The sequence below is a fragment of the Echiichthys vipera genome (assembly GCF_963691815.1).
Source record: "Echiichthys vipera genome assembly, chromosome: 1".
NCBI classification, from domain to species: Eukaryota; Metazoa; Chordata; class Actinopteri; order Perciformes; family Trachinidae; genus Echiichthys; species Echiichthys vipera.
In genome coordinates this window covers 19,016,308-19,073,193 of record NC_139826.1, presented here as the reverse complement: position 1 = coordinate 19,073,193, position 56,886 = coordinate 19,016,308, and the positions used below count along the sequence as shown (strand labels likewise).

At 40.9% G+C, this 56,886-nt stretch overlaps 4 protein-coding genes across 8 annotated transcripts in view; 3 read left to right on the top strand and 1 right to left on the bottom strand.

Moving 5' to 3' along the window:
- The window catches only part of kif26ba (kinesin family member 26Ba), a gene marked incomplete at both ends in the record, with an annotated part of 82,421 nt that extends 80,477 nt beyond the window's left edge, over positions 1-1,944 (bottom strand). The window contains 2 exons of the mRNA XM_083918830.1: positions 1-351; positions 1,885-1,944. The exon at positions 1-351 is cut by the window's left edge and continues 42 nt beyond it. Coding sequence (XP_083774956.1) covers positions 1-351; positions 1,885-1,944 — 411 coding nt within the window. The remainder of the gene's footprint in view (positions 352-1,884) is intronic.
- Positions 1,945-6,912: 4,968 nt separating this feature from the next.
- LOC310949749 (PWWP domain-containing DNA repair factor 3A-like) lies at positions 6,913-16,942 on the top strand. 3 transcript variants are annotated; one of them, XM_083917290.1, is made up of 14 exons: positions 6,913-7,134; positions 9,865-10,010; positions 10,102-10,424; positions 10,888-11,152; positions 11,449-11,607; positions 12,223-12,293; positions 12,703-12,779; positions 13,135-13,195; positions 13,303-13,378; positions 14,452-14,502; positions 14,634-14,872; positions 15,360-15,581; positions 15,713-15,801; positions 15,900-16,942. In XM_083917290.1, the coding sequence occupies exons 2-14, from the start codon at positions 10,004-10,006 to the stop codon at positions 15,985-15,987; spliced, it is 1,728 nt and encodes a 575-aa protein (XP_083773416.1). In that variant the 5' UTR covers positions 6,913-7,134; positions 9,865-10,003; the 3' UTR covers positions 15,988-16,942. The 3 variants fall into 3 exon arrangements, with proteins under 3 accessions (XP_083773416.1, XP_083773414.1, XP_083773415.1); XM_083917288.1 differs by having other exon boundaries at positions 11,446-11,607; XM_083917289.1 differs by having other exon boundaries at positions 6,925-7,002; positions 11,446-11,607.
- Positions 16,943-18,416: 1,474 nt separating this feature from the next.
- Positions 18,417-41,845, top strand: ahctf1 (AT hook containing transcription factor 1). 3 transcript variants are annotated; one of them, XM_083914265.1, is made up of 40 exons: positions 18,417-18,594; positions 20,515-20,641; positions 22,497-22,647; positions 22,827-22,929; positions 23,176-23,356; positions 23,646-23,853; positions 24,255-24,371; positions 25,082-25,166; positions 25,505-25,655; positions 25,895-26,027; positions 26,646-26,827; positions 27,085-27,146; positions 27,517-27,645; positions 27,797-27,887; positions 28,072-28,161; positions 28,695-28,835; positions 29,037-29,141; positions 29,443-29,539; positions 29,683-29,806; positions 29,887-29,943; positions 30,265-30,411; positions 30,631-30,821; positions 31,032-31,176; positions 31,314-31,445; positions 31,707-31,854; positions 32,036-32,186; positions 32,289-32,387; positions 33,003-33,147; positions 33,500-33,715; positions 33,911-34,604; positions 34,812-35,093; positions 35,320-35,425; positions 35,690-35,811; positions 35,921-36,222; positions 36,330-38,726; positions 39,609-39,852; positions 39,970-40,158; positions 40,243-40,340; positions 40,767-40,849; positions 41,002-41,845. In XM_083914265.1, the coding sequence occupies exons 2-40, from the start codon at positions 20,521-20,523 to the stop codon at positions 41,198-41,200; spliced, it is 8,418 nt and encodes a 2,805-aa protein (XP_083770391.1). In that variant the 5' UTR covers positions 18,417-18,594; positions 20,515-20,520; the 3' UTR covers positions 41,201-41,845. The 3 variants fall into 3 exon arrangements, with proteins under 3 accessions (XP_083770391.1, XP_083770390.1, XP_083770389.1); XM_083914264.1 differs by having other exon boundaries at positions 39,579-39,852; XM_083914263.1 differs by having other exon boundaries at positions 39,552-39,852.
- A 1,002-nt stretch (positions 41,846-42,847) lies between these two features.
- Positions 42,848-53,829, top strand: kif28 (kinesin family member 28; the record flags this gene model as incomplete). The annotated part of the gene is given in 28 exon segments (XM_083916586.1): positions 42,848-42,873; positions 42,875-43,019; positions 44,701-44,892; positions 45,800-45,850; positions 45,988-46,140; positions 46,243-46,278; positions 46,441-46,560; positions 47,128-47,235; positions 47,439-47,593; positions 47,674-47,785; positions 47,872-47,939; positions 48,165-48,307; positions 48,421-48,542; positions 48,779-48,869; positions 49,088-49,148; positions 49,430-49,553; positions 50,023-50,158; positions 50,246-50,364; positions 50,571-50,678; positions 50,785-50,877; positions 51,040-51,180; positions 51,298-51,368; positions 51,515-51,649; positions 51,892-52,058; positions 52,455-52,549; positions 52,859-52,991; positions 53,182-53,315; positions 53,671-53,829. Coding segments are annotated over 28 exon segments (3,198 nt in total).
- Between the last annotated feature and the right edge of the window lie 3,057 nt (positions 53,830-56,886).

Here is a 56,886-nt window from a genome sequence, read left to right as displayed (position 1 = left end):
TCTTTTCAGCTCTGTCAGCCTTGCGTTGCAGTTCTCACACCATATCCCTCTCTCACTACCAGGGGAACTTCCACTGCCAGAGGCCGGTGATCCTGTCCCAAATCCCGGGGAGCCACCTAGCGAACCGGGCGATTCTGTCCCAATCCCCGGAGAGATGGTCCCTGGTGATCCAGAGAAAGACCCTGGGGAGGAGATTCCTGAGCCTGGGGATGGTGTGCCAGTGGAGCTTGGCATGGAGCCGGCACCCTCTGGGGCAGGACGTGTGCCGGAGCGGGTATTTTCCTCGTAGGCCTTTCGGTACCATGTGTCCGGGAAAAAGGAGGCAGATTTGGTCGGGGAAGTGTCAGGCATCTGCATAAAAATTAATAGATAAAAAATTGTAATAAGGAAAACTTAACCAGGCATTTTTTCACTCAACAGGTTGCACAACAATGAGACTAAAAATAATGAGAGCCAGAGGAGAGAGTGAGGGCATGCATCTTGTATCATGCAAATTAAAAGTCAAACTATTTGCATTTTGCCTGTAAAGCGAAATGAGTCTTTACTTTATCCACCCAGCTATATTCAGTAGTCTACCTATTTTACCATTACCCATTGTTTGTGGGTCTGCTCACAAGCCAACACATAAGCCTACCTGAAATTCATGAGAGGGGGAAAAGAAGGAAATGATTCTGGTTAAACTCCCATCTTAATTGTCAATGCTTAGCCAAAATGCCATCAACTGAGAAATGGTGAACATTGTGTTTTGGAGTTAAAAAATACAGTAGAGTGAAGTGAGCTTCTGGTTCTGTTTTCAAATGAATTCATTTAAATGATTATGATCAAGATTTGTATTTCTTTTTGATCTAAGAAATCCACAGCTCTCTGCAAGTATGTTTCATACATGTCTAATGTCTCTCTAATATATTTATTTGGTATAAAAATACAGGCTAGTCAAATAATTCCAAGGGACCTCCATGAGGGGGTTACTGGTATTCTTGTAAGGAGTCCTTGGCTGAAAAAAGATTGAGAACCTCTGCAGTAGTAGACAGTTACAGTATCTCGTGCCAATAACACAAGCCCAGGCAATGGGAAGTCAACAGTATTGGGGGATCAGATCAAATGGTCAGACAATTAAAAACACGAACTGCAAACAATGTTAAACATTTACTGTGATGGTACTACAAGTTAAGGTAGCCAGCATATTGGATGCTTCTATTACCATCTAAATAGGATTAAGTCAGATTCCGTGTGGAGACCTGTGTTCTTTTTTTTCTATTCAGACAGGCACATGGGAACATCAAATGAGCCGCAAGGAGTTGAAAATTAGATCTTTTGCGGCTGGGTAAATCCAGTCAGAGAGAGCAGACCTATTGATGTGGTGGTGGCTGGAGATGTTGGGTACTATAGCTACTTTAATCCCTCACAAGGGCTATAATAAGGAAGCAATGAGTAGGCTGATAGGTAGGAATGCTCAATCATCTCCAAGTGAAGGGGTGGGTATAATGTGAGCCAACCCTATGTTGTAAATTAACATTAATTAGGGTGTAGGAGGTAAGCAGTGACACAGGTGTGATACTGGATAGAGCTGCTTGCTCCTCAGTTAGTGATAATTAAGAGGTGTGGGAGATCTATCAGTGAAAACGCATGTCACTGTTGTGACACCATAAACTGTGATGTGTGAAATGTGTTCTTCTCAAAATGACTCAATTCACAGCTTGAGCACAAATCTAATGAGCTTTCATTAGTTTCTTATTTAAGTCAGCTTGAAAAAGGAGGAGGAAACTATTGTTTTCTGTTCAAACGTGTGGGTAGTATGAGGTGAAGCACATGCATGAGAAGTTTTTAGATTAACCAGGTTTAACAGAGGTGTGTCCCTTTCGGCTACTGGAATGAATAACCTACCCCATATTTTCTGCTCCGGCTGCTCACAGACCTCTCCTTGGTCCCCGACAGTGAAGTCATGTTGTAGGTGAGAGGAGGGGGAGAGGAGAGGAGAGGAGATGGAGAGGAGAGGAGAAAGAACCTCTTCTGCTGCTTCACATTCAAAAAGAGACCAGAGGATCGATTTCAATTAACCACACGCCCCTGCAGTTTGCTCTTTTCAATCCTCATGCCACTTCCAAATGCATGTTGAACCCGGTTACATCCCCCATTCCGTCGCAAAGAAACAAAAACAAAATCCTGGATGTTTTTCTTTTTCCACGGGGGTTTTTTTTTTGCCTCTGCCCTCGAATCACTTCTGGTGGGAAAAAAACAAACAAATGGATATATTAAAAATATTCACACAGGTCGTGCCGGAGAGCAGACCGCTCCCTGTCAGCAGAGTCTGCTCTGCGCTGAATGAGGCTGTGCTCAACAGCGCTCCGGACTGGCGTCGCACTCAGCCCTGCCTCCCTCCATCAGCTCTGCGTCTCAGGCTGGCCAGGTAAAATCAAATCCACCCCCCTGGAACAAACTCCGTCTCACGGGCTACCAATAAAGTCAAGACTCACGGATAGAGAGAGTCAGTTCCTTGTTGTTTGTACTTGTTACTATCCGTACCCTCTTGTTGACTCCCCGCACTCCGCTTTGCCGAAGCCAGCAGCGGACTGTGGAGACTTGCAGGACAGACGCGCACATCTGGATGAGGGCGGGGCCACCCTGCCCCTCATCATCCACAGGCCAATACAAATCCAGCGTTTCCAGGTGAGTGGCAGGTAGATTGCTGCCTATTTGAAGTGACAAAACTGGGCTTTTTAGATGGAGGTTGATAGTGGATGTAACTAGTGGCGTAGTGGAGGGCATATGCAGGTATACAGGAAATGACCACCGCTTTTTCTGGTAGTTTAGTACCCACCTATAGATCAGCCAAAAAGCTATTGGAATATTGGAGTATACCCACTTCCTCCTCTGTAACCTACCCACCTAACTAGTGGTACGTCCACATCATCAACTGCCACTACACCCCTGGATGTAACATTAGTTGGGGATGTTTTTGAGGTGATGGCATTGTGCATTTACCTCAGCAATATAATAGAGACATTTAGGGTTCTACCACTGCGGTCACTGGAGTCTTGGTATATTCTTCGGGGGAATTAGTGGTCAGAGGTTTAAGTTACTTGGGGAGACTGGAAAATCAAAATAAACTGAAATGTGGGGATGATTTTAGACCCATTGCAGTATTTCTAGAATGTATATAGCCACATTTAGTAGCAGCCTACTGGTTGACAAAAAAAGCATTCATTATTTCTGCATATACATGTATAAGAACAAAAAAACAACAACAAAGAACTAAAACATTGATTGCATTTTTGGTATCTGGTCAGAGTTTCTAGCAGTGTGTGCTTATACGCCAAAAGCCTTTTGGGGGTGGAGGAGATGGAGAAGAAGAAAAGCAACAAGTTACAGCTTCGGTGTGACTAATGGATGTAGATAAACCGACAATTTATCAGTGTCAAGATGTCTTTTTTTAACATTTAATATGTGCACTGAATATCAAGACAATAGCTGGGCCCCTCCATCTTCTTTCATCTCTGTCAGTCAGCTGGTACTTCCATTGAATTGAGTGTATGCCAAGTCAAGGAAAAGTTATACAGGAACATGTAAAATATATGATTAAGATCCAAGCCTTTAGAAGAGTGTAAAACCAATATCAGAGCAGTAATATTTCCATATTAATTTCTGATGTCTTCTTATAATGGAGGAGATACAGTCACATAAAGGCACATTATTGGCAAATTATTGTAAAAGAGAGTGGGCCTGTTAATGAGTGGTTACACAGTGCCCTCTACTGTTGTCATAAGGTTAGTACTGGAGACATACAGGCACACAGCAGCCAGCAGCTGAGTGACTAAAGCTGGACTGCTTTGAACATGTTAGGGTTAACAGTGGTTTCACCTTCTCATCTTTATAGAAATGTGTACTGTTGCATTTTGCACCACTAATAAATATATTTTCTGAAAAAAGGAAAGATTAAAAAAAGAGGTACCATTGAGGATGGCTTTTTATTTACTCACAGCCCTTTTTACACCTACAAAATACATTTTGACATGTCACAGTGGGCAAACAGGAGTAAATAATAATTATATATGTAGCTGCTTTGTTTCAGGGTTCTGGTATCACGTGTGCTAGTTGAATGCCACAGTCACGACTTAACACTTAAATAGAACAATGTTATTAGTAACACGTGCACTTTTCCTGATGTGATAAGTCAAAATGTCTGCTGGGAAAAAGCAGTTGCATACATGGAAAAATGTTGTGTTTTATTTTGATATATGAATGATCATTATAAATAGGTCATTACACCCTAAATTGTGTGACTTGAGTACAGAGAACAAAAGTCCATCGGCATACAGATGGTTTACTCAGATATGAGGATATTGGTGTATTTATACATAGATTTGTAAAATCAATATAATGTATTACACATGTGAAACAAAATATCCATATTTTCTACAATAATAGGCTAATTGCAAAAAACAATGTTATGCTCAGATTAAGCTGCAGAAGCCAATATGGGGTTTATCAACTATCCAAACAGTTATACTTAATTTAATAGAACAGAGATCTTTATAAATGTGTCAGTTCAATGTTGTGTACTGTAGTCTATCACATAAAACATGCATTGTGTTGTATACATCTATAGGAGATAATAAAAAAATGTTATATGGAGCATTACTAAAAGCAGAGATAAAACGAAACAGCTACGTTGGCATTTCCTTTAGAGAGAATACAATTTTTATTTCGTATTTTTTTTAAACGGTAAGGGGCTAAATGAAAGTTGTATCCATCATGATCTGATCCAGTGTACTTGGGGTTGTGACCCTTGGAGAACAGCTATAGCCCTAAGCTTTTAGCAGTTCGATCTGACAGTGATCTTTCCATAGATATTCACAGGTGTGTTTTAGCAGGCTAAAAAGGAAAAACTAGCCCCCAGGGAAGTGAACAAGAGGAAATTATCAGTGAAAGAATTAATAATAAAATTGAAAATGAAAAATAGTTTATGTATGGATCTGTGTTCATGATCTTTTCTTTGGGCTGGAAACCAATACCCTAAACATGTCTTTATAACCCATCATATGTACTCTGTATATCATTTTTGTGAGCTGATGTATTTCTGTCAGTGTTTTGATCCTCTGGAACATGTATGTTATGTTTACCATGTTGTTTGCAGTTGTGGAAGAAGTCTTCAGAGCTTTTACTTCAGTAAAAGTAGTAATACCACACTGTTAAAATACTTTGTTACAAGTAAAAGTCCTTCGTTCAAAATGTCACTTAAGTCAAAGTATAAAAGTATCAGCAGCAAAATGTATTTAAAGTACCAAAAGTAAAATCAGGCTACTCATTATGCAGAAAAGACAATTTCAGATGATTCAATTATAGATTATAATTATATAGGCCTAGATTAATGTAAATATCACTTTAATGTTGCAGCTGGTTAAGGTGGGAATAATGTTCATCTGCTTTATAGACTGCTGTGTAGCTTAATCTATGACAGACATATGTTATTTAATTTGTTGATAATAGTATACATTAATAATCTGAATCTGTAAAGTAACTAACTAAAGTTGTTAGATACATGTAGTGGGGTAAAAAGTGCAATATTTCCTCTGAAATGCAGTGGAGCAGAAGCATAAAGTAGCATAAAATGGAGTTACTAAACTACAAGTACCTCAAACTGCAGTTAAGTATAGTACTTGAGTAAATGTACTTAGTAACTTTAAAACACTTATGCATAATATACTGTAAAGCACAATACATAAAAAGTCTGTTAACAGTTTTCACTCCGGTGCAGCAGGGGGCGGTGCATTTAAGGGCGACTACCAACAAATATGTAAGAAAGAAGAAGAAGAAGAATCCGGTAGTGTGTGCTGCACCACTGCGGCACCACCAAGCAGGTCGACACTGTACGTGCGGCTCGCTGTTGTGTGAATCTTAAGTAGAAGAGTGAGAGTTGGATTTGTGAATTTTTTGGAGTGTGTTAGTTAAGTTATTTGTGCATTTGTGAATATCGGGAAACGAGAACCCGACTGTCGCCAGATGAATTTCGTTCCTCCTTCCTTCCCTCATCCATCTGGGATCGCACGACTGCGAGGCGATTTCAGGAGGCTGGGCCTTATCAAAAATCCTTGCATATGATTTGATAAACCACTTGTCCGTCATCTTTATTGACGTGGTACTTACGCTTATCGTTTCCACTTAAAAAAAAAAAATATTCGGTTGACGTCTGCTTCCTTGATGCGAGCCGCCACAGTCGTTTCTCTGCAGAAAAAAAAGAAAAATACTGTCGGTTTAAATACGGCATTTATTAACAACATAATTTATCTTTTAACAATAAACACTGAAGTGAAATGCAATTCAAATACATACAATTCATAAAACATACAACATTTGAATATTTTTAATTGAAAGCCTTAGTAATTACTCATATATTAGATGAGTTAAAAATTTAAGTTTGTATTGAAATCACAAACAACTGTATTGGGATGAGGAGACCAAAGGGATACATTTATACAGAATTCAAAACAAAATTGGAAGAGAATATACTAGAACCTGTAACTGAAGAATACAATTGGTCTTTTTTAATTTATTTTTTAGCAGAATGAGAATTGTTCACTGTAATTTAAACGGAACATTGTTTTTAATGGGAAAACATCAAACTGGGAACTGTGATGAATGTGGGGAGAGGGGAACTGTGGAGCATGCTCTGTGCACGTGCAGGGAGTATGAGGCAGAGAGGACGGATGAACGATGGACACACAGAGATAAATGTACAGATTATTTTGAAATATGGAGAATCAGCGGAGGGCAGAAAACTAATTGCGAGATTCCTGACAGAATCAGGTCTCGTTAAAGTCTTTGGGTTGTAATGTAATGTCAATACAAGTACGAAAGGAGGCAGTAATGCAACATAATGGATGCAAACTGCCGTTAAACCCCGAAGAAGAAGAAGAAGAAGAAGAAGAAAAAATAAATAGAAGAAGTACCAGTACCAACAAATACAAAAAAGCAAACATTCCCCATAGAGATAGAGTTAGTTAGGTGTGTGACATATTTCACTCACTAGCTATATCATATCAATGTTTGCTACTTTATCGTGTGTGAAACCTTGTCTTAGCTGAAGCTGGTAGCTAACGACAGCTAGCAAAACGCGTACTTTAACTAGGTTTAAAGGTAAGTGACCATAGCACTAACTTTTCAATGGTTTCTTAGGTCGCTATTTCGTTTTGCTTGAGGTCACGTTATAACTTGTCTTTCGCGTTTATTGGGATTGCTTCATAGTTTGGAGACGTGCATATGGCAACATGGGTTGTGCCTCACGTTAGCTGCGTGGAAAGTAACAGACCCATAACGTTAACTCTTAAGCTTATGAACCATGTTTACTTAATGCACGTTTACACTCGGCTGTGTAACGTAATGTGCGTCGTTAACGACCGATAGATTCGTTGCTAGGGATTTTTGTGAGGGCGTTAGTTCAGCCACTAATTCAGTCTGCTACAGCTACATTAACAAGCTGGATGGTGTTTTATGTTTGTATGTTACGCGTTAGCTCGTGTTTTAGCCTTTCACCTTTTGTTATACGATGGTTTTGCGAGGTTTTTGTACACGTTTCATGTTACTTTTATTGCATTCATCGTAGCTCAACTGAAGTGTTTATGTTGGGGTGTGTCTAGATGGTAACCCAAGATTTGCGACGGTTATCGCGAGATAGTAAGGGTTGGGCATCGAAATCGAATGGGATGCTAGTCTCGCGAGAGTTCTTCTAGTTTTTTTGTTTTCATGCAGTAGGCGGGGAAGGCAATGTTGTAAATAACTGATCTTGGACTTGGACACATGTTATTGAGGTCGTAATCTAAATTTAGGTTGCAGGCGTAAATATACAGTGCATGTTTTGATCCCGTTTCCGTGTTGACAGGCTTTTGCCCATTTTTTGCGAATTTACTTGACAAATGTAAACACACAGCATTTTTTTTGTTTTACAGCCTGAAATGGTTATACATAACATTTTCTGAGAAGTGATTTAAAAAAAATGGAAAACTAGCGGGATTGGGAAAATTGATGAGTCCCCAGATATAATACTTTGTGGAGGCACCTTTTGCTTTAATTACAGCCATCAGTCTGTTTAGATATGTCCCTACCAGCTTTGTGCACCTATATTGGGAAATATTTCCCCATTCTTCCTTGCAGAACTGTTCCAGTTAAATCAAATTCTGTGGCGAGCGGCGATTGATTACACTCTTCAAGTCCATCTACAGATGTTCTATAACAGGCAGATCTGTCCCTGTTCTATAGGATTTAGGGTCAGGGCTCTGACTAGGCCACTGTAGGACATTCACCTTCCTGTCCTTTTAGCCACTGCATTGTTTTTATGGTGGTGTGTTATGGCTCGTTGTGTTTAGCAGAGGGCTGCAGGTTTTCCTTAAGAATTTGGGTGTACTTGGCAGCATCCATTTTCCCTTCAATTTTGACCAATTGCCCAGTCCCTGCTGAAGAGAAACACGCCAACAACATAATGCTGGCACTACCATGCTTCACTGCAGGGATGGTGTGCTTTGGGTGATGTGTTGTGTTTAGTTTCTGCCTAACAAAGCGCTTGAGAGTTCAGCCCAAAAAGTTACATTTTGGTCCCATCTGCCCATATAACCTTTTGCCACATGGCATCAGAAACTTCAATATTTTTTTTGGCATACTGTAGACGATACTCAGTGTGACATTTTTCAGAAGAGGCTTCTCTTTTGACACCCTGCCAAACATGTAGAACTTGTGAAATTGTTGTCACATGCACAGATTGAACAACCTCTGCCATTAAGACTTGTTACTCCTTCAAGGTCACCATGGGCCTCTTGGTAGCTTCCCTGATCGATCTTTTCCTGGCTCTGTCCTCCAGTTTGGATGGATGGCCCGATCTAGGCACCGTCTGGGTAGAGCCATAGAAAAGAATTACTTTAATGATCCCAGACTGGGAAATTATTTGCATCCCATAGTGAGACATTGAACGAAATATAATGAAAGAGAACAATATATATCACAATATTGGTAATTGTACTGGTAATTCTATCCATGAATAGCCTATATGAAATAACCACATGGTAAAACATATTTTAGTACATTTTTTTTATTTTACTAAGAACTTTAGTGCAAATGAACACAACAGTTTCCTGTGAAATGAATTTATAGAGGAAAAATATAGATGGCATACTTGTAGGCTTTTTCATTAGATCTTGATATATGATTTCATCACAATATGAATCCATTGAAAGACAATTAACTATATTGAATTAAGGCCCAGCCCTAGATCATAAACTATGGGTCTATTGTGTATTAACATCTGACTATTTGAATCATTCCAATATTTAGCAACAGAAAAAACTTCTCGTAGGCTAAGATGTGATGTGGGGATTCTTAAAATTCTCAAAAAAGCCCTGACTGAATATCTGGCTGACCAATAATGAAAGCCCATGTTTTGTATTTCTTCCATCTGTGTGCGACTATTAATGTTATAGATATATTCATGTAGTTTCGGAGGGACAGGTCTGTTCGGTTGATTTATTAACAGCAGCAAACTGATATGAGGCTGATTTATATTTGTGTAAAATGTAGTTTAAACCATGAACAAAAATCACAGATCACCTGTATAACATTTTTATAGGCTATTCTGTCATAATGAGAACACTAGGAGACTGCATACATAATGATATATGGGTCTAATAATGGTTTAATAAATCAGACTCAGACCTAACAGGATGTGAGTGTTTATGCGACTTCCTGTACAGACTGAAGGCTGCTAGAAACTGTCCAACTTGACTGCAGGTTTTGGACACCGGCAACACGGCCCAATTCTAAAGGGGATGCATGACCCAAATGTTGAAGGTTGCTTTCCTCTTTGTCTCTTCTGTCACGCAGCTGTCAGCCCGTCGCCAGCACTGGAGACTCAGGTTGCCCAGGTGAAGGAAATCATTCCTAATAATAGTCACAGCTTGATACTTCAGCTGTCCTCTGATCCAATGAATTCAAGAGAAGGACTACGCTAACTCATTCAATAATGAAAGGTAACATCTTCATCATTAACCTCTCTGAATCTTGCAAGCACTTAAAAAGCTTTTGAGAGTCCGATAAATGCGTGAACGATTTATCTTTCAGGTGGATGTCGGAAAGCAAGAAAAAGGGAACCTAAAAAGACACCAACAGAGAAATTCCCCGCAGACACTGTTTTATCTCAGGCTACAGAGGAGTTAAATGTTGTGCCAGGCAGTGATGTTGCCATTGTCAGCAAGTCCACGGCGTGTTCCTTACCAGGTACACCAAAAAGAGGAAGGGGACGAATAGGACAGACACAAGAAGCCCACCTGACCTCCACACCAGTACGCAGCTCCTCCATTGACATCTCGTCCAACATTACGAAATCTCCACCTGGAATAAAACAAGTGGATCTAAAGTACACTGAATTCATCACTCAGTTTAAGGTGTGTGGTCGTTTTTACATTTTAAGCATACAGCTTCAGTGATATTCTTAAGCCCAGTTCACACCAAATATTTGCAACTAGTCCAGTTGAAACTTAGAACTACTTGCAACATGCAGGTCTGCAATGTTCTGAAACCTGCCCGTTCAGACCAAGGAGACGAGGCGAGCGAGTTATCGTCTCCATAAAAAAGCCTCTCTGTACTTCTGTTCTATACTCCCACTTTTCAGGATTGTTTTCGTAGCTGGATATAATTTGTAGCATTATAAAATATAAACGAGGACAGAGAGGACAGCAGCATTTCTAGTTGTGATGAAACAGCGAAAATACCGCTTCATTTCCCTGATTCACTGCTTTGTTCTGGATTACGGCTGGCGCTCCCTCTCCTTAATCGTTGTTTTGTTGGTTGACCCTCTCTCTTTCCGTCTCTCTCTCTCTAACTCCTTTGATATGTGTTCTGTTCTAGACATCGGAGGTAGATGCCCCATGCTGCCAATCAAAATCTCAAAGCATACATAGGAGGGCTCCTGCTTCCCAGCTGAGACAAGTCAGAAAAAGGGTGACAAACGCACAGTTGGACGCCTGCAGTAAAACCAATGGACCTCCAGTCAAATCCCGGCGAGGCAGGCCAGCAAAGGTGGTGAAGGGTTTACAGAAGGATAACACTAATCAGTCATTTGCACGCTCTAGACCAAGATTTGAACTGGAGAAGCCTGATGCCGAAGAGCAAGGTAGTATCTTCCTTATGTCTGTCTCATGCAGTCACTGTAATATTTTTAAGAAATTTGAGACATTATGTATTTTAGGAGATTGAAGAGGAGATTGTCACCCTCACAATAAAAAGCTTAATAAATTGTGCACAGCCACATTTCTTTCCAGAATATGTTTTAAATGTGTTGTACTCTGTGTGGAGCAGCTACTACTGGTTGTAGAGCAGCTCACCTTTTTAAAATAATTCAATAATTCAAAATCATCTGCTCTAATTGTGTTTCATTACTACCACCCCCACCCCCGACCACCCAAGAAGACGAGACTTTGCTGTCTTCAGATCTATCAATAGAGCTGAGTCACCATGAGGAACAGCTGCCATCTTTGTCCTTTCAAGAGGATGAGAGAAGTGATGATGATGATGATGAGGAGGAGGAGGAGGAGGAGCTACCAAGTTTCTTGATGCAGGCGGACAAAAGTAAGAACGATTGCAGAATAATTGCCATGGCCAGACTAACGATAAACGTGTATTAGTCTGGAACCTCTCAGTTAATTTTCGATTTCCTTGGGGCATTCTAAATGGGAAAAGGGGCAAAGGGCCTCTGGACACACGTAGAGCGACCTACAATCAGTCTTAATGCTGGCCGGGTCACAAACATCATCAAATTACAGCTAAACGGTACACTAAAATGTGTTTCTGAAAATATTTGAGGTGATAAATGCAGAATACAGTAACATAGTCTTGATTCATATTTGATCAGCACTACCTGTTTGATTGTTTGATAAGAGTTTTATGAACCTAGTTAACTGCTGGACCCAGTTTCGTTTGATATCTACGTTAAAGCATTATGCTCCTCTGTCAGTCATTGTCTTAAACTCACCCCACATGAGATAAATTGTTATTAGCCCAGATCTAAAGTTGCTGGAAATCTGTCTCTGTATGGAAGGGTGACGAGACGTATTTGCCAGTGCAAATTAAACATTAGCTTGGCAGATCTGTCAGGTTCCCAGGCTACACATCCCCTCTACAAGTACTTGATATGGACTACTGGATTGCGTGTACTACTTCAAGTGAATTGTTTTTCTCTTACAGAGACCCCATCCATTAAACAAGGAGTGTTTGTGTGGCACAAATTGAGAAGTTTTCCATTCTGGCCAGCATTGGTGAGTACAGTAACCTGTGTGGCTGATTGATTTATCATAAACACACATTTTTATAAAAGTTTTTAGATGGATCAATACACAATTTCTTACTATGATGTTTGCCTATATACACAAAATCAGCAATTTCTAACCTTTGAGATGCTTGAGCTGGATTATGTTTTGCCAAACATTTACTTTTGATATACAACTTAAATTGATTGGTTGACGAATAAGTTCAGCACTAATCAACACTATGCTAAGTAAAGCCACACAGTTAAAGTCATGCTCGATATGAACTTCATATAGGTAGACGACATTGAGTCTGAAATATTGGTTATCAGAATAAGAGCTGTGGTCAAGACTTAACAAACCCTGAAAGCCTTAATAGTTTAAATATATTCTTTCAATTATTCACTGTTTTTCTCTGCAGGTAAAAAGTGTGAACCATAAGCAGAAGAAAGCCAGCATCATGTTCATTGACGACCCAAGGATTTGCAATATGAAAGGGTAGGGGAAAGGTTTTTTTTTCTCTGACTGCTTGATTGATTAAAGCATCTGCACTTTTAAAATGGTTAGGATCGCACAATAGGTTGGAAGGATCCCTAGGCTGAAAAGTCTCGATGCCAGTCACACTTTGTGATCTTGTAGGGAACGCCTGGCCATTGGGGATCACCTGTGTCTCAAAATAAGTTAAAATGAATGAAAGGCATCCTGTGCAACTAGACTTGGAAGTGAAAAGTAGTTGTATCTGATGTGATGTCATGTCATTAAACCTGGTTGCACATAAAGATCTTTAATTAGAGTATTAATGAGGGAACTTCTGGCACCACTTCAAATCATCAGGAGGTCTGTGTTCTTAAAGGTTCACTGTGGCTCTGAAAACCCTGAAGCCTTTTGACTGTGAAGAAGCTAATGAGCTGGTGGTAAGAATTTCTAATGAATTAAACACTCAATTTAAACAAAATTAAAAAAAGTGTTTTCCTGACACAATGACAGACCACATTTGTCTATCATATTGATTGTGTTTTAGTGTAAAGCCAAAGAAAAGCATGATGCTGCAATTGAGTGGTGCTTGGAGCTCATAACAGACTACAGGATAAGGCGAGGTGAGTATTGTCCATTTAATGCGTATCAGACATTTGCATACATTCAGGGTTCTAAATTAACTTTTCTGATCACCAGCCAATCAAAATTTCCAATAGCCAATTTTGTCAGATGAAAATAAAAGTGATAATGACTCACTGAATGCATTTGATAATTTTATTAACATTGTTGGCATGAAAAATACATATCAAAATATACACATAAAGTGCAAACATTTAATAACAAGCTTGGGATCTATCTATCTATCTCTCTTTCTATCAATTTATAATACATACAAGTTCTTTAGGCTCTCCTGATGACTTCGGGCACTCTCATAGTCCATTACTGCCTCAACTTTAAAATTACTAGTTCCCACCACCAAATTGTTTCTTTTGTTTTGTTTTTCTTTTGCGTAAAAACGCAGCAATCCTGGCAAAACATGACAACACATTCCGGATCAAACACTAGCCATCCACGACCACATTTTCTTTTCTTTGTTTCTCTGTCGATATCCTCATCCCCTGCCACTTTCCTCTTCTCGCCCCCAGAAGTCTGTCTCAACAGCCACGGCATTTAGTTTAATCTGAACTTTTGACTTTACTAACATTAGCTAACTCTTTCCTCTTTAATCATTTAATTAAATCTTAATTTTTGACTTTACTTTACTAACATTAGCTAACTCCCTCCTCTTTAAGTCTATTTTCCTGCTTCGGCTCCATTCCTCCTTCTTCTTCCTTGTGTTTTCTGTTGGACGCACCATTCGTTTCCATGGTTTCTCACGCTGGTTTCACTGCAAACGGCACACAGCCAATGGGCGTATGGAACGTCATCACGTAGCGTTCATGGAAAATGTAGGAAGTGCCGCAACAGGGATAAATGACCGAGAATAGAGGCTTGTATCATGCATGTAATGCCTCATATTCTACATCACTGGCCAAACTGGCTATTATTAACACTTTACATAACAACAACACATTAAAATGAATTTTTACCCCCCTTTGACGTGTGATAATTTAGAACCCTGCATACATTTTCAACAATATTGTTCTGTAACCACTGAATTATTATCAGTACTAAACATGTTTTGTCTTTGTAGCCTGTGGCTCATTTTCTGGCCCCTTCATCGAATACTTTGCTCATGACATGAGTAAGTTTTAATTGTATAACATTCCTTAACATGGCACCACAGAATATTAGGCCACTGCAGAATAAAAACTTTAGTATGCCTGCGGTCCTTCTTGGTCCTGATAATGCTCTTCACTGCCTTCACTATTTCAGGCTATCCAGTGAGGAGGAAATACCCGCAGGAAGCCTCAGAGAGACTAACCATGTCCAGTGATCCAATGATGGAGGCGCCGTATGATAATGAGGAGGACAGCTTTAGTGAACAGCAGGAGAAGGACAGTAGGAGTTCAAAGAGGTTGCTGCCAGACCGGAGTCACGCAGCCTACAACCGCGCTAATGAGAAGCTTGTAAATTTCATCGTAAAGCAGCGCATGGTGGAAGGACACCTTCTGGTATGAGTAATGGAGCCCCTTTAACTGCTGCTTTTCTGTTATAGTTTTTGGATAAACACTTTCTCAATACCAGTGGGTGTTTTATGTATATTAAGAAAATACATTTTTGCAGGTGCATTTCTCTGTCGGTGCATTTTGAATTTGACAAGATAAGAGACACGCGCTAAATGGATGCGTTTCAGACAGAGGGTGAATACAGGTATATTCTGAGAGAGAGTATAAGACAAATAATGTTTTTTTTTAAACAATAAAGCATGTTCAAGAAAGTGGCCGACTGCAGATAACGATGACCTGGACAAATGAGAACATTCACAGGAATAAAGCATGTAAACATGTTCTAGTAGAAGAAATGCAATCATGCACCTGAAAATTAGCATAATATGGGGCCTTTAATGGGCATTTTATGTAGCACTAAAATAGAGCATGTAAAATGTGCACCTGTCCGTGGTTGAATAAACCCACACTTCCTGCATCACTTTTCTTACAGGCTGTGATCCATAGGCAGCAGGAGTCCAGATGGCTTCACTCCTTTCTGAGCGCCAGTCGGAGTCGGGGGGTGAACATATACCTGGCAGATGATCAGCAGTTGGACAAGGTCTACTCCTACTTGCATGATCTATACACAACGGCCGTGGCTACTACTCCTTGTGTAGCTGAGATGACATTCATGGAGCGTGTCCCCTTTGTGCTGGATGTTCTTCTTCCTGAGGTGAGCTAAAGCTTTGATCGGCACACACTTGTCATGTATTATTATTATTATTATGTCATCTGGTATGTTTTCTGATATAGAGTTCACAGTTTATGTGGTACAGGTGTTGAGATGATTGTGCTCCTTTGCAGGCCATCATAAAGGCCATAGTTGGGGTGGAGAAAGTCCCAGTAAAAAAGGCAGAAGAAAAGTACCTTAGAGGACGTTGTATAAGTAACAGGTAAGAGTTTGACGAAATAAACCATTGAAGGAACATACTTTACCTTATATATGTAATGTGATCATCAGTGACTTTTTTCTCTCTCTTTTTCATTTAAGGGAAAGAGAGGAGTTTGAGCGTTTGAGCGACATGAGGAAAAAGCATCAGAACACTTCACTTGCATTATTCTCTGACCCCATCAGTTAGGGGACAGGAAACAATTTTTGTATTGATCTTCTTTTTTTTTAAAGATATATAAATATTTTGTTTCTAAGGCAATGTATCCATGTTGGTGTGATTCATGGTCAGTGAAAAATCATATCGCAAGAATCGAACTCTGCTTTGCCTATTTTTAAGATGCAACACTGTACTGGTTAAAAGCTGTTCAAGAAAGTCGCAGACAGAAGCAAAACGTCTGCATTAATAATGACTAATAAAGTTAATACATTTCATGACTGCATGAAGGGCCGTCACCACCAAGAACGACTATAATTATATAATTTCCACACCAGAGTCCACACCATAACTATAATGACAGTGGCGAACAGAATTGTCAGGATCACTTTCAAAGTGCTTTGATAAATAATAGAAACATGTTGCATGGCAGTTGACATTGCTTAGTTTTAGTTTAGTTAACTGATGTAAGAACTGTAGCACTCAGGACTACAAAGGTCTACTTTTGGAGGGTCAGTGGCGTGGTGTGACTTTTCCACTTGGTGGGGCTATGATCCATAGGTTGTGTATTTAGGCGTTTTTTTTTTGTTGTTAAAAATTAGTACTTTGAAAGTATTTTACATGTCACAGAAACCACTTACTGTTTTTTCTTTTTTTTGGATGTCACTACATTATTGTCTGCGTTTTCAGTGGTCTGCGGCCAGCATAGATCTTACACCTGCCCACCTTCCTGGCTCTGAAGTTCTGTCACAGTGGGTTCATAAATGTAACCAAATTCACAACTATATAGGATTTTACCACAGGGATTCCTATAATCCTACATTGAAACATCATCTGTATTATTTTCATCTGGAATGCATAGCGTGTGCTTGACGCCACTGTTTACAGAACCTTAGCGTTCATCAGTGTGGCCCCTCACATCGTTATAGTTATAGTTATAGTTAGCATTCTTGGTGTGAACGGCCCTTTAATATTTGCTGCCAAATTCCTTAGAGCTATTCTTGTATATTAAAGGACTATTGTCAGTATATGCTGGTGTGTTCTTGTTTTTTTATTTAAACCATTTTGTCCAACAGTTAAGGCTTTCATAAACAATAAAATACATACCTTTCATCACAAGGCATCACAGCAATAGCCTTGTTAATACATGAACCGCATAACCACAAGGGGTCTCAGGGCAAAAATTGTAGCTGTCTTCTAAGGGTGCCTGAAGTTTAAAAAGGAATTATTTTTCATAAAACCTCTTACAGTGTCATCCTATTCTGTAGTCCATTTTGGACATAGCCAAATAGGTATACTAATCACCACAAGAGGAAGCATTGTTCTAAAAGAGGAGGGGGAAGGAGAATATAAATTACCTGCTCATGAGCACTGTAAGACCAGCACATCTTTGCATCATTTTCAGTCTTTCATGCAAGTAGATAACGAGGAAGGAAACAGACATTTAATATAATGGCTAAGTCGTTTAAAAAGCCAACATGTTTCAACTGCTGTATGTCTTCACAGCTTAAAGCAGCAGCAACCAGTCATCTTTTCTCTTATCTAAGTTATTGACACAATGGGCTGGTTTCACATAGATTGACTTTGGCTTAGCTCTAACGGCCGGCCGGCAGCTTAAATAGTCTAAAATGCCTGGACTAATCTACGATTGATCTAACCAACAGTAAGGACAAGTCTAAAATATCTTCGTAAAACCAGCCCATGATTTGGTAAAGTAAGGCTCAGTATTTCCTTCAACCAGTGTTGGAAAGTAACTAAGTACATTTACTCAAGTACTGTACTTAAGTACAATTTTGAGGTACTGCTACTTTACTTGAATATAGAAGTATAAATGTACTTTATACTTATACTCCACTACATTTCAGGAGAAATATTTTAGTTTTTACTCCACTACATTATTTGGCAACTTTAGTTACTAGTTACTTTACAGATTCAGATTATTAATACGAAATATTACGAATATATAAAATAACATATATTGTTATAGATTCAGCTACAAAGCAATATATAAAATATTGAAATAAGCCCCACCTTTATCAACTGCGACATAAAAGTGATATTAACATGAATCTATTAATAATTATTATTTAATATTTGCAGGCTATTATAATAGCCTGCAACGGACCATTCTACATAATGAGTAATTTTACTTGTTGTACTTTAAGTACATGTTGATGCTAGTACTTTTACTTCAGTAACATTTTGATTACAGGACTTTTACTTGTAACAGAGTATTTCTACAGTGTGATAGTACTGCTTTGACTTAAATAGCAGCTCTGAGTACTTCTTCTACCACTTGATGTAGATCCTTTACAGGTCTTAGCCCAAATCTAATTGTGTGAGCAAAACTTCCACCCCAACCGGAGAGGGCAGCAGAACGCGACCGCAGCGCCTACTCTGCCATAATTCACCGCTGGCGAAGAAGAAATGCATGGAGCACTTTCCAACCGTGGAAATGGCGCTCTGCGTTGAAGAAGCCTGAAGTCAGAGGAGCATCTCGTGCTTGTCAATCAGTTGAAGCGCCCAGAGTTGTATTTTGAAAAGGAGCGGATTATGAAACAGGAGAAAGGGAGTCGGGACATTCGTCAAGGAAAACAAAACATTCGTGGCTCTGATAAAGCCGTCAACATCCCCGGACAGGTACGTTGGTTAGCAGCTAGCGGCACATTGCATCACGTTTTCTCCAGAAGGAGAGCTAACAGGGCTAGCTCACTAAACTTGCCTATGCTTGCTAAATCCCCCGAAAAGATTTACAGCAAGTGTCCGACGAAGACCTGTTGAAACAGTTGCCAGTAGTTACAAGAGGACGCTGAGAGAGACTAGCTTTCCACTAACGTCACAGTGTTTGCCCGGCTCCGGCTAAAGCTAAAGCAACACAACCGGCTCGTTTCTGGTCCCTAACAGCTAAACTCACAGATCCAAGTAAAGTCAAGACTCTCTAATGAGGTTGTAGTGAGATGTTGGCTTTGGTTAAACAGTAACGTTGCTCCTGGTTGTCGTCCCTAATACGCTCACGGCAGAACTAACGTACATAACCGTACTGCGTTGCTAACACCAACTCGTTAGCGATCGCCAGCAATCAGCCCTGACTAGACTAGCTTCAGAGTTGTAGCTAGTTGTTTTGTTGAGGCATATTTCCATTAATGCTAACGTAACAGAAGACTCAACTTGAAATAGTGGCTCTAACCCAGGTCAGCGAGCTTATGGTGAACTCTGATAAACTGTAATCCTGCTTGACCTTGCGAGCTAACTGTGTCGCCTGCTAATGCACTGATACACGCGTGTAAGGCAGTCATTATTCAGCACTACATATCATTGGTATTATTGTAATAATTCGTCACTGTCCCCCTTGTGTTTAACAGAGCGGTGGGTTACAATATACTAAGGAAGGGGATGTTGGTTTGTTTACATTATGTCAAGCCATCTTGACGTTAACAACTCTGCAGATGCTAACGACCGAGCTAACATTAGCCAGTTAACACGTTTAAACATCTAACGTTATAACTTCTAAATATTGCCAGATATGTTTGTTGATTACATTACAAAGTTGCTTCGAGTCGTGTCAAGTGTGCGAGAGTTACACATGTAATGGGTTGTTGTCACGCAGACATTGAAACACGTGAGTGCTAGATATTGCAATTGCTGTAGTCAGTTTTGTTGTTTTCCTCATGTTATTTGTCGCTGTGATATCTTTGCGTCTTGTCAATAGTCTGTAATAGAGTTGCAACGCTTTTAAGTTCCTAAAGTGTGCTTGTTAAGTTGTTTTTTTTACAATATGTCTACGTGTTTAATACTACGTTTAGCCATGTAATGTTAGCTGTGAAGTGACAGGCTTGTTGCGCGGGAGTTCACTTGAATCTGTATTTTTTATTTTGGTCATAGAGGGCAGTATTGCAGTCTTGTACACTGTGAAAGTGACGGGCAAATTTCTATTCAGGTCAAGTTGGCCCTGAAAGCACCACTGTGTACTCTATACTGCTAGAGATAATATAATCTTGTTGGAGCACTAGTCAATAACAAGGCTGGGGGCAGCATACATGAAGAGTAAATCGAAATCAACACAAATAAACACCATAATACAAATACCAGTGTTACATCTACACATAAGTACAGCACATATCCACCATTGTCAATCTGCAAACAGATGTATAGTACTGTGTGTTGATTCGAAAGCAAGCCCAGTTGCAGCACCAGTTGTCAGCAAGTGTGCTGACAGCACATTTCCTGATAACTGGGGGTACAACTGTGGTTTGAAAGACAGACCCCTTTTGTGCTCTAAAACCCCGTCGAGCAGATAAAGCCTGAAGTGGATTTATGAAGCTGGACAGGCTCAGAAAGAGTGTTTCACAGGTTGTCAATGTATTTTGGCTTATGGATGAACTTCTCAATTGCAGGGTGATATTTGACAATATAAAATTACATTTTGACCACGCCATTTTAGCAACAACTTTGCATTATTTTTGGGGAACTATAATAGGTGAATGTTTAATTTACTAGCTGCTGTTTCTAACATACTGTTTGTACTATGTTGTTTTTTTGTTGTTGTTGTTGTGTATACAGTGAACAATGTATGACCTGGCTGCTCAAGTCACCAGCAGCCTGCTGCCTTTCCCAGGAGTAACTATAGATGCTCTAGGGGAGGATGAGATCACCCTAGACTCTGTGCTGCATGGGAAGTTCACTGTTGGTAAGCCTATTTTAGTGATTAATAAATCAATGTAAATATATTTTCTTCCCTCAATCCTTAGCTGCAATGACAAATGTAAAGTTTAAAACACATATCCTCTTACTACCTTGAGGAGAAAAATAAACATGCATCATGTAAAACATGATGTATCTTTTATTCATTATTATTCTTTAAAGCAGTAGAAAACATTGAGGCGTCTTGTTTTTTTCATTCAGGTTCATCTGGTTCTTTGTCAGTTCAGTTAATTAGCACATTTGTTTGTGATGTTGACAGGTTAGTCAAATTATTCACCTCACACTCAAAGAAGTTAATTTGTTTTGCCATTTTCTCTAAAACGGATGTCTGTGCACATGTTCAGCATTGTCTGGTTCTGAATGTATAAGCAATATATACATATTACTAATGCAACAAATATTTTAATATATACATATATACACACTAATTTTATATGTTTATAAAATGGTTGTCACTGATGGCAACCAAAGGCCAAGAATTGTTTGCTAACTTCTTGAATCAGCTGTTGCTCTCCAGCCCTGCCCTATGCTGGTATAAACATGTTCTTTCAACTAAATATAAAGCACTTTTTATACATGCACCATGTAGTGATTATCCTGACGACCAGCTGGGCGTGGAAGGAGACATGTTTCTGGAGTGCTTCAATAAGTAAATGTCCAGGCAGTAGAAACTGTTGGTTTTGGTCACATTTAATCAACAACAAATCAACAGCAAACATAATTTATTCTTAGCAACAGACCTTGTAGTAATGTGATGGATGGATGGCTTAGCTTTTTGATTTGGCTGTAAGGGTTGGTGTTTGGTGTGCAAGCAGTAAGATCTTGTGAGCACAATTATTTGCTGTGTTGCACCTGTGCCCATATAGAAATGTACCTGCCACACTAACCTACACAGCCACCCGTGGCCAGACGGTGAAATAAACGTATGTGCATAGAGACATAATAAATGGTTGCTACACACTGCAAAACTGAAATGTTTTTCAATACCCCGTGTTGCTGGATGTGAGACTCCAAATGTCCAATTCAGACAAAATTGGCATCATACAGAGTTTACCCTCCCCTCCGCTCTCTAGTACTAAAATCCTCAGTGGGCCCATGTGTGAATACAGCCGCTCATTCGCCAATGTATTCACTGAGAGAGATTGGTGCATGTTGATGACGTTTCTTTGACGCTGCAGCCAACACAGGGAAAAAAACTAACCTCTGACGGTGAAGAACAAGGGTGATTAATACAAAAACTGTGACGAGAAACGCAGAGATTTTGGAACTTCTATTGGTAATGACCGACACCAAAATCATAAGACAAATTCAATGAACAGCAAGAGACTTTGTTGTTTGTCTCCCTCCTGCACTCTCTACCCTTGCACCACCCCTTGCCTAAATCAAAGTATTTCCAGTAGATGAGAAAGTTTCTGGGACCTGTTGTGAGCTGCATGTGTGAAAAGAGCAACATTCACATGACATTGTCTGGGGTCCGTTTGTGAAAACGACTTTATATGACCAGAAGTGCAATATCTGGTACTGAAGAATTCCAAGGCACAGAACAACTTTTAGACAGTCATCTTGTTCAGTGAAATGCTCACAATCATAGAGCACCATATCACCCGTGTTAAACACAATCAGAATATATTCACATTCATTAATCAATATTAAACAAGTGACACTGTAGTTTAAAGTGAGTTACTTAATCTGGTTGCTTCAAAACCTTAAAAAAAAAGAATTTGGATTTTCGCTTGAGAACAGTTTGTAGAATGTCTGCACGTCAATACTTACCAATGAAACTTAGCTTGGTGATAATGTAGGATCATAACCCTTGACCATTTCCTTGTCTATGTGTGAAGGCCGCAGTGGGCTGGCCTGGCTGGCCTGTGGCCCCCATCTGGAGGTTGTCAATGCAGTGACAGGAGAACGGCTGTCTGCGTACTGTTTCAGTGGTGGAGGCGAGCACCCACCCAGTGTCCTTGCTGCCAGGGATTTCAGTTGGCTCAAACGGTCAGAGGTTTCTTACACTATCTAAGTTAATGAGCTATTAACTTTCATACAAACTTGCAATAAGTGATCAGAGTCATGATGTTCTACATTTCATGCAAGAAAGATGTTTACTACTACTATCAATAACAGTTATGATGAAATATAACATGTTAACTCCTGTTTACTGTTTATTTTACTAGGTCTGGACTACTGGTTGGGTTGGAGGAAGCAGAGGGCAGCGTGCTGTGTCTCTATGACTTGGGACTGTCGAGGGTGGTCAAAGCTGTGGTTATACCAGGCAGGGTTAGTACTCTTATCTCGTAGAGATTGTCTTATGTATCTGAAGGCTAAAGTCATGGAGTGGCATATCACTGGTTTAGGGGTTTAATCACTAGCAACATTTCAAACATGGATTAAGACATTAAAGTAGAATAAACAAAATGATTGAGCAGTCCACGGATACAAATCAACTACCAATCTTATCATATTTATCAAAACCGAAACATCTTCTTTTTTTATGTTCTTCTTCCCTCCCTTTCCCTTGTCTAGATAACAGCTATTGAACCGGTAGTGAGTTATGGTGGAGCAAGCACTTCGACCCAGCATCTTCATCAGAGTCTGCGCTGGTTCTTTGGCATTGCCGCTGTAGTAACGGATCTTGGTCATGTTCTGCTTGTGGACCTCTGTCTCGACGACCTTTCCTGCAGCCAAAGTGAACTGGAGGCTTCAGGTGAGGAGCTTGTGTGACAAATCATTTGTTTTTTTTGTTTGTGTGTGTGCATGCATGTTTGTCTTCTGTCCCATATAAATTACTTTGCCCTTCCCCCTTCTTCTGCACACATTATTACAAGCCATGGACAAAAATGTGGTTTTATATATATATATATCTTACTGACACCCAAAGGCAGCTTTAGTGAGGTAGTAAGAGTGCTTATCTGGCTTTCTTTTTTTCCTCTCGCACACATTTGTTTCTCAATCTAAAACCATATGTCTTTTTTATATTTACTGTCTGTTCCCAGACCTGCAGGTAGTGACCAAATCTCCTGCAGAGATCCCCAGGCTGAGAGAAGTGGGCACCAGACAGGGCAGACACCTTTGCCTCCAGCTGATTGGGCCCAGTGGAGTTGGAGTCACAGCTCTGCAGTACATCTCCAGGACCAACCAGCTGGCTGTGGGATTTTCAGATGGATACTTACAACTATGGAACATGAAGACTCTGAAGAAGGAGTGAGTGTTATTTCCTCCATATTTTTCAAAGAAGTGGGGACATGTACAGCCACACTTGTAAGTTACACTGGGACACTCTAAAGTACTTTTCTTTTGAGATTACATACACTTTCCGTATCCTAACATGCAATATCAAATAGATTAATTTGAATTAATACTAGATGGACTTATTGTGAAGAGCCACATATAGTAATTACAAGAGTATGTGCTTTTTTTGAATTCAAAAACAGCTATATTGTGAATTTAAGAATACCATTGAATTCTTTTTTTTTTTTTTTTTTAAATCTGCACATGTATATGAATTTTTCATATATATATATATTCACTGCATAACGATGACCTGGACGAATGAGAACATTCACAGGCTATATGAATTTTTGTTTCATGTTTTTCACTTGTAGATACCACTCCCAGTTAGAGGGTGGCAGGGTGCCCGTGCATGCCTTCACCTTTCAGGAGCCAGAAAATGATCCCAGGAACTGTTGCTACCTCTGGGCTGTCCAGTCTTCTCAGGACCTGTAAGTCTTAACATATAGGTCATGGTGTCACGTCCGGGCTAACCTCTGTTCCACCAGCCTCTGTATCTCAAAGCACTCTCATTAATTTCAATTTGATCTGAACAAAATTAGTGTGTTCCTGGTGTTTACTATCCATAATCTCAGACAAATCGGCATACATTACAGCAGTTGCTATAAGAAATTGAAACCTTTATGGGAGCACTGAAAAAATAGGGGGGGGGGGGGGAGGGGGACTACAAGCACGACAGGTACTTGTCATTGTTTGTCTATAAAAACTCACCAAAGCTCTCGTCTATTTTTAATCTCTGCTGTGTTCAAAGATGCAGTGTTCATTCCTCTCTTGTTCTGCTGTTATTACAGACATGTCTGTGTTAGCCATGGCCCCTCCATTCACTTGTGTACTCCTAGCCATGGCCTTTAGCCAATGAACGTCCTATGACCTATGCTAAAAATCATCTTCATATAATTAAGCTATGAAGTGATCCACATGGTATACATACTGACCCAGGGCTGTAATTTTAGTTATTAGTGTTAATACAAATATCAATGGGATCTTTGAATGAGGTTTTCTTAATTCTGGATCAGGACTCTATAAGCATAATATTCTGCAAGTTGACACAACTTGTATTTCAAAGTACTCTATGCAGGGAGTGTGTGTGCTTTGTTTTTGCCAAGTTCTTATTTTTGCTGTGCCTCTCTCTCCCACACAGTGAGGGAGATGTGGTCAGCCTCCGCCTGCTACAGCTGGCCTTCAGTGAAAGGAAGTGTTTAGCTTCTGGGAAGATCCTCTATGAGGTCTGTAATGCATAAACAATGCACCAATATTTCTCTCTATACACTTCAATTAGTCCCCAAAGCAATTTCAGTCAAAAGCAGGCTTGGACTGGACAGTTGCGTATATCAACTGATGAAGCCTCTTGGATGAGAGGTGAAACGTCTTACTAAACAAATAACCAAGTCCAGTTGCTTTTGACTGAAATTGCTTTGGGGATAACAATGACCTGGATAAATGAGAACATTAACAGGCTTACTTCAATTAGTGAAACCATCACTTCGATACCAGTCCCACTAATTGTACGACATGTTTACCTCCTTGGTTTACTCTCCTCCCTCTTTAACTTTCTGTCACTTAGGGTCTGGAGTACTGTGAGGAACGTTACAGTCAGGAGTTAAGTGTCACAGCTTTCCCTCTCAGGGCCCAGGCCACCAACACACGTCTGCTCAGTTGCCAGACCATCGAGAAGTTCCGACCCCATCCGGACAGGGATGACAGCATGAATGAAGGTAGGCCTTCTACTTGTCGAAGTAATTAATTCAGGGTTCAAGCATTTAATTACATGTGTTCTGTAATGTGTTGTCTTTTGTACGATGGAGAAAAGTCCTATTTTTTTTTTGTTGCATACTGTATCTACTTCCTCTCAGGTGTCTTACATGACCTTATTTTATTAATCACTTCAACAATCAACCACACCTTTCGCCTTTCTTCTCTCTCTTTCCCTCCTCTCTCACATCCCCATTTTCAGTTGCATCTCCAGATACTAGCGTGTCTATCTTCAGCTGGCAAGTCAAGGCCTATGGTCAGGGAACCCCATCTACCTACATCGGGGTTTTTGACATCAACCGTTGGTACCATGCACAGATGCCAGACTCTTTGAGGTACTGACTGATATTAGTCATCAAATCATTTGATATTAGTCATCAAATCATTTTTAGACTATATTTTCAAAAGCTGAGGAAAGACTTGATTCATTTCAGTAATACTGCATGTGCATTATAGAATTGTGTGTACTTGAACAAATAGAAAGGAATGCAGTGTGTTTGATTACAATTGTACAGCCTGGCTCTTCCACAAGTGCCATTTTCTGTTTTAAAAATAGTTATTAATATAATAAACTAATAAAAAAAAATAAAACATGGTCTTTCTCCACCATGACATATCAACAGACTGACAATGTACCTCAAACTAAAAAAGGGATCAAAGATGGTAGATCTTTTGATTACTGATGAAACCATTTCTAAAGAGAAAGGAGTACTGTCTCTAATTAAAGTATATTTAGATTAAACACATCTAAGGACACAGCAATGTCACAAAACAAGAATAATATGAGACTCAAGGTTAAGGATGTTTGCCTGATGTTTATTGGTGGTTTTATAAAACAGCATTGGTGCAGGTAAATAAGGGCTCATTGTCACCCATCATGAGGGGGATTATTGTAATGGTTGCTTCATTTACTGTAACATTGTTGTTCATTCTCACTTTTGTGTTGTTGTCAGAACGGGAGAGTCTCTGCAAAATTGTCCTTACCTGGCAGTTTGGTCTCTGGACCCACTGGTGAAGATGTTGTCTCAACACATCCTCCTGGATGTGGTGGTGCACGACCGCAGCCTGAGCAGGGGCCTGCCCTTCACCTGTCCCCCACCAGAACAGTACTTTAACCCAACCACATATAACTTTGGTAGGTGCAGACACTATATGTAGTCAAGTTTATTTCTCTAGCACATTTAAAACAACACAGGCTGACCACATTCAGAGGGGAGATGATAAAAATGTAATAATCGAATTATCTTCCAGGTCTGTTTTTTTACAGGTTTTATCCCTGTTTATCCATTGCCTGTTTGTATTGCTTAATAATTTGTTTGTGGAGACATGCCCAAGTTTGTAGTTAGAACATAATTTAACTAAAAAGGTTGATTTTTTCCTTTCATGTTACAGACTCTACCTGCTTGCTCAACTCTGGAATTGTGCACTTAACCTGCTCTGGGTATCAGAAAGAGGCAAGTTTCTTATTTGTTTATACATTTTATATATATATATGTATACATACACCCAAGCTTTACATACCAACATATATTCAAGGGCCGACTTCAAACTGTTTGTATTTTAAAGGGCGCACTCACACTGTCCTTCCGCACCGGGCCAAAACCAAGTACCCTAAATCCCGGGGCGCGGTAGGGAAGGACAGTGTGAGTGCGCCCTTAGTTTACATAGCCTTTTCCTTGTGTGTTGTGTTTAACTTCACATATAATCATTCGTTAGTCGCTATGGCTACACAATATTTATCATTCACATAGGATTTAATAAATGTGAAGATGATGTGAATGGAAAGTATGCTTTTTTACACCCCACCATTTTCATTAACACCAGACCCTGAGCTTTTTGAAGAAAGCTGCTCCTTGTTCCAGTGATATCATCTCTAACAGCTACTCTCGCTGCCTTATGTCCGGCCTACTCTCATCTCGCCTAGGTGACACCCAGGCTTCCAGCCTCTCTCAGGTACACACGCATTCTAAGCTGAAATCCTGGTTTCCAGAACCATTTGTTCACACAAAGCCTCCATTCTTGATGCTTTTGTACTCCCTCTTTTAGTTTATATTACAAAACAATATACAGAATAAAATAGTAATTTGTACATATTGGCCTTTAGGAGGAGCAGCTGGATGCCATCTTGTCCACAGCGGTGGAGACTAGCTCCCTGGGACTGATCACTGGCTGTATCAAGCAGTGGACTGCAGAAGGTGAGGAGTTGCGATTATATAACTGTCAAATTGTTTCTTAAACTTCAACCTATTGCAACCATGCCGACAAGTATGTGGGGACGTTTGCTCAGTGTTTCTCTCTTTGGCTCAGTGTTTCTCTCTTTGGCTCTCTACATCAATACAGTCAACTCTAATGCTTTCGGTTCTGTCCCTCCTTAAACAGAACAACCAGGCTCTGCACTGAACCTGCGCTACATCCTGGATTGGGCCTGGAACAAAGTGGTCCAGACCAAGGAGGAACTGGATGGCATCTGTATGTTTTGATATGATTTTATTTATTTATTTTTTTAAATGAAAAGACATTCAGAATTATATAGAATGTTGTTAAGATAGGAAAACAAATGTTGGGTCTTGTAAATCCATTGTGCGGTCTTTGCAATACTAATGATATGATAAATGTTTCTTTTTAACGTTGAGCAATTCAAATTTGTGAAGTGATCTTATTAAGCCCATATAATTGTTCTCATTTGTCAAAAACATGACATCTGACAACCCTATATTTGGCACTTTGTAACCACTCAGGCTATCCAGATATTAATTTGAATAGATGAGATCATATATGTTTGCATAACCTGTTTGTGAGGTAAATTAACCCCTTCAGGTTGATGACAACTCTACTCTAGAACATTTTTACATTATTATATAACCTTACCAAGAATAACAAGTGCTTGCCTTGTCAATTTGTGGCTATCGTAAATTATTTATTCATTCGTTCCTATTTGTGTGCTGTTTGCAATTTAGTTTATACATTTATATATCTGTCTTTTCTCTGTATTTGTTGCCTAGGTGCACCGCTGTTTGACAGCTCATCCAACTTCACAGACCCTCAGACCATGCAGTTGCTACAGCACAGCCAGAGACTGCTCGGTAACCTCAGCACCATCTTCCACTGTCTGCTCAGTGAAGCGCAGGAGCTCACACAAAAAGGTGCAATATCCACACAGTGAAAAGAGGTTAATCTAGAACACAAACACTGTTTTTCATTTCCATTTGTGCTAAACTGTAATGAAACACTCCAACAGAATATTGCATTGTCCTTTGATTAGCCACGTGTAGCAACTGAGAAACTATTGTTTTTGAGTCATTTGTAGTTATTGATAGGTTTTGCTTATATTTTGTGTTGTGTAGGCCTGGTGGGTCTGATGAACAAGAACATGGTGTCCAGTCTGATTTCCAAGTACGCCCAAGTGGTTCTCTGGTTCTGTCGTACCGGCCTACTGCCTGAAGGATCAGGTAAGGTGTCAGCAGTAACGAGTCAGTGAGTAAACAAGTTGGAAACAGGCTAAATCTGTCACTGACCCCAGTGACCTGAAAAAATGTTTAAAATGTGTAACATATGTTGGGGGAAAATTCTTTACATGCTTTCTACAAGACGTATTGCCTGTTTAAAGTCTGGCTGCTGTTAACAAATATTCCGTCAGTTTCTTGAGTTCCTATTATTATTATTATTATTATTATTATTATTTTGTATCATTTTATTATTTATTTTATTTAGTTGTTTTTATTTTTAATTTTTAACTGGCATCTCCACCAGACAACGATGCTCTCCAGATCTCCAGGCCTTTCTACACTCACTCAGTCATCAGCAACTATTATATTATACGCAGAGAGGAGCTCACCAGGCTTGCCAAGTGAGTAGGCTTTGCTTAAAAGCAATTGAAACTTGCATATATTTTGTATACATATTTTTCATAAATAATATCTGTTACTTTTTGATGATGATGGTGATGATGGTCTAAGTTGATCTTATGCCGACACTCCCGTGGTCTCCCAGGGGCAAGTGGTGTGCAGATTGCCTGATGATTGACGGGTTGGTAGGCCAGTGTGGTGAACGCTTGACCAACCTGTGGAAGAGGGATGAGAGTGGGACAGGAAAATACCCACCCCCTACACTGCATGTAAGAATATACATATATATTTTTAATATTTATTACGATCATCTTTATTTTTTAATTTATTTTACACCTTTTATCCACAGGCCTTGTTGGACATTTATCTCCTGGACCACATTGATGAAGCTGCCAAACATGCAATTGTATCCTTTTAATAAATAATGCCAGGCCATGTTCATGTCTTTTGCAGTTTATTTGCTTGTTTAAAATATTTCTGTTGGCTCTGGGTGTACAGTTCAAGGATACAGCAGATAAAAGGGAATCTGCATTCCCTCCTTTAACATTACACAAAATAAGAGATGTAACGACAATTTTTTAAAAATAGATTCTTTAAATACTGATGAATGTTGTGTAGTTAATTTTACAATTTAGTATACTTGTCGTATATGTTTTTCTAAAATTCAATTCCAATAATAGACTAAATTCAGCCTCCTGCGTGTATAAGCCTTGACTTTTTGCCCCAGGTAATTTACTTGCTGCTGGATGTTATGTATGCCTTCCCCAATAAGGAGGGAGCCTCAGTGGAGTCTTTCCCCCCAGCTTTTGCCATCCCTATTGGACTGGTAAAACTCGTACAAGGCCTCTGGCTGCTGGACCATCATGACCACCAGGTACGCACCAACTGGCCCATTTGATTTTTTTAAGATGTAAGTTATAGATACAGAGAAGTTGCCTAAGACAAAACCGCTTTGTTGTATTTGAAGGAAAATGGAACATCACTATTCACATTTAACACATTTTGTGTATACATTAATGATTCCTTTTAAATATTAGTACCTCTTCTGACTCCTTTTTTATGGTAAAATACTTTTTTTCTTTGGCCTGATCAGAGTTCATTTGAGTTGCTCCTGCATCCAGCTGCCTCTCAGTGTCAGTTTGAGTGGCAGCACGAGCGTGTCCTGCAAGCACTGATGTGCCAGGGCCAGCACTTGGTGGCACTACGATACTTCCACGTTACAAAGCCCCCAGTTTCCTCCACCTCCCAGGCCAAACTCTACCTGTCTGTACTTCTGCACAACAGGTAAGAACAAAGGGAAAGGACTCTTATTAGGACTTTAATGTGTATGTACACCCAGTAAAAGCAGTTTGTAAGTTTTCTGAAAAGTGGACAATAATAATATCTTTTTCTTTTAAGAAACAAGCATGATTGTATTCCAATGACAGCTCTTGATTAGTTTACTTTCACATGTCTTCTCACCTTTATTCACCCGCCGGTGTGTCCTTCTTCCAGGTGTCTCATCGAGGCCTGGTCCTTACTTCGACAGCACTCTAATCGTCTCAACATGGGGGAGCTGATGGGCTTCCTGTATGAGAGCTGCCAGGAGCTGGGCCTCATCAAGGAGCTGCTCAAACTGCCCCTGAGCCTCACTGAGCAGGTAGAGAGAGAGAGGAGTCAATTTATTAGCTTTAAGACCCCTTAACCCTTCATTATTCTGCTTTTAAATGAATCTTTCCATGTGTTTTGGTATTAAGTTGACGCTTAAAACTTGTGGTTCTTGGGTTTGTGTTTCAGGAATGTTTGGAGAAGTTTCTGCAGGGTACAGGGGGTCTCCAGAACAGAGAACTGCTGATGGTTCATTACCTTCAACAGGCCAACTACATTCCTGCTCTGCAGCTCAACCACAGCCTCAAAATGAACCTGGTGGTATGTTTGACACTCGCATACATAGTATTATGCTAATTGTCACAGCATATACAGTATGTGTCGTTTATACTGTAAATAACTGATATATTTTTTTAAGTGTTCAGTATCAACTGTGTTAAATAATTGTTATCAGTTAGTACTAAATAATTGTTGTCATGACATATGTCCATATATGAAAATTAGGTCACTGATTTGTATAGAAAGAAGATACTTGAATCCTATAAGATTTATAACCATGTTCTCTTGCTTCTTTGTTCCTAGAATGAGCGAGATCCAAAGCTTAAAGAACGATCCAACACCAGGAACTCTATATTGGATCAGTATGGCAAAGTTTTACCCAGAGTCCAAAGGAAACTGGCAATGGAGAGAGCAAAGCCCTACCAGCATCACTACGCCGTCCACCGAGAGGGTAAACAGATACTCAACTTGAATTCATGTCGATAGTATATTACCCCAATGGTAACATGTTTGTTGTTTCCACACAGTGTCAGTACCCGCTATCTTAGTTTCTATTTAATCTAAACAACAACTTAAATATTATTTTTCAAATATAAATGATATAAATACCATATTTACACGCTGTGCTCCAGTTTCTCGGCCACAGCCACTGTCAACCATCACCAAGCGCTCCGTCAGTGAGAAGGTGATGTCGAGGGCCGGCTTCATCAATAATGTCCTGACCAAGATTGAGGAGGTGTGGTTAGGCAAAGAAACTACACCACAGTCCTCCCCAGCCAAAAGGTGAGCATAAAATGGCAAAATTGCATCTCAGGAATAATTACTTTTAGTATTTTGGAATTATTTGATAATTTTTTAACTTTTTGTCAATTTTGTTTCTTCCAGCCCCTTGGCAGCTAATGTTCAGAGCCCCAAGCCCTCCTTTGCTCTTTCTGAACCCTTCCTGGGAACTCCTATAACCATGACCTCCAAACGAAAGTCAAGGTACACTCATAAAAGCTCCATGTTATACTGAGTGAAGCATACCGTATACATACGTGTTTGAACATAAAAAGAAAGAATACCAGCTGTTTGATTTTTTTATTTTTTTTTAAGTCACAAATATTAATTAATTAAAATATATTCTAAAATAATTAAATTTACTTGAGCATCAGAGCAAGGCTTCTCTTAAAGGACATCAGTCAAATTTCCAAATTTACTGATACTATATTATTATATTTTGAGATGCCTCAAAGCAACAAAGTCTTTGTTCAACCATATTAAGAAACTGGAACATTTTTCTCCTATATATTATACTGACGGCTTAAGAAATAGTTGACTTGGAAAGCTGTGCAAGGAAATCTTCTCATAGCATTTTTAAAATCATTAAATAGTTACAATGATTGACACACACACACACACACACACACACACACACACACAGGTACATACTTCATATGTGTTTTCAGTTACTGGTTGTATACTATAAACTCAACAAATACTTGGATGTTCATATTTATATTCCAAAAAACTACATGTAAGCACAACAGAGGTCTGTTAAGATCGCATCTTATAGTCATGGATGCTTTGCTTTCCTTCCTCCTCTTCAATGTGAACCAGGCTGAAGGACTTGGTGGTTCACCCCTCCTGTCAGACCCCTCGCCCTCTTCTCAGCCCTCCCAGACCTCCCAGCTCCTGGGTTTCTCCAAAGAGCATTAGCAAGGCTCCTGAACTCAGTCTGCTGCAAACGCCGCAGGTTGTCAAGGTGAGAAGGAATTTGACACATAATCCTTTATCCCGTTATGATAAACAAAGTCTTAATGGACATTTATAAATGTTTATATATAGTTTCTTCACTCAAAGATGCTCTATTAAAATACTGAAAAAAGTGATCTGGGATTGCCTCCGCATGACTCAAAGAAAAACAGAGAAACTCAGATTACAAAGACACAGAGAGAGGGTGACTTCATTCTCTGCTCGGGACGATGTTACTCCACTTTATCTTTAAATAGCAAATATTAGTTTGCTGCTTTATTAATACTCTGAATGTTGAGTTTTTAATAATTAACTTTTTTTATATTAAGTTACTTACACTTTTCATGTTTTTGTTCTCCCAGCGAGCTCGGGCCTTGGCTGCTTCTGGTCCAGTGTTCTCAGCCTTCACTCCCCAGTCCATCTTGCGCAGCAGCCTGAGGCCCACACCCGTTGCCACCCCGTCTGCTTCCCCAGGGCGTTCAGTCACCCCCCCACTCCGCAGCAAAGAGAGCCGGATCACCTTCATCGAAGAGGCAGAATCTCCTGAACCGGAAAAGGGCATCCGATGGACTAATGGGGTAAGACCAAACACCAGATAGGAGTAGTGTGTTGACTGTGAGAAGCTGCCACAAACGAAACAAACGTATCTAACTCGTTTGTGCACAGAGGTCTATATCAACACAGTTCTTGTCTTTGTTTAGATTTTAGGTTTGATTTTGTCTTTAGGATAAAATGTGTCTTGGAATCATCTTTGGAATGGTTTTCCTCTCTAGATGGCAGCAGACAGTGAGATTAGCTTGCTGACCAGAGGCTCCACACTATCCAAAGGTACACATAAGACCTGGTCTTTGCAGCCTGCTGAAGAGGAAGAGGAAGAGGAAGAGGAAACAGACGAGGAAGGGGAACAACCTCATGTGAAGTTCTTGCCTCAAGAAGGTGATATTCCCTCCCCACAGTTGAGATGCTTTGAGAGCGAGTCATCCTCCATCCATGAAATCGCTGCAGACACCAGACCATCAGATGCAACACAAGCACGACTTTGCCTCAGCTTTGACACCAGCCAGATATCTGTCCGTTCAACAGACACCACTCTGGAGTATTATGATGCACCTCTACCTGGTCTCTCAGAGGACCAGGGAGGACAGGAAGTGCATACAGCTGCAGAGAAAGAAGATGATGTAGTGATGGTAAACATCATGGGCCTAACTGAAAATCCAGAACCAGAGGAAAACCCCTCACTAACCACTGAGCAAACTCCTCTCCTGACATCAGAGGATACACAGAGGGAAGGAAAGGAGGTGATGGAAAGTGAAACATTTGAGGACGTGATACAGATTGGTCTTGAAGAGGCTAAAGACAATGAAGAAGTTCTGTCTGAAGAGGAGGTGGACCATGATGTTGAGTCAAGAAGTGAACATGAAGAAGCTGCAACTCTATCTCAAGAGGAGATGACTAGTCACACTCAAGGTAATTAATTGCAGAATTGTCTCTAATAGTTTCTCTATGACTTTTTTTATTAATAGTGTGCCACTTCACACCAATATGGCAACTCACTAAAATACAAACACATGCTATGCTCTGATATTCAGTTTTCAGAAGTAAAAGATGTTGAAAATAATCGGGTTTTTCCACACTTCTCTAAGCCATTGTTTGACACATTTTGTATGCTACTAGTTTGTTACCAGATAAACGAGAGTACAGACTCTGGCGCTGCGGTCAAATCTCTGGATCTACCTGGGAGACAGGACGCCTTGACAGAGGCCACTGAATCCACAGAGTTCACTGAGTATCTGAAGCCATCTACAGTCACTGAATCCACAACTGAACCAGAAGAGGATCTCGATCTACCTGGGAGACAGGACCCCTTGACAGAGGCCACTGAATCCACAGAGTTCACTGAGTATCTGAAACCATCTACATCCACTGAACCAGAAGAGGATCTGGAGCAATCAACAGGTCCACTCTTAAAATATGTGTTTATACTGTAAAGAGTAACAAGATCTTGCCACCGCATATTTGACAAAACTGTAGTGGTTTGTACATACACTATACTATTGGGAAATGCTATAACACACGGCTTTTCTGAAACTCTTATCAGTATAGGCTGAAACATTATATTACCCAATCATACCAATGTTATAACGATTTCATACTAAGATGTTAATTTTTTATTTTCTGACAGATCTGACAGAGTTTGTGCAGAGACATCTGTTTGGCGGTGATCTGTCTTCTCCGCTCACCCGCTCAGGAATCCACAATGCATCACAGACCCAGATATCCTTCAACAGGTCTGTACCCTTTTCTCAGAAGTGTATAAAGAAACAACAATTAAAACCAATGGAGTTGTTTTTTCAGTAACTCAGGAACACTTTTGTAGGGACTCACTTAGCTGAAAATATAATTTAGGTCATAGTCCATATTTAAACAAACCCGCTCAGTCACTTTGTTGATTAGTTTACAAATCACTATAAATATGAGATACCATCCATTTTAGGTGTTTATTGTTTTTGTTTTTCATAGTTTGAAAGGTGTTTTTTTTCCCTTTTTCCAAGTGAGTCTCTAGGTGAGGTTAAAGAGGAGGCACAGGCAGTGGCTGAAGCTCCTACAGTGTTCACCAGCCAAAAATCGACTGCCTCTGTGACATCCTCCGAGCCAACTGGCACAGACTCCCATTGTGAGGAAGATTATACACACATGCACATTAACACTGGTGTTGTAACTGTTACAGTGCTGTTTTACTAATTTTCTCACACACCTGAACCCCTCTGTTTTCTTTCACCTAGCTGTTGTGAGTGTAAATGACAGTGAAGAGCTTTCTAGCCCTGTGTCTGAAGAAGAAGATGAGGAGGAGGAGGAAGAGGAGGAGTCTGATCAAGCTGAGGGAGAAGAGGAGGAGGAGGAGGAAGAGGAGGAGGACTCTGGTAGTGAGGTGGAGATAATTGAGGAGGTCCAGGGTAATGGGAGACTGCCTCCCCTCCAACCCAGTTCAGTCTTTGTACAAGAGAGACACACACACTTCCTGCCGGGTCTGTCAGAGCAGGAGGCTGCGGAGTTCTCTCTGATCACACCCGGTGCAGAGATGAAGGTAAAAAAATGTGAAGCTGAAACGATGCCAGATATGTTCATTTTCTGTAGACTAAATGATTGATCAATCAATCACAAAATAACTTCTGTGTATTTGCTCCATTACAGATAGTAGAGCAGGCCTTGGAAGGCGAGGTGGTGATGGTGAGACTTGGAGCAGATGAAGGAGTGATGGGTGCAGATGAGGATGAAGAGGAAGGATCATCATACATGGAGCTCAAACCCTCAACCACTCTCCTTGTACCCCTGGAACTTGTAGAGGAGCAGGGCGGCCTGATCAATAGTACTCAGCTGGGTCTCCCTGAGATTCAACAAACCATTGTGTCAGATGACCTGAGGTCTGAAACTCAGAACAGCTTCTCTCTGATGCTGGATATGGATGAGGACGGGGATAAAGAGGCAGACACGCTATCAATGGAGAATGATCTGCCGTCCTCCGACCCTCCCACCCTGTCTCCAGCAGTGGAGGCTATTGACATACTTGTGGCCAAACCTGAGGTTATTCTTTTGGGCACAGATGATCAGGATCATCCTCTGTCTGAAGAAGTCACAGAAGAGGACCAAAAGGAAGAGATGGACACCTTGGATGGAATTGAGTTAGATGGACAGACAGAGTCAGAACTTGTAGAAGTTGCTGATCTACAAACTGAAAACACTGGGGCAAACTACGAGGAAGAAGATGCTAAAGAACAGAACAATGCAGAGTTTTTAATGTTGGTTAAAGACCATGAACCTGAAGTTCTTTCGGTTTCTGGACAAAGTCCAGTGGAAGAATCCCCAGTAGTAATGTTGACTGAAAATCATGAACCTGAAGGTCTTTCAGCCTCTGGACCAGCTCCAGTAGGAGAACTCCCAGCAGTAATTTTAGTTGAAGATCCTGAACCTGAAGGTCCTTTGGTCTCTGGACCAAGGCCAGTGGAAGAATCCCCAGTAGTAATGTTGACTGAAAATCCTGAACCTGAAGGTCTTTCAGCATCTGGACCAACTCCAGTGGAAGAACTCCCAGCAGTAATTTTAGATGAAAATCCTGAACCTCAAGGTCCGTTGGTCTCTGGACCGGCTCCAGTGGGAGAACTCCCAGCATCAACTTTGGCTGAAGATCCTGACTGTCTTTCGATCTCCGGACCAAGTGCAGTTGAAGAATCCCCAGTAGTAATGTTGCCAGTAAATCATGAACCTGAAGGTCTTTCGGTCTCTAGACCAAGTGCAGTTGAAGAATCTCAAGTAGTAATGTTGACTGTAAATCATGAACCTGAAGGTCTTTCAGCCTCTGGACCAGCTTCAGTGGGGGAACTCCCAGCAGTAATTTTAGTTGAAGATCCTGAACCTGAAGGTCTTTCGGTCACTGGACCAGCTTCAGTGGGAGAACTCCCAGCAGTAATTTTAGTTGAAGATCCTGAACCTGAAGGTCTTTCGGTCACTGGACCAGCTTCAGTGGGAGAACTCCCAGCAGTTGTGGACAAAGACTCTACGGCAGAGAGAGATGCTGCTGAGGAGGAGGACAAAGCAACACCTGCTGAGGACCAGGAACAGCCTGAAGAGAATGGACCTGTTAATATGGACACAGAGATAACCCCAAGTGCAGAGACAGTGACTGTGGAGACGCAGCAGGACCACAAAGCCTTAACAGAGACAGAAGAGGATAACAGGAAAGAAATTGTGACAGAGAAAGAAACAAAACGGACAACCAGGGGAAGATCGGGAAAATATAAAGATGTTGAAGAAGAGAAACCTGTGAGCTCAAATAGCCAGCAAGATGAACAGCTTGTGCCAGAGAACCCCACTTCTCAGAGGAAAAAGAAGGCTCCTTCCACCCCAACACGGATAACCACAAGAAGGACAGTTACCTTTATCTCTCCCCTCCCAGAGGAAACCGTGGAGGAGGCCGAAACAAGCCCTTTGCCTCCTGCCTCGCCTAGTCGTACGCCTAGAAAAAGTAAACAGAACAAAGAAACTAAAGTCCAAGCTAGCACACCTCGAAGAAGTACTCGCAAAGCTCAACCAGAGCCTCCTCAAGACGAGGTTGAAGAGGGGGATGCCATGGACAATGACATCGCAGTTGCATTAACGTCCAAGGCCTCTTCTCCAGCCAGACGGCGGGTTTCTCAGAGGGCCATCTCAACAAGGACCAGCCAAAGGACCCAAAGCGAAGAAGAGGAGGAACAAGAGGATGATGTCACAGATACAAAAGTTTCTCAACGACCAAGCTCCAAGACTCCCACGCCGGCCAAACGCAGGGCCGCTCAGGGAAACACTCCGAGGAGGTCCAGAAGGATATTGAGCAGCAGTGAGGTGGTGTCAACACCATTAGAGATCTTGAAAGAAGAGCAGGGACAGTCAGACGTCATTGCATCCCCTGTCAAACGCAACTCAAGGAAAAGGACAGAACCATCAGAGACGCAGCCCGCCCTGCTGGAGAAGGAAACGGAAGAGCGCAAAAAACCTTCCAGCCCCGGCAGGACGACTCGACAGTCCAACCAGATTACCCTAAATATTTATCCACAGGTAAGTCCTTTATCTCTTTTTTTTTTTTTGCAAGTTGTTGATATTAATAAAAAAAAATGCAATTGCAGAGAAGATCATGTTTTCTGTCAGTAACATACCCAAATTTTAAATCTTCATGTTATTCACCATCATCTGATATTAACAGATATTAAGCTATTTTTCTTTGATGCTAAACCATCAACTGACTTTTCTCTTTATTAAATTTGAGGCATAACTTTCCATAAAATGATTAGTTTCTCCTCATGATATTATTTTCAGTTTCACCCTTTTTGTCCATTTTACATTATTGCATTTTACATGTTGATAAACCAGATCCATCCATTGTTGATCTAGGCATGGGACAATATGAACATGTCTTCAAAACATGCTTAACACACTTAGAAATGGCACTAAAACATACTGGTATCTATTTTCATATAATTTGTAAAGAAACAAATATTATTGCATCACAGACAAGACTGGATAGGACGACAGTTTCTGCAGGTGGAACCCTCATCTCTCTGTCATTCTGTAGTTTAGAGTCCATAGTATTTCACAGAATTAGCTTTTTTTTGTGGGGGATACAATGAGCAAGCCGAGCCTTCAGCCTTGATGACAGACTTAGGCTTAGGATCTTGGAATGACAATGAAAGATATGGGCTCCCCCTTGTGGCAATTCAAAATAAATCCAAACAGTATTGTACGTATGAGCTAGACAGCTTTTTCAAGTCATTGTGGATACTGACAATTATCCCAATGGAATGAAAATTCACTACGATCAACTTATTATGAGTGTTTTTTATCGCAATCTGTGATAAAATCGTATATTGTCCCATCCCTATGTAGATCGTTCATGACATTTTACACTCCCAGGTGAAACTGGTTCCTGTGTCACTTCCTCAGAGTGCAAGGAAGATGAAAGAGGAGACGATTACTACAAATAGAGAAGAAAGTGGAGTCCCCGTCAAGCCTGAACTTAACAGCAATGCTTGTCGCACCAACTCGCTTCGACTAACTAGGAGCAAACTCTGGGATCACCCTGAGGAAGACCTTCCCTTACTGGACTCACCGTTGGAGGTAGACTCTGAAACCCCTGTTGCAGACGCCCTCATCAAGAGACTTCAGGATGAGGAAGAGAAGCAAGAAGGTATGCATGAGGCTGCACTGTTTGTATAATTTTCTTCTGCATCTCAGTTCCTGTAAGATATCCGTCATAGAATAAAGACTCTTAAATATATGGGCATAACATTGTTAACTCTTACAGGAGGAGTAGTCGTCACAAAGATGGTGAAAACCAGCAAGAGTAGTACATCGAAAGTGCGTAAGTCGTCAGTGGAGCAGGTTCACTCGCTACTTCCTGTGAAAGACAGCCTGGTTCCTCAACCCGAAGAGGAAGAGTTTAGTCCAGGCGAGCATTCGTTCATCTACTCTCCCTCACGACGAAGAACAAGAGGTGAACTGTTTATCTATTTACCTGTATGTATGTCTATCCGTTCATCCTTGATGGTTTTAACCCTGTGTTGTGCCCCTTTGTCAGCTAAGAGAGCAGAGTCTCCTGGCCCGAGTGAAGAGTCTGCAGTGCCTGTCACTCGCAGCAGGAGAAAAGCTGTCAAAGAGGCCTCTGTTGTTCCTCATGTAAGTTCTTCTGCTTAAGAGGTGCACACTTTTTAGTTTGAAGGAGCTTACCGGCCGGTTCCTCAAACATGCAATCCCATGAGGTCACTATTAGCCCGGCACAAAGCAGAACCTTTTTGATTCCTCCCCAAAAATGATTTGTATTAAAGCAATTTCTTACCTTTCTGGCATTTTTCCACTTTTCTTTTGTAATCTTAAAATGCTTTTAATATACGTATGGCACACTAAAATGAAAAAGATATCGTTCAAGTGCCATAGGTGGTCATATTCACAAGACATATTAACAATGAAGTGCACACTTTAGTCATTAGACGTATGGAACGACTGTTTTTTATTAATATAATGAAGTATATGGGAAAATAGTAGTCACATGTTCCCTAAGACTAAATATAGTAAGAGTAGTCATGTTTTTCTTCTTTTTTTCAGGATGAAATTGCTTCAGAAGAAGATCTTGTGGAGGAAGCAGCAGGTTTTTCTAAGACCAGAAAAGCAGGCAAACGAACAACCAAGTAAGATCCTGTTGTACTCCTTTCCCCCTAAGACTGAGGATTTGACATAGAACTGCTTAGCTTTAAGCATTTTAGTCACTCTAGTTTCTTTTGTTTGTTTGGGCTAAATAAAATCACTCCCTGCTCAGGTTTTTGTTTTTCTCAACCTTCAGATCCAAAGCTGTTTTGGAGCCGCCTCCCATAGCAGAGGTGGATCTGATCTCGCCTCTGCCCAGCCCAGCTGATCCGCTCCCGCGAATACACAAGAGGATTAAGGAGGGGGAAGCCCCGACCTCAAGCATGAACCTTCGACGCAAACGCATAATGGACACCGTCTTTACAAAACCCGTCACCCGGAGGAAGAAACTTTGAGGAGGTTGGTGGTGGTTTTAACCAGTGAACCTCAGACAGCCACCAGAAGATTTGGACCAACTCGGTCAGGAGCTGTCAAATAAAAGTGTATGCCGAAAAACTCATGATGGTTATATTTCCTAAAACGCCTCAGTGCTGCGGTTGTCTTTGTATATTAACTTACCTGTAGAACAATAAAATAAAAGCAATGTCAGCATGAAAATATATTTTTGGGACAGACACACTGGTGGATAGCAGTGTGAGAGAGGCATATATTTTTAGAGTTCACACATCCCACTCATACTAACTTGATTTCAGCTGTTGCCATTTTGTGTTGGACATTTTGCGAGTCTCTTCATAATCTGCTTAATTCTCCAAGCACAGAATGGCACAAGGGAAAGCAATGTGGGCTTTTTAGAAGCTCCGATTAATAAAACCAGAGCGACTGAGCTGAACCTGCCTACGATAAAGAGGTTTTATTCGCTTTGTCTTCTAGTTTTATTTTTTTGCTGTTTACTTTTAAGCTTTTGAGGCCTGCTGTTTTTTCTGTTTAGGAGGAAAAGCTCACAACCCAGTGAGGACTGATTTCTACTGATAAATGTGTATATATATATAGTCTTTTGCTATGATCCAAATAAAGTTAATAAATAAAGAATTACGTTCATTTTTGAAGTTTTAAGTGTCCGGAATGTGTTTGATCATCGAATCCTATGCCATAGTCTTAAAGGTTCTTTTGTTTTTTTTCCTATTAATTTGGTTAATTAATAAAGAGTCACAAACTTTCTGTATGCCCTGGGGAAGTTGTATAGTGTGAAAGAAACAAAAATACTTGCACAGTGGTTTGGAATTGTTATGGGACTTGTTAAAAGGCGTGTTTGATTAAATTTATGGCAACGACCATGTGACACCGGCGATTTTCTGATGAATATATGTAGAATGTCTTATTTTTGATGACTGCTCTTTGATAAATATGGCAAAGCTTGAATACTTCTCTACCTCTGGTGTTGAGTGATTGTCTCAGTTCTTGGTGGGTTGATGGAGAACCTGGACCACAAAGTCCTTTTCCTTCTGTGTGCAGTGAACCACTGAAAGGAGCGTCAAGTGTCTAATTATCCTTAACAATAGATGAGACGTTATCTTTCTGGTACCTGAGATTATATCGGTCACATCGTTCTTGTAAAGGTCATGTTTTGGTTAATATCTGAACTGTAGCCTTTGGGGTGATGTTTCGTTTCCAGAGAGTGACAGATATGCTGACATTAATGTAGCTGTAAACACGTGTAACCACCCTGTATGAATTTGAATCTCCAGAGCTCTGTCTCTTCTATAATTTATAGTGGTAGAGGAGGTGAAAGTGAAACCAGCCTTATCTCCACTGCTCCACTTCACTAACAAAACACAAGGTTGGGAATAATAATATAATAAATAATGTATATATATATTCCATATTAAAAGTAATGATGATGCCTTTTTATTAAAGAACTAATCACAAGGCAGATTGCTAATATTTAATGTAGCCTGTGCCTACAACACATTTAGTTAAGACTCAAGGGTTTAAGGTCTCCACTTTTCAGCAAGTAAATTAAATGTTTTAGTAAAACCTCATGAGGCATTTCCTAACAGGCCAATATGGACAACAGTCCCTGTCAAAATGACCTGATTGTGTTCATGTCAACTTGTAACTCGACACAGTCCCGTGTCCCTGTGTGAGGGAGCATATCACTCAGTGTGCCAGTCTCCTATCCGGATACCTGCCTGCTGCACCATGAGGGCTAAAGTCTCAGACATGCACAGTAAGGACTGTGTCAAAGTGGCCGTCAGAGTCCGACCATTCAACAAGGTCAGTGTGCATTCATCGTGTAGAATATGTACAATTTCTCTTAGGGGTGCTGTCATCTGTTTCTTAATGCACTCAGTTTCTCTGTTTATGTCATTGATGCTTTCCTAATATGCATGCATTGCAATGGACTGTGTTCTTAAGGTCTCACATTCATTGACAAATGACTATACCTTAGAGCATAGGTGTCAAAGTCAAGGCCCGCGAATGACTTATCTTGGCCCCCGGGATGATATTTGATTAGTATTAGAACCGGCCCGCACGCCACAGCCGCCTGCTGGTGTTTTTCACGCACCAAAACTACATTACCCACAATGCAACGCCCCGTGAACTCACTACAGCGCCGCAGGTGGGCCAATTCAATATTCATCAGCATTCAGGGCAGATGTCAACTTTCAGAACCCCCCCCTCCCCAATAATGGCTAAAAGGAAGGTGGACGATGAGCACAGGGTGTTTCAAGCTAGGTGGGAGGCAGAGCACATGTTTACAAAGCTGTGCGTCTTTATCTTGATATTAAGGAACACATTTTATTTTTGAAGGGCATTTTCTTTTTTGTTGTTTGCCTGTTGAAAATGTTTTCCTTGAAATAACTTAAGTCATAAGAAAATATTGCTGTATTCATTTAATGTACAGGACATGGGTTTTCTCTTTGAAGGAAGTTTGTTTTTGTCTGTGAGCCTGTGTTAGGTCTTGGTTCAATAGGTTATATGCAATCATTTTATTATGTTTTAATAAACATTGAACCAGTCCGGCCCTCGGCTTGTAGCAAATTAGTTTTTTTGGCCCTCTGATGTATTTGACTTTGACATCCCTGCCTTAGAGCTACTAGGGCCCGACCGCTATGGGATGTTAGAAACATCTGATTTTAGAGAGATTTGATCAACATGGTGAATTTTTGAGCTGGAACGAACCTTTTCCATGTAAATTGTGCACCGGTATAAAGATGCAAAGGTACTCAGAAGACTGATTTCTTAAATAACTGTTAAAGACTATTTTAGATTATTTTACATTGTTACATTGTTTAGCCAAGAAATGAACACGGCGAAAATAGAGCATAATTTTCTGCAAAAAAAAGGTTTTCTCATCAGTGTATATTAGAAAACAATCACCAGTACTAATATCAATGATATCAATATTGGCTCTACTGTAAAATTCTATGAACACACTGATATAAGCTACCAGTTCAACCAGTTAGAAATAATATTAGTACGAGTGTTGTCTAACAAAAAGGATGATTTGATTGCATACACATGTATTACTTTTCCACAAAAGACATATTAAATTCAAAATTTTATTGATCGTCTTAAATCCTAACAAAACTTATCTCAAGAAACTTTCCATGAAGCATAGGTCAGGCACGAACGGACAAACCCTAGGCTCTATGGTTGGTGGCCATCTTTGTTTACCAGTTAGGGAAAAGAGAAAGAGAGGGAAAGACCCAGAGATGCACAGCAACTATAATAATAACAAATGTGATTGGATACAGGACGTTGTGTAGCCTGGTGCTAAGATGAAAAACAATGGATCTGCTGACTCAATAGACATAACACTTGAGTTATCAGACTCCCACTTAATTGTTTATTTATCTCTTTTTTTAAACTTTAATTTCCTCCTATTTTCGTTGAAAACCAAATTAAATCCTCCCACTTTTCTCACTCTCCTTCATTTCCTCCCTACATTCAGAGAGAGAGGGACGCAGGCAGCAGATGTATTGTCTCCATGGTGTCGAGCTCCATCACCATCCAGGACCCGCGTGAATCCCAGAGTCGTCGTTCGTTTTGTTTCGACTATGCCTACTGGTCCCACAGCGGTTTCTCACAAGACTGTGGCGGCCTCTACGTGCCTGAGGAGCCCGGGGGACGATACGCTGACCAGGTCAGCCCCAAGACATCCTGGTAGACCCATAGAACACAGTGAACACAGAAAATATAGACAGTAAATGTAGACTGAACAAACATTAAGTTAACATTAAGTAATAAACAACGAGTTAAAGGTCCAATATTATGCTTTTCCAGGTTCCTACTTGTATTTTGGGTTACTACTAGAATATGTTTCCATGCTTTAATGTTAAAAAAACACACAATATTTTTATATATATTTATATTTACCTGTATGGGGCGGCCGTAGCTCAGTCCATAAGTGACTCAGCTGGGAACCGTAGGGTCGTGGACCATGAATGGAGTGTGGACTGGTGGCTAGAGAGGTGCCAGTTCATCTTGCTGTTGAGCAAAGCACCGAACCCCCAACTGCTCGGAGCTGATCCATTGGCACCCCCCTCGCTCTGACATCTCTTCATTAATTGCATGTATATAAGTCCTGTTTGTGCATGTGTGTGTATTTGGGCCTGTGTGTGTAACCTGAATAATAATAACAGAGTTAAAAAATAGAATTTCCCCTTGCCGGATTAATATAGGAATTATTCTTCTTCTTCTTTCTTCTTCACCCTCGCTCCGTTTTAGCACCTGTCTCTTTAAGACCTCCTCCTAAAAAAGCCCAGTCTGCTCTGATTGGTCAGTGTTTCCTGGTCTCTGCATCGTCATTGCATTCAGAGAATGACTGTAGCAGCACTTTCTACCTATATATAGTGTAGTTGTGACATCACAACTGTACAAAAGTCCTGACAGCTCCTTTAAAGAAACAGTTTCTGAATACAGGCTGTGTGCTTTTCTATACTGATTGAGCGTTTTGATACTTTGGAATATTTATAAATCACACTGCTTACAATGTGAGACCTTGAAGCAAGGCAATACTGAGTTACAAGCTCACAATGATCTATCCCCAGGACAGTGTGTTTCAGGACCTGGGAGAAGGAATACTGGAGAATGCACTGCAGGTAACAATCATCATATATTTAATTGGAGTGACATTCACATTCATGTCACACCTTTTTCCCACTCAAGCAGATTTTGTTCTGCGCTAGTTGGCTCATAATCTTTTTTGATAATAAAAGCCCTGAAACGATGTCTGCAGGGTTACAACGCCACACTGTTGGCCTATGGGCAGACCGGCTCCGGGAAGAGTTACTCGATGGTGGGCTACGGGCCTAACAAAGGCCTGGTTCCTAAACTGTGTCAGCGACTGTTTCAGGCCATTAGAGAGAACCAGGATACCAGACAATGTCAGGTAAAGAGTGTGCGTGGCTGTTTCTCAGCATCCAGTGTCATGTATGGCTGTGCGGTGGTTTTGTGAAATTTCTGAATGTCCTTGTTCTTGATGTTTACACAGGTTTTCTTCAGTATGTTGGAAATCTACAACGAGCAGGTACCATTAGGGATGTTTTTCCTCCTTCTGATTTGTTTTTGTGTCTACTTTATCTGGATATTACGTTCAATAACAAGTTATTGTCTTGGGTACGTGACCAGCGCTGCCTCCTTCATTAACTTCTGCATTATTTTCTTTTTTGTCTCTCTCCGCTCTGTCCAGGTGGTTGACCTGCTGTCCCGGGGGTCTCGTACTTTAGGGGGGCTCAGAGTCAGAGAGGAGCAGCAGAGAGGCTTCTATGTGGAGGGTCTCCGAACAGTCCCATGTGAAAGCGCAACACAGGTATGAATGGAGAGTATATGCACAGAGAGAACCCCCTCTACATACAGACAGTAACAAACTGTGAGATAGTGAAGGGGAGCTGGATAGATAACTGTGCACATTATACTCTAGGAGCTGAGTCCTGGGTCTCCTGTCAGTTTTATTATCATAGAATTATAATACAAGAGCTGTTAAGAAAAGAAAAAGGAGCTATTAGGAGTGATTGTAGCACCAAATAATGTAATCAACTCTAGGCTCTATGTAGAATTTGAAATCTGCAACAGATGGTAAGTGGTACATTTGTATCAGGCAAAGATGCACTAAAATAAAAGCCCTATCAATGGTAAATGAACCCACCTGTACCCGTGCTAATGGGTCATTGTGCAAGGATCTTAGATTAGACGGCCTCAGAAAAGATGGCTAATGCAGAGTGTTATGCGATAAGACAACAGTGATTCTGACTGAAAAAAAAACATTATTGGGTTTTATAACATTTTCATGAAACACTTATTGGGTGCTACAGGGAAATGTATCTGTGTTGCTATTTTGTATCAGGAATCGTGATAAAGTGGGAATGTTAAAATGTAGGTGGAGCAGTTGATGGAGCAGGGGACCAGGACCCGGACCACTGCTGCCACGAACATGAACGCCAACAGCAGTCGCTCGCACATGCTCATTATCCTCCAGCTCAAACAGGTAAGAGGCTCCACCTTCAGCTCAGCTTCAACACACATTCTCCAAGATTTTGATTTGTCTGTCCCACTATGTACACTTTAATCTCAAGCTGTTACATAATCATTTACCTGCATGTGTGCTGGTGTCTATGTACCTTTCTATGTGTCAGAATACTATCTTCAGGTTTCTCCAAATGTTTGTTGTTCACCGTGACTCCCTGTCAGATCTTTTCCAAAGAGAGCATCACAAAGCAGTCCAACATAAACTTGGTGGACTTGGCTGGCAGTGAGCGTCAGCGGTCGTCGGGGTCCGAGGCAGACAGACTCAAAGAGGGCACAGCCATCAACCTGAGCCTCACCACCCTTGGCAATGTTATCAGGTTGGCCTTGTGAATACATTAACTTTGTTCCAATTCAGTTTAGATTGTCAGTATCTTTCACATCCTCTTCTCTCCTCCAGTGCCCTTGCTGATGTGGCGGTGGGGAGGAAGGTCCTCCACATCCCCTACAGAGACTCGGTTCTCACCAAGCTGCTGCAGTCTGCCCTGGGAGGCAACAGTCGCACTGTTATGGTAACAGACACTTTAGAGAAAATAGTGCTAACACACTGTTGTTGCATTATGTTATTTCTAATTGGAAACATCCATCAATTGTCAAGATTGCCACGCTGAGTCCTGCTGATATCTGCTATGAGGAGTCCCTCTCAACCCTGCGCTATGCTGAGAGGTACAACAAACCATTCATGCAGTGTAACCCATCATGAATACAGCAGGTTGCCACCATAATGACAAGAAATATGTGGTTAAACTTCTACCCCAATTGCACTTGCCTTCATTCCTCCTTACTCATCTGCTGTCTTTTCTCTCTTCTTTTTCATTCACTCATCTGCTCCACCTGTACCCCATCCAACCCCCTCACTCCTTGTGTCCCCCACTCCCCTCACCTCTTTAGGGCGAAGCGTATCCAGAACCGAGCTGTGGTGAACGAGAGCCCCACTGAGCGTCTGGTGAAAGAGCTAAAGGCCGAGAACACCAGACTGCTGCAACGACTGAGCCGTCTGGGCCAAGAGGGACGCAGAGCGAACGACGAGACCAGTAAGACTCAGTTTTAGAATAGAATGGAATTCAGGAGGCAAGGGTCAATGCGTATATGTACGTGCGTGTGTGTGTGTGTGTGTGTGTGTGTGTGTGTGTGTGTTTGTTTTCAGAGGAGCTTCGTCAGCTGCTGGCCCACAATGAGCTTCAGATCAGAGCCATTCAGACTCTGTGGGAACAACATCTGCAGGAGGCACTGAAGGACTGGGAGCAACAGTACGCTAACATCACACAGGTACACACAAACACACACACACACACACACACACACACACACACACACACACACACACACACACACACACACACACACACACACACACACACACACACACACACACACACACACACACACATTCACATGAAAATCTACATGAGCACAGAACTTAAATGCACTTGGTCAAGTTTTAGAGTTTACAGTATATACATCTTTGTACATGTACTCTCTCTGTCCCTCTCCTTCACTGTAAGGAGAGGAGGATGATGCAGATGCATCCCTACGTCCTGAACATCAACGAGGACGCTCAGCTGTCAGGGGTGGTGAAGCTTTTCATTCAGGAGGGTAAATCTGTCTTTGTATTGGGATGAATATCTTACTGTCTAGTTCAGTACACCTTGTAGAGAGGGACGTATTAAGAATGGAGAATGCCACAGAGGTAAGTAGGCTAGAGAGTTGGATGTCAGAAGTGAATGAGCAGCTTGTCATAGTCAGACAGACCCTTTGTTACAGTTATTATTAGTGTGTTCATTACCACTCATCAATGCTGTTTTATGTTCCAGGGGAATGGGACATCGGCCTATGTGACTCTTCCCCCAGATCCATCTCTATCAAGGGCTTAGGGTGAGTTTACATCACATCAACATCAGGGAACAGTTGAACTTCACAAACCAGTGCAAGTAAAGTCAGATTAGAGAAACTCAACAGTCTATATGGAGTCTAAAAGTGGATGTGAACGATGTAATTGAACAGGGATCTGTCATGAGTGTATTCCACCAAGTGCATCCTGGGACAGGCTTTTAAAGAGAGTGCAGGGTTGTCTGGAAGCTTAGATGCCCTTATTCAAAGTGTCTTTCTTTCTTTCGCTCACATTTACACACGTGTATGTGCTTTTTGTGTTTCAGAATCCAGGAGCGCCATGCCGTGTTAAGGAATGAGCAGCGCCGGGTAACATTGACCCCACTGGCAGAGTCAAAGATCATTGTCAATGGCAACGCTGTCTCTCAGACAACTGAGCTGCAGCACCTGGTGAGTGTCAACACATACACAAACTTTACGATATGAAGGTGCACACACACACACACACACACACACACACACACTACACTTTACTGTGGTTTACTGTAACTAACTTACTTCAGTAAGAAATGCTGCTCCACTTCATTGTACTTTACTGTAACTTAGTTGTGTAGGAAATGCTGCTACACTCAATATGCTGCTGAACTGCACAGTGCGTATTGTTGTACATTGTATATACCTACGCTTAACCACAATGTCTGTTGCACTCTGTCACACTTAGTTATTGTTTGATTTATTTTATGTTAGCTTTATTTTGATTTGATTATGTTAGCTTATTGTAACTCTGATCCTTTCCCATCTTTGTATTGAAACTGTCGCACTATAATTTCCCTCGGGATAAATAAAGCTTCTTGAATCTTGAATCTTGAATCACACACACACACACACACACACACCTTTTTATTTTCTATCCTGGTAGGACCGCCTTATTCTCGGTTCCAACTGCACCTATCTGTTCATTGGTTATCCCTCTGAGAGGGGCGGGGATGACTGGAGCCGCTACGACTACGACTATTTCCAGTCTGAATTGGCTGCTGCTGAGGGCATCCACCTGGGTAAGCAGGGGGATCAAGAGCTGTAAGTAAAGGGGGTTTATATTTGGAGGGAGACTTGTTAGATATTATTTATGTATCTGTGTTTAGGTGAGTCGAGTGCTGGGTCCAGTCAGACAGACCCCAGTCTGCTGGCCGTCTTCTATGACTACATCAAACTGATGCCCATGGTGGCTGAGGCCAACCAGATGAGCCAGGAACTGAACAAGGTAACACAAACACATGCAGCACATTTTAAAAGAAACCATATTATGCTCATTTTCAGGTTCATACTTATATGTTGGTTTTCTAGTACAGCCTGTTAACATGCTTTAATGTTAAAAAAAAACAAAACAAAACTGAAGCGCTCCGTCCGTCATTGTTATATATTAACAGTTAGGAAACATCTGCAATTCATCGTCTGCCATGTTTGTAGGGGGTGGAGTTTAAGTTGGAGATTAAGAATCTGACGCTGTCGGATTCAAAAGGACATGATCTTGAGAAGGAGATTGTTATCAGAGTCACCTCTAATGGAAGACAACAGGTTAGTGTATCTATCTATCTGTAACGCACACTAGCTCATAGGCTTATATAATTACAATTTCAATGTAGGTTTGAGAGGTCTTTCATTTCACACACTTGCTCCCCAGGTATGGATATGGTCCAAGACCAAGTTTGTGAACCGAAAATTCCTGATGGAAGAAGCCTACCAGCAGCATCAGGTTAAGAAGAGCGGAGACAATGTAATTTAGTGGAGGGAATGTTGCTCATGTAAACCGTAGTGATTGACTATTACAAATCAGCAGAAATGCATACTTTTTGCGTTTCTATTTTTGCTGTCCCTTTTAGATGTTGGTTGTAGCCCAAAAATATTGAACTTTTTTTTTCTTTATTCTTGCTGTCAGAGAGTAGATGGGCTATCTACAGCTGCGTTAGCCAGAGATAAAGACCCCTTCTGGGATCCTGTGGAGCCTCTGCTTCTAGGCACTGCTCACCTCTGGCTACAGTCTTTGGCCTTCCGCATTCCTCTGGAAGAGCAACTTGAGGTACACACACAGATAAACTGCGCACACACACACACATATATATATATATATATATATACACACACACACACACACACATTTACACAGTGATACTAGGTTGGTAATCTCTGTTGGCAGGTGCTGGGGTCAGAGGGCACAGAGGAGGCCATTCTACAAGCACAGCTGGTCCCCTGCACCTCCAAGGGACTGTATGAATCATACACACACACACAGACACACACACAGACACACACACACACACACACACACACACACACACACACACACACACACACACAGTAAATAACCTGTATAAACAATGATATAATAATAAAACATCTTTCTCACCTCCCAGCCCTCAGGGAGAGGATGACATTCTGATCGACCCGTCTGAGTTACTGGGTCGACGACTAGACTTCCAGCTGGTCCTAGAACAGTGTTGCGGCCTCCGCTGGATCAGAGAGGCCCGCAACAGAGGGGTCCAAATTGGGTAAGGCATACAGTACGGGGCATGGAAGGCACTGAAGAGAGTTTTAAGTACAGGAAGGGAAGATACAATTTGTGTATGGCACAGGTATATCCAGTACATTAAGTCGGACATGAGCTGTTTTCAGTGGTGTTAGGATTGAAAGTGAAGAGTCACGGTGGAAGCATGGAATATAACTGTCCTGTGGGTTCATACAGCCAGAAGTGAGGGACTGTTCTTCCTTCTTCTCGCAATCTCTCTATCAGTTTCAGGTTATTTGACTGCAGCCAGCCTCTCTTTTCTCCGGCTGTGTGGCACAACGTCAACCCTCTGCTGGATCACAGAGTTCACTTTGCCTCCCTCCACACCTCCCAACGTCTGTTAGACTACCTGCAGAGCAGTGCTGTGGTGCTGGAGCTCTGGGGCCTCCAAGGTGAAGAGAAGAGAATGACGGATGATTGAGCAACACTCTCCATATTTTTACTGTAGTGTTGGCTGAGAGCAAGAGACAAAATTGGAGGCTTTCAGTTTGTAAAACAAATATATAGTAGTATATAGTACATAGTTTGAAATGCATTATGTCACACTGCTGTAATATCTCATTTCACAGCAGCAGCCAAAAATAAAAGCATTCAGATATTCCCCTGCCTCCCTCAGACTCGCAGAGATCAGTTGGAGTGGGATAGAACTGAACCGTAATTAAATTTTGGACACTGATGTTCATCTCTCACCCTTGTTAGAAACATTTCATAATAGCTATGTTCAAGGAATTTCTACACATACTGAGGTATCGGTAAAGCTGCTGACAGGTGTTGGTTCTCCATTCCAGAGGGTTGTACTGACCTGATATCATCTCTGAAGGGAGTGAGGATGACTACAGAGGGCATCTTTATCATTGAGGAGGCAGGCCCAACAGACACTGCAGTGAGTTTAATGCTGAATCCACATTCCTGCGTCAGGAATTATCTTTCCCTTTTATGTGTTTCTAAAGCTGGGTATAACTCTATGGAAGAGATACATGTGCAACCTAATACATTATGTAATTACCTAATTAAGATAGCAGTAAAGTAGAATTGTAAGCGCATAGGATAGGAGGGAGGATAATGAGTAATTCTAAACAACTTTATTGCACAAGCTTGATGTCGTTTTGTATTCGAAGAACAATTCATAAAGCAAACATTTCAGTCACTGTGCTCATATATATCTGTGTGTATGTGCGTGTATGTGTTGCAGCCTGTAGACTCTGCAGAGGTCCGCTGTTCAGTGAGAGCTCTCCAACAGGAGTTGGAGGAACTGAAGAGTGTCAATAATTCACTGAGAAAAGAAAATCATAGTCTGAGAGAACAACTCAGCACAGCCAGGAATGGTAACTGTTACACACACAACGCACGTTGAAAATTGAAAACACAAATTAAAACTGCAGGTCACATCTACTACTTTATAACAGACAAGCTTTAAGAGTATGGCAAAATAATCCCATTCATAGAAATAATAAAATAAGATTTTATGACTTCTTTGTGTGTGTGTGTGTGTGTGTGTGTGTGTGTGTGTGTGAGGTGGGGAGAGTGTACGCAGCCGGTCGATGCGTCCCAGCTGTGATGCAGAGTTTGCTCGTGCTCTCAAGGTTTTCTACCACAGCATGACCTCAGTCAGGGCTCAGCTGCAGCGTCTGCGCCGACACAGGCCCAGCGTACGTAACCACACTATGTTAATTTGACAAGAAATCTTTAGAAGTTCTTTACATTGTTTCACATCATCATTCTATTATGTACAATCATTGTACGTTACCAAAATCAGATGTACAAGAAACATCTGCAAACTGGGCAGGAAAGGCACTTCAGTAAGTTATGGAATTTACAATCAGATCTTCAGTGAGACACACGTTGTTGAAAAAAAAGTGTTTTTTGGTCAATCATCTAGAAAAGTACCAAAGGGATTTAAGAGGAAGTTTCTAATATTAAGCCCTGTGTGTATGGTTACATACAGGTATGTAAGGTTAACTGTTGATGTTAGTTTTGAGGCTATGCGTTTCATGTTGTTTCCAGGAGGAGTCAGACCTGCTGGGGCTCAGACTGTTTGTGGACGAGCAGAGTCGTCTGCTGAGGGATTTCTCCGAGCAGCTGGAACAGAGTGTCTCCACGCTCAAACAAGATGTAGCCGCCATTGTCCGCCGGAAACGAGAACGATCAGGAATCTGGTCTTGACCGAGTTAACAGATTTTCACAAAGTATTAAAAAGAATGTCTTATTCTTTATTTTACAACACTGCAGGATTTTTAAATATGTGTGTGTGTGCCGTATATGTGTAGGGCTAAGTAGCTGTTTGAATTATTGCCGTTTTCAAAGTTTTTCCACTGTGTTGATTTTAAAACCACATTATGCCATTGATGAAACCAGCTTAAGAAATGTGGTCACTGAACTGAACTTTTATACAATGCTGATATTTGCAAAAGCCACAAGAGGCATACAAATTTTATGTACGATTAAAGAAAGTAAAGTTGCATTAAGGATTCAAGGAAAACTGCCTGACAGTGTTGCAGAGTATGTCACATTCTGCGTGATGGTGACAAGAGGTCATATGTGACCACTACACATCACCAGGTGTAGTAGCAACATAAGTCCAGTATTAACAGAATATGTAACAAAAGCACTGAAGTCTATAAAAAGTTTATTAGACTGCATGGAAAAGAAGTCATTACAGTCCCAAACTGCAAATAAATTAAAAGGCAAATACAACTCAACTTTCAAAATTCACATTATTATATATTTTGTAACCATCATTGATAACATGTCACATTTTCACAGCATGACATCAGAAATCAAGGAGCGAGGGACAAAGCTCTTCTTCCTCATGTCTCACTGTTGGGGCTAATAATGATCACAGACTTAGGCGGCCTGACAAGAATGAGATATTTAATAGCTGAAAAGGGGAGATTCAGTGGCAGTGTTTAACACACATCATCTCTTTCATTGTAATGTCAAATTCAGAGGTAAAAGCACGTTGGTTAACGTTTATAAGCAGTCACGAATTGCAAGAGTACAGACAGTTGCTGTAGGTCCAAAAAAGTAATAAGTGTGGGCACATTTACAGGAGGAGAGGCAGAAGGTAGATGAGAGGCAGATTAGTCATCAGATAGGACGGAGAATCTATGTACAACAGATATGCAGGCAGACAAGTTGGCCGTAGGTGGTGGCTGTGAGAAACGGGTATAGACAGACAGACAGGAGGAGGGAGGCAGCGGTGAAAGGCCAGAGAGTTAGCTAGGTACATTTGAAGAAGTAGACTGGAAAAACACAAAGCCAACTGTGGGAAGGACAGACACATATCCTATTGATGAGTGTGTGTGTGTGTGTGTGTGTTAAATGACGGAACCCATGAGTCGATAAAGTGTTTGATTTGAGTTTAGATCGTGCAGAAGTAAGCACCATTATTTTTACTGATTTTTTGTGCTGAGTTAAAACTTGATTTCATGGTTCCCCAGGGTCCTTGAAATCAAAGTTTGTGAATCTGAGGGGGAAAAAAATCATCTCATCTCATCTTCAACCGCTTATCCGGGGTCGGGTCGCGGGGGCAGCAGCTTTAGCAGGGGACCCCAAACTTCCCTTTCCCGTGCCACATTAACCAGCTCTAACTGGGGGATCCTGAGGCGTTCCCAGGCCAGTGTGGAGATATAATCTCTCCACCTAGTCCTGGGTCTTCCCCGAGGCCTCCTCCCAGCTGGACGTGCATGGAACACCTCACTAGGGAGGCGTCCAGGGGGCATCCTTACTAGATTCCCGAACGACCTGAACCGGCTCCTTTCAATGCAAAGGAGCAGCGGCTCTACTCCGAGTTCCTCACGGATGGCTGAACTTCTCACCCTATCTCTAAGGGAGACTCCAGCCACCCTCCTGAGAAAACCCATTTCAGCCAATTGTACCCGCAACCGATGTTGAAAATGTTTTAAATATACACATAAATAGACATGGGTAATTGAAAGTGTTTGAATTAACATGTCTTGTGCAAGAATAGAAATTGAAGTGATATCTTTATTTACTTAACATTAGTAAAGTACTGTTACACTGTCTGACTACGCTTCCTGCAGATGCATCTCTGTTGTTGTTCTCAGTGTTGTAACAGCAATAACCCATGTTGGGTCCTTGAATTTGCAAGCATTTGGCCTGGAAAGTTCTTGCTTGTGTGGGAACCCTGTGATTTACTTTACAAAAATCATCTAATAATGTGTGTACATGTGTCTGCAATGGGTATAGAGAAGACAGAGAGCACAGGTGAGGTAGGTTAATTGGGTCTTTAGGGATTAGGAAAAAACACAAACTATAGAAAAAAAACCATTTACAATATACACTTCCTGTAACATTTACTTAAACGTAAAATAATGTCAGAAAATGTAGCAATACGCAAATAGCAACCATTTCTTTTTCTGCACCTCTTTGGGTAAATCTATGTCTGAACAACAAAACAAACAAACACAAGCAAAGAGAAGAAGAGCGGTGAAAGTTACATTAGAAAAAAGCACTTACTCTTAAAAAAACAACCTTTCGGCCTTGTATGTGTGTGTGTGTGCGTCTGTGACAGATTTCAGAATAGAAGCATGCACTTTTAAAATTGCTCTCTAGTCTATACAAACCCATGGATTGAATGGAGTGATGGGTATGTACGTCAATTTAGGTTAGAGTACTCTGGATAACAGCTAACTTTTATCAGTGCTCCGGATCTGTTTATTGTTTGGATGCTATAACACAGATTGGTTGGCTGAAAACTGACAGAACATGTAACCATCTGATTAAACTGTTGCTTTATTCCAGAACTGCATTTTCTATCTGTCAGACATATGCCTCTATGCAGGAAAGTCGTGCTAAAATGGTTTTTGAAGGCCAAAAAGCAGCATAAGCTAGAATAGATGTGTTTGTAGAAGTGCACACACATTATTCCAACTCATTTCACCCAAACATGTCTGCACTGCATCCCCATCTTTCTGACTCTGAAACAATCCTTTTATATTCTGGGTAGCACACATCTTTCAGCTTTTGCATCACTGGAGGGAACAATTGAAGTCTAAAACATATATGATGACTTGTGTCTTCATTTCTTACTCGCTCATACACACACTCACTAAATGAAGCTTTCAGCAGAAGACAGACAGACAATTTTCACAGTATAAAAATATTCACTAAACCAAAGAGAGGTCCACAATTTCACATTAAGCCCATATTTATCCACCCCTGAAGCCACACAAAAATAAACATTGTTCATTAAGAGCT

Excerpts from the sequence above, each read along its gene's own strand:
- LOC310949749 (XM_083917288.1), top strand. Across the intron at positions 12,780-13,134 it reads AGGATTTGCAATATGAAAGG|GTTCACTGTGGCTCTGAAAA; the intron begins GTAGGGGAAAGG and ends GTGTTCTTAAAG. Across the intron at positions 14,873-15,359 it reads TGGTGGAAGGACACCTTCTG|GCTGTGATCCATAGGCAGCA; the intron begins GTATGAGTAATG and ends CTTTTCTTACAG.
- ahctf1 (XM_083914263.1), top strand. The coding sequence starts at position 20,521 with ATGTATGACCTGGCTGCTCAAGTCACCAGCAGCCTGCTGCCTTTCCCA. Across the intron at positions 32,388-33,002 it reads ACCTCCAAACGAAAGTCAAG|GCTGAAGGACTTGGTGGTTC; the intron begins GTACACTCATAA and ends AATGTGAACCAG. Across the intron at positions 36,223-36,329 it reads CACCCGGTGCAGAGATGAAG|ATAGTAGAGCAGGCCTTGGA; the intron begins GTAAAAAAATGT and ends GCTCCATTACAG.